Source organism: Triticum aestivum, chromosome 4B (genome assembly GCF_018294505.1).
Source record: "Triticum aestivum cultivar Chinese Spring chromosome 4B, IWGSC CS RefSeq v2.1, whole genome shotgun sequence".
Taxonomy (NCBI): Eukaryota; Viridiplantae; Streptophyta; class Magnoliopsida; order Poales; family Poaceae; genus Triticum; species Triticum aestivum.
Window position 1 is genome coordinate 97,216,365 of NC_057804.1, and position 72,089 is coordinate 97,288,453.

Below are 72,089 nucleotides of genomic sequence, written 5' to 3' on the forward strand. Positions count from 1 at the left end.
ATATGGCGAAATAATAGTTGATAAGCAGTCTACTAGGTAGTCATAGTAACACACACGTATATAGTTTAAGATGATATCGATGACGATCATCATCCTCAAGCCTTGACGGTGGGTATTCCTCATAGTAATTAGGATGGCCTGTCCAACATGAAGATTCTTGCCAACGAGGAAGCTCTTCCACCCAACCGAGCTTAAGTGTGTGCGACTGTTCATGTCCATGCTGTACGCACAGGTGATGACGGAGCCTCTTGCGGTAAGACGTATTCCAGCAGAGCCTTCTTCATCATGCTTGATACCACAACTCACAGATAGGCTCTTTGGCAATTTCTGAATAAGAAAACATATCAATTAAGTAGTCTCGCACATACTCTTGCAAATATATTTCTACTAAGTATAGATTTCTACACTATCAAAAGACAATACTATATTTCTACTAAGCATGAATTCTACTAATAATTATGGATTCTACACTATTAACAATTTCTTGGATACTACACTAAGCATATCATTGGACTCTAGCTACACTAAGCATATCATCGGTGATATCGGATTCTACAGTAAGCATATATATCATTGGACTCTAACTACACTAAGCATATCATCAGATTCTACAGTAAGCATGTCATTGGACTCTACACTAAGCATGTCATCGGACTCTACACTAAAGCATATCATCGGCTTCTACACTAAGCATATCATTGGACTCTACACTAAGCATATCATTGGATTCACTAAGCATATCGTTGGACTCTACACTAATTAAGCATATCATCTGATTCTACACTAAGCATATCATTGGATTCTATACTATGCATATCATCGGATTCTACATTAAGCATATCATCAAATTAGAACAATAAAGCATATCATAAAATTACTACAGTAAGTATAACATACCATGACATACCGATCAACCATGATACTTGTCAGGCGGGTAATTATGTCCCATAGGTTGCCCGCCTCCTCCTCGCTCAGCCCCATTCTTTGAGCATAGATGACTTCATTAAGTGGGTCCTCATCATCTTCCTCCGTGTTGACATAAATGACGGCCAGGTTGGGTCTTTCTGCTCTGAAGGAAAAGCTGATCAACTCACCACCACTGATACCCATGTGGGCGATGAAACGGACCCATCCACCTCCTCCCATAGGCAACATATTTCATCCTTTCTCGACCTCCATAGTGTAGGCCCCCCTGTCGTGGTACTAAGACTGGCAGTAAGAGTAGGGGGTACGTATGAGGAGGCAATGTCCTAGCTACGGTGAGGTTGTACGCAAGCATTTACGAGTTCAGGCCCCTCTCGGAGGAGGTAAAAGCCCTATGTCTTGGTGCCCGGAGGCGGTCGACTGGATTATAGTATGTGTGTGTTACAGGGGGTGCGAACCCTTGTGCCAGAGGAGGGGGTGGCTTATATAGAGTGCGCCAGGACCCCAGCCATCCCCCGTTACAGAGAGTTCAATGTACATAAAGAGAGGGCGTTACTGATAACGCCAACTATAAAGTGCTATTAATGCCTTTGAAGACTACAGAGTGAATGCTTGACCGTTGCTGTCCTGTGCGACTCCTGGCCTTCAGTAGGTCGAGTGGTTTCTTGTATGGTCGAGTGATATCGGAAGGAGGGGTACCCGAGTGATATGACTAGTCGAGAGGATTGCACTCGACGTCTTCAATTGGTATTCCCTGTTGTCTTTGTGGTGCCTTTGCTTCTAGGGTAGTGACCTTAGGTAGGGCGTATAGGTCAGGCCTATGACCCTACCCTAGGTCTATATCCTCATCATTAGCCCCCGAATGGATTGAGGTTCGAGTGAAAAGAAGGTGGAAGTTAATCTTGCCTTGACTGATGTGCTCTATAAATACTTGAGTTGGCCTGGAGGCCCATGTTGAAACTGCAGCTTCGTTTCAGTCGCCTTGATCAATTCAATAAGTCGTCGAGTGGGTTTGCAACGTCACTCCGTCGAGTATTCCCTTCATCGCGAGATCCTTGGCGCGATTGGTTACAGCGTGTTCTGGATCTCGTGGGATTCAAAACTTTGGGGAAGCGCGCGAGGCGGGGCGCGCCGCAGTGAGCGGGATGGAAAGGCAAGGGTGCCTTTGTAGGATCCGAGAAGTAAGTCTAGAGGGGGGTGATTAGGCTACTTGACCAATTAAAAACTTAAGCTTTTCCCAATTTTAGTCTTTGGTAGATTTTAGCTATCTTAGCACAAGTCAAGCAATCTTCACACAATTCAAGCAAGCATGCAAAGAATATATGAGCAGTGGAAAGTAAAGCATGCAACTTGCAAGAATGTAAAGGGAAGGGTTTGGAGATTTCAAATGCAATTTGGAGACACGATGATTTTTGAGCCATGGTTCCGATAGGTGGTGCTATCGTACATCCACGTTGATGGAGACTTCAACCCACGAAGGGTAACGGTTGCGCGAGTCCACAGAGGGCTCCTCCCATGAAGGGTCCACGAAGAAGCAACCTTGTCTATCCCACCATGGTCGTCGCCCACGAAGGACTTGCCTCACTAGTGGTTTATCTTCACGAAGTAGGCGATCTCCTTGCCCTTACAAACTCCTTGGTTCAACTCCACAATCTTGTCGGGGGCTCCCAAGTGACACCTAGCCAATCTAGGAGACACCACTCTCCAAGAAGTAACAAATGGTGTGTTGATGATGAACTCCTTGCTCTTGTGCTTCAAATGATAGTCTCCCCAACACTCAACTCTCTCTCATAGGATTTGGATTTGGTGGAAAGAAGATTTTAGTGGAAAGAAACTTGGGGAAGGCTAGAGATCAAGATTCATATGGTAGGAAGGGAATATCTTGGCCTCAACACATGAGTAGGTGGTTCTCTCTCAGAAATGGTAAGTTGGAAGTGTAGGTTTGTTCTGATGGCTCTCTCCACGAATGAAGAAGAGGTGGAGGGGTATATATAGCCTCCACACAAAACCTAACCGTTACACACAATTTACCAATCTTGATGGGACCGAATCAACAAACTCGGTCAGACCGATTTAGTAAACCTAGTGATCGTTAGGATTTTCGGTGGGACCGACATGCAACTCGGTAGGACCTATATGGTTAGGGTTAGGGCATAACGTAATCTCGGTGAGACCGATTACACAAACTCGGTGAGACCAATTTTGGTAATAAGCTAACCAGAGAGTTGGTCAGGCAAACTCGGTGGGACCGATTACTCAAACTCGGTGGGACCGATTTTTGTAATAAGTTAACCAGAGAGTTTGCATTGTAATCTCGGTAGTACCGATTGCTCAAACTCGGTGAGACCGGTTTTGGAAATGGTCATACACAGAGAGATTACAATCCCATCTCGGTGAGACCGAGATCCCTATCGGTGAGACCAATTTGCCTAGGGTTTGTGGCAGTGGCTATGACATCTGAACTCAGTGGCGCCGGATAGAAAGAATAGGTGGGGCCGAGTTTGACTTTTGGTTTAGGACAAATGTGGATGTGAGGAAGTAGTTGAGGGCTTTGGAGCATATCACTAAGCACTTTGAGCAAGCAAGCCATTAAGCAACACCTCATCCCCTCTTGATAGTATTGGCTTTTCCTATAGACTCAATGTGATCCTGGATCACTAAAATGTAAAATGCAGAGTCTTGACCTAGGGGCTTGAGCCAATCCTTTGTCCTTAGCATCTTGAAGGGGTTCCACATCCTTTAGTCCATGCCACTCCATTGTTGAACCTGTCCGAAACATACTAGATAAAAGTGTTAGTCCAACAAGAGAACTTGTGCTTTCAGCCTCGATCTCTGCACCACCTTTTTTGCCATGTACCGAGCGCGTGACTATTGCGAGATTTGACAGGATCACTCGGGCCCATGCGTCAGCCACTCGGAAGTGGTTCTTATAAGGCGTCGGGTCCGAGGCGTTTGCACTGTGCGCTCCCATCCTCCCCCAATCTCCTCTGCTTCTCCGCTCCTCTCTTCTCCTCCATTCTCGACACCGCCACGCCGCCACCATGGTGAAGGACAAGACGACGGTGCTGGAATGCACGAAGAAGGCGACGAGGGCCGCGAAGGGAAAGAAGACGGCTCGGGGGTCGTCGTCGCGGTCCGGGCTGCCGATAGGTTGGATCCAGGGCGATTGGATCCGATCTTCACTCTGGCCAGAGGACTTGGAGGAGCTGGACGATTCCAGCTTGATTGTCGAGGGATCAGCGAGGCTGCCGAAGGGGGAGACAGAGCCATAGCCGCGGCCGAGTGAGTGCGTCTTGCTCACTACCCATGTCGACCGGGGTTTCTCCCTTCCTCTGCATCCTTTCTTTAGGGGTTTCTTGGACTCCCTCGGAGCTCAGCTCCACCACTTCTCCCCCAATACCATGTACCTCGCCGCATTTGTGGTCATGTGCGAAAACTTCCTGGGTTGTCGACCGCACTAGGGTCTTTTTAAGCATATCTTTACAATCCGCTCCCAGTCGGTGAAGAAAGCCAATTCGAGTGATGAGAGGACACATGTGATCCAAATGTGCGGGGTCTTGGGGATCCAGAAGAGAAAACGGAGTGCTTTCCCTTCCATGACACTACCTGAGTCGGTCAGGGGCTGGCAGTCGACCTAGTTCTACTGCCAGGACATTGCAACTCCCGGTCACTCGACCGGTCTTCCTCCCTTCTCTTTAGATCGTGCCCAGACACCTTCCTTGTTGAAAGTGACAGCCGCCGAGAGGGTGGAAATGGACATGTTGGTGGAGAGAGTGGTCCAGTTGATCAATCAGGGCGTAATAGGCATGGACTTGCTAGAGGTGTTTCTCAGTCGACGGATCCAGCCGCTTTAGGCTCGTGACCATCCGATGTGGATGTACTCTGGAGCCAACGACACTGCTCAGGTCCATCCAGAGGAAGTCTCAGCCGCGACGGTGGCTCAATGGTTGAAAGGTATTACAAGTAACAAGGATAACCCCAGAGGAGCCCGGAGAGTCGACCCATTCAGTGCTAACAACCAGCCAGACAAGGTTTGACCTTTGGTGCCGACTGATTTCTTGTATGTCTTGCATCTGTTTCTGTATCCGACTAAAATTGGTTTGGCCCTTTGTCTTGTAGATTTATACCGAGATGTACTCTATGCCCAATGGTGAACAAACTTCGGAGCAAGACCAAGAGGGTGAGGACAACGCAGAAGAGAGCGGCGATTGGCAGTCTCCAGAGGATGGCGACGAGGAGGAGAGTGACGAGTCGGATGACAACGAGGGGGTCGACTCACCACCATGCTCAAAGCTCCGATCCAAACTTCTTCATGATCCAGCGGGCGGGCGCGGCAAGACCGCGGCTTCAAGCACCCTAGCGCAGAAACGCACTCGGACGTCGACTCCGGAGCCGATGGAGAAGGTCGCCAAGCAGCCCAAGGTCGTGCCCTCAAAGGCTCGGAATACCTTACCCAAGATCAAGATGGACATTCCTATCGCCTCTAGGTGAGTGCTCTATCTTTCTGTGTTTCCTTCTTCCAACTAATATTTCTGTTTTTATCGAGTGGATTATGAACTTTTTCAGCCCTGCAACTTCTGCGACTGACATGGATGTTGACAAGGCCCCAGGGGATGAGGAAACCGACGACGTGGCCACTTCCAGAGCTGGTAGGCCCTTTCTAGCTTGAATTTATTATGTCGATTCGTTTGTTGGTCGATTGAACTCTTGGGATTGTTTTTGTTGCAGCTCCGTAGGACATCATTAACCTTCCGGACAATGATGATGAAGGAGTGTCTCTGAGGGAGAGAATAAGGAGGGGCAGGGCCTCAAGCGGGAAGGCGGCCGAGGGGCAGGTGCTTTAGCCAGTGGTCAAGTGATCCGGAGATCTGGCTCGGACCAGTGTCACTTCCGCTAATCCGCTATCGACTGTCTGTCCATCAGGGTCGACTGCTCAGGCCCTTGCCGCTCCAGTACAACTCCACGTGACTGATCCCATGGTTGCTCTGACTGCGTTTCCATCATCACTCTTTGCTGCATACCAGACTCCGGACGATCCTCCGAGTGCTGCCAGGGAGTCTCTTCTCCAGGTGAACCTTGTGATGGAGCAGCTGAAAGTGGTGCATGAGGCCAGTCAGGTCGCTTACAACACCACTACTGCTCTGCAAGCGAACGTCAAGGTTAGTTGATTTCCGACTGATCTTTTGAGTAGCGATAGTTGCAATTGTCGCTTCACTTCCCATACGGTGTCCTTGGATGAGCGTTTTGGAACCTTTTATGTGCATCTATGAGTCTGCATTTCTCGTCCGACCACCCATTGTGGTGTTTCTGTAGTCAGACTGAATAGCTTTTCCACTTGAGTCAACTAGGTTGAGTCGAGTATTTCTCTGAACCAGTGGGAGCACGCATAGCGCACCCACTAGGTGTAGTCCCCGAGACCACGGTCGACTGCTGGTAGTCGGTTGGGGTCTGAGAATCGCTTTTTTTACTCATGCTGGGCAGACCATGCCAAGTGTAAAACCAAACCAGTGGGGGCACGCTAAGTGCACCCACTAGGTGCAGTCCCCGAGACTATTGTTGAATGTTTGATTTAGCGGTAGTCTTAGAGCAACTTTCACTGAGACTGACTTTTGTTCTTGTCGACTAACATATCTCTTTTGCTGACTGTAGAAGTCTTGTGATCTTGGGGCTCAACTTTCTGAGCTGAATAAGAAGCAAATAAGTGTTACCCTTTATCTGGAAATGGCTAAGAAGAACCTCAAGAAGGCCCAGGACGAAACAGCTATCATGGGAGGTAACCACTCGGAACCTATCACCTTATGATTCTCCCTTTCTTCTTTTCCAGTCTCTTTGAACCGAGTGATTCCACTCGAACAGATGTGCGTAGTGAAAACCGTCAACTTCAAGCTCGTCCGAAGAATGTTATTTCTTTAGAGAAAATGAAGCAGGCTCTAGAGAAGAAGGATCAAGACCTTGTCGCGGCCCAGAAGGAGGCACGAGAGAAAACATCACTTGTGGACAAGAAGCTGGCTTCAGTCAGCAAGTTAGAAGAGGAGACTGCACAACTGAAGAAAGACAAGGAGAGCCTGACTAATGAAGTGGGAAGCCTCAAAGCCAAGAAGGGCAAGCTGGAGTCTTATCTCGGGCAGCTTGCTGCGAAGTTGGTCTTAAAACTTGAAGGTATTTCCTCTTGTTCGACTGATTTGTGACGTCGACTGACATGCCTCGTTAACTGTCGACTCACTGTTTTTCCAGCTATGCAGAACTTTGCCAAGACTTTGAAGCTGAGATTGCGCGGGTCAAGACAGGTCTCGATCCCATAAATTGTCCTGTCAAAGATGATGTTGGGATGAATGTGTTGCAGTTGGAGTCTCGCTTGGACGGTGCCGTGGACTATCTCGCTCGACTGAAGGCCATGCTGATGCGGGTTGATACTGAACTCTGGCCTCAGGGGGAACTCTCGCAGGATCTCGAGTCTCTGATGGCTCAACTGAATCAAATACTCAGCCGAGTTAAGGAATGGAAGAAGTCATTTACGCGCTGTGGTGCTGGCGTTGCTCTGTCGCTGGTCCGAGTGCACTACAAGGACGTCAAAGAAGACAAGCTGGCGGCCCTCAAGGTTGCGAACACGAAAAAGCTCACTTTCCATTCTTTCATGGACATCTTCCTTGACGCTGCCACCCGCATCGCAGACAGCATCGACCTCGACAGCTTCGTTGAGCCAGCAAGTCCTCCTCTTGCCGAGTGAACAAACATTTTGCCCTACCTTTTATTTGCCTTGGGATTGAGGGAGTCCTGGATAAGGGGGTGTCCGGACAGCCGGACTATATACTTTGGCCGAACTGTAGGGCTATGAAGATACAAGATTGAAGACTTCGTCCCGTGTCCGGATGGGACTCTCCTTGGCGTGGAAGGCAAGCTTGGAGATTCGGATGTAGATCTCCTCCTCTGTAAACCGACTCTGTGTAACCCTAGCCCCCTCCGGTGTCTATATAAACCGGAGGGTTTAGTCCGTAGGACTCATCATCATTATCAACAACAATCATACCATAGGCTAGCTTCTAGGGTTTAGCCTCTCTGATCTCGTGGTAGATCAACTCTTGTAATACTCATATCATCAAGATCAATCAAGAAGGAAGTAGGGTATTACCTCCATCGAGAGGGCCCGAACCTGGGTAAAACATCATGTCCCCAGCCTCCTGTTACCATTAGCCTTAGACGCACAGTTCGGGACCCCCTACCTGAGATCCGCCAGTTTTGACACCGACATTGGTGCTTTCATTGAGAGTTCCTCTGCGTCGTTGCTATAAGGCTTGATGGCTCATCTCGTTGTCAAAGACAACATCACCTCCGGGGGAGCCCTGGCTTTAGGTCAAACTCTCCGGCTGGGCGGCTTTATTATGACCGCCCAATCGGCTGTCGCGCCGACGATGACTTCTCAGGTCATTAAAAATAGCCTCCATGTTGATTTGGAATTTGCCAAACATATGGACCCAATGGAGCTCTTCTCCCTCAATGAGTTCTTGGATCACATCGCCGCCTTGGGCGTCGCTACGAACTATGAATGGATTGGGCTTAAACCTGATCAAAGGGAGATTCACTCTCCGCCGGACACCCATGAGATAGCGGTAGTGGAAGAGCATCATCCTAATTCTCCCTCCGCTTTGAGGACGAACTATGTCCAGATTTCCAAGCTCTCCGAGCCGGACACCCGCTCGCGGGAGGACATGACCCCGGTCCCGGACTCAGGATCGGGGGGGCGGGCCGAAGAAATCGGGCAACACCCCAGAACCCGAGCCGTTAAGCTCGAAAGCTTCTTTGCCCCTGGGTCCCAGATCGGGTCAGGATTCGGATTCAAATCCGCCCACCCACCCAGATTTATCCAATCTTTCCCATATCAGACAAGAGCCCCAAGAAACAGTACATCACTACTGGGCCAGATTCCTCCTTGTGATAAATAGGGTCAAGGACTGTCGCGAGGTAGACGCAATCTCCCTCTTTTGCAAACATTGGACGGACAAAGGGATTCTCAACACTACAAGTCGTCGTGACATAGTACACTTTGCTGACTTTGCGGCCATGGTGCAAAAGTACTGCGCGATGGAAAGCACCTGGAAAACCCAAACAAGTTTCTGGGACAATCCGGCTCTAGCCAAATCCCCTGTCCGAACTAAAAGGGTACACTCTCGTAAGTCACCCGATTCAAGTACCAAAAAAATAAAGCCCACCACAAGGCATGGAACCGTATTGGAAGAATGGCTAAATGGGCTGTCGGTGTCAAAACCGGCGGATCTTGGGTAGGGGTCCCGAACTATGCGTCTAGGCGGATGGTAACAGCAGACAAGGGACACGATGTTTTTACCCAGGTTCGGGCCCTCTCGATGGAGGTAAAACCCTACTCCTACTTGATTAATATTGATGATATGGGTAGTACAAGAGTAGATCTACCACGAGATCAGAGAGGCTAAACCCTAGAAGCTAGCCTATGGTATGATTGTTGTTCGTCCTATGGACTAAACCCCTCCGGTTTATATAGACACCGGAGAGGGCTAGGGTTACACAGAGTCGGTTACAATGGGAGGAGATCTTCATATCGTATCGCCAAGCTTGCCTTCCACGCCAAGGAAAGTCCCATCCGGACACGGGACGGAGTCTTCAATCTTGTATCTTCATAGTCCGGGAGTCCGGCCAAAGGACTTATTCCGGCCATATGGACACCCCCTAATCCAGGACTCCCTCAGTAGCCCCCGAACCAGGCGTCAATGATGACGAGTCCGGCGCACAAGTTGTCTTCAGCATTGCAAGGCGGGTTCTCCTTCAAATTCCCTGTACCCGTCGAATAGTTCTGGCTTCTAGCGCGTGCTGTCCTCCTCGGCTTCTGTGCCCCATAATGACCATCTTCCACGCGTCAAACGAATGCGAAAAGCCAGGTTTTTTTTTCACTTACCCCCCTGGTTGCGTTAATGAGCCACCCATAAAAGAGACGGGGATTTAGATCCAATTCGCACCATCTTCCCTCCGCGAGTCTTCATCAGAGCGCCTCTGACAGGGATCCATTCCATCATGGCCGGTCGGTGCCGCTCCTCCTCTCGCCTCTCCAGCCCTCGGCCTGGAGATTGGGGGCGGTGTTCCGTCCCGCATAGCGAGTTAGTAGTGCTTCAGTCCAAGGGGCTTCTCCCCCCAGCATATATGGTCCCAGTTCGAGCCGGGATTGCTGCCTATAGCGGCGGAGAGCGTCCCCAATCCCTCTCAAGGAGAGCGGGTATGCTTAGTCCCTTATTTGATGAGAGGGCTAGGATTTCCAATTCATCCGTTTCTCCGAGGGTTGCTGGAGTTCTACGGCCTCCAGCTACACAACCTCACGCCCGCCTCCATTCTGTACATCGCGGGCTTCGTGGCCCTCTGCGAGCTGTTCTTGGGCGTTGAGGCCCATTTCACGCTGTGGAAGAGGTTGTTTTGCCTTGTGCCCCGTTCTCAGGAGGGGTCTATTTATCAGGTGGGCGGAGCCGAACTATGGCGCATCGCCGGGACCGGATATCTATCCGGTACCCCAAAGAGGGCGTCCGAAGACTGGCCCTCGGAGTGGTTTTATATATATGACGTCCCCCTGCCGGACCCCGTATAGATCGGCCTCCCCGAGTTCAATGATGCCCCATTGAAGAAGCGCCTGAGTTAGCGCCCGCGGAACCCTCAGAGGGAAGCTGACAGGGACGTCCTGTACCTGATGAGCCGGATAAGGTTTTTGGCTCATTCCGGACTGACCATGATCAAGGTCATGGCCATATGCATTACGCAAGGGGTGCAACCGCTTCAATACAGAGGCCACCCCATGTGGGATTTCAACGGGGAGGATGACGCCACCCGGTGCGGTCGCAAGGGGCCAGATTCGGCCGCCACTTTAACGAGAATCTTATCCGCTTTGTACAAGGGAGAAGAAGAAGAATTCCTCCATGTCAACCCGGAGGGCGGATTCTCCATGTACAATCCACCTAGTTGGGTGAGCGGACACTTTCACTTGCCTATCCGCTTTTGAAATTCCCGTAGTTGAGTACTTAGTCTAGTAATGTTTAAACGCAGGAGCTGCGCCAGGCTGTGAAGGAAATAAATAGCCCTGCTCCACAACCCGAGGACCCGGAACGGTCCCTCGATCCGGACTCCCAAGAAGATCCGGACTTATGTGTCGAGTTAATTGATGGAGTATTTCATCAATTGAGCAAGGAAAACTCCTTAGTGGCCATCACGGCCGACTATCCCGGACTACTTCCAGCCTCAAAGGTAACTAAGACCGAAGTCCCAGTATTCTCATGCTTTATCTTGCATGCCGTAAACTAATAGCGTTTCGCAGGGTAAATCCTTGAGGTGGAAGGCCAATCCCACGGTGGGCAGCCAACAAGGGCCGCTGAAGCCAGGCGGGCCAAAAAGAAGTGCGGACCAGATCGAGATTCCGGCACAACAGTACGGCGTGCGAATTTAACGCCTAGGGTTTATGCCCTTGAGTCTTACTAATGCTCATGATTTTCTTAGAAAGAAGAGAGCCCGCCGGACTATGTCCGCTGGCAAAGGTTCAAGGCCAGGTCCGGAAGCAGAGATGGACACGGGGCGCGCCTCGGGCGCTCCTCCGACAGAGGACGCCGACGGGCTATCTGCCACAAATTCAGAGGTGGAGAGCGCCCTGAACCATAGGCGTCGCTGGACTATTCTTCGTGATGCGTGTTTTCCCCCAGAGGCGTTGGACGCCTTTAATACAGGAGATGCGTATCTCCGTGCTACTCAAAATGGTCTAGCCAGAGCCACGGAGCAGTATGTAAAAGACATACAGGTGAGTAGAATTGAAGGTTATATATGTCAGTAGCCCCCGAGACTTGAAACAGTGAAGATAACTGTTTGAAGGATCATGTGCTATGCAGTGTCTTACAAAGAAGAATACGCAACTGTCCCAGGAGCTTGAAGAGTGCAAGGCCCAGCTCGAGGCCGCACTGGCCACTTCAGAAAATGCCAAGGGGACGCCCGCAGGTAATATATGCTTCGAAAGATAATTCCGTTTTGAAATGCGGCAGGTGTGCAACCCTGACAATAATAGTGCAGATGGAGCCGGAATAAATCCGGACAAGCAACAACTCCTACACCAACTAAAGGCTGGCGAGAGCGTGCTGACGAGGGTGAGGCAAGAGAAGAACAAGCTTCAAGACGCCAATACCCAGTTGGGCGAGGAACTGAAAGATGTTCGTATTCAGATGTCTTCTGTCGTGAAGGAGAATCGGCGACTTCGACGCGGCATTTTTAGTAAGTGCTTGAACGAATCTTCAAATAAAGAATTCAGCGAGGAAGTCGATTGACAGAGCTATGTCTGTAGGTCTGCTGATAGGTCGTCCTTCGGAGGAAATGCCCGGTTCAACGGGAGACCTTCTTCCCGAGCTGTTGCAACTACACGAACGAGTTCGGCAGGCAATGCAAAGCGTCATCCAGGCTATGTGGCCGTCCCTCTCCGTGCCCGAAGGCCTTGAGGAGCTTACAAAGAAGCTGGAGGGAGTGCGGCAGCGCTTCTAGTTGTGGAAGATATCGGCTTGCCGTCAATTGGTGCCAGGGAGGCCTGGGCCATGGTGAAGACTCGGTACACGAAGGCTGACCCAAACCACATGGCCGAGGTCGGCCCTATAGGTCCGGACGGAAAAGAGATCCCAGTCAGCTTAGCATATGGCCAGGTGGAGCTGGCTGCAAAGTATTCCCAACAGGACTGTAAATTAGACCGCCTGTTGGATGGTATTGAAGAAGAATATGCTGAGTCGGATTGACTCTGTAATTTAAAATGAGATAAAAAATGCCTTCTAGCCGGATTGTAGATCATTTGTTATTGCGGACCTTTTCGCTTCGACCTCTAGACCCTATAGTCCGGAGTGTGTCCGAAAACCATCTCGATTATGTAAGAACCCGGGGCATGCATGGAGACAAGGCGTAGGGGTCAGAAGTGCTTTAGCAGACAAGTGCCCAACTAGTTATGTTATATTACATGGTTAGTAAGAAACATCTTCCAGGGAGAATAGTTCCGTTAGGGGTTCCTTTCCCTGGGAGGCATGCCCTAAAGTGCATGTCCGAACTGCCAGAAAGAGCAGAAAAGCATCTGGGGGCAGATGAATAAATACGAAAGATCATCTTTTAGTTCACCGACCGAATATTCCCTTAAGAACGCTAGCTTTCAGCTTCACCCAGTCTGAGGTACACATCCGACTGACCCGGTAGTAACAATCGCAGAGGTGCTCCCTTTACCACCTAGCCGAACGAACATGAACGTAGGGGTAAGCACAGGAGCCAGGCAACCCAGCTTGGCCAAAACTTAAGTCATATCGATGCATATAATGGTGTATAAAAGGTTCATGCGGAAGTGTCACACATGTTTTGGGCATGAGGCCCGTTTTATATAAACTTCTTGGTAAAGAAGCCCCCAGGTATTGTGAGCGCGGGTAGCGCGTCGGGTATGTGCAAACAATGCACAGGCAAGCCCCTAAGGGCTTGGGAGAAGAAAAAGGGTAGGGAGAAGGAACAAAATCTCGGACAGCCAATAAAAAATAAAAATAAAAATAAAACAAAGGGACAGAGGAAGGAAACGAACACGGAGTCCGGCGCTAGGCGTAGAATCTTCGTAGGCGTGCTACGTTCCATGGGTTCGGCTCGAGTCGGTTATCCGATGCGTTTCACAGACGGTATGCTCCGCCGGTCAGTACTTGGTCAATTATGAAGGGGCCCTCCCATTTGGGCTTTAATTTATCCTTTTCTTGTCCGGCAGGCGTAGAACTAGTTCGCCAACGTTATAGGTTTTGGCCCGTACTTCTCTGCTTTGGTATCTTCGAGCCTGCTGTTGATAGAATACGGAACGAGCTTTTTCCACGTCGCGCTCCTCTTCCAATGCGTCCAAGCTGTCCTGCCGATCGAGCTCGGCTTCTCTTCCTTCGTACATGTGCACTCGAGGTGAGTCATGGATTATGTCGCATGGCAGTACTGCCTCTGCGCCGTATACCATAAAAAATGGTGTGAATCCGGTAGTGCGATTCGGCGTGGTCCGCAGCCCCCAGAGTATGGAGTCAAGCTCCTCTACCCAGTGCGTGTTAGATTCCTTGAGGGATCGCACTAGTCTGGGTTTGATGCCGCTCATAATGAGACCGCTGGCCCGTTCGACTTGACCGTTAGTTTGAGGGTGATAGACTGAAGCGTAGTCGAGCTTGATGCCCATGTTTTTGCACCAAAGTTTGACTTCATCAGCCGTGAAGTTTGTGCCATTGTCAGTTATGATGCTGTGGGGGACGCCGTAACGGTGTACGACCCCGGATATGAAGTCTATCACTGGTCCGGATTCGGCCGTCTTTACAGGCTTGGCTCCTATCCATTTGGTGAATTTGTCCACCATGACCAGTAGATATTTTTGCTTGTGGGTTCCTCCTTTAAGGGGTCCGACCATGTCAAGCCCCCAGACCGCAAAAGGCTAGGTAATGGGTATAGTTTGTAGGGCGGTAGGCGGCATGTGGCTTTGGTTCGCGAATAACTGGCAACCAACACATCGTTGCAATAAGTCCTGAGCGTCTGCCCGGGCCGTTGGCCAATAAAATCCGGTACGGAAGGCCTTGCTTACAAGGGCCCGGGCTGCGGCGTGGTGCCCGCCGAGTCCGGCATGAATTTCAGCCAAAAGGTCTCGCCCTTCCTCTTCGGAGATACACCTTTGAAGGACTCCGGTTGTGCTTTTCTTGTAAAGCTCTCCCTCGTGGACTTTGTAGGCTTTAGATCGCTGCACTATGCAGCGGGCCTCGTTTTGGTCCTCGAGAAGTTCCTGCCTAGTTAGGTAGGCTAGGAATGGTTTTGTCCAAGGGGCAATGACTGCCATTATTGCGTGGGCTGACGGCGTTGTTTCATTGGCGGAGCCCCCAACTGTGTCAGAATGTTCGGTGAGGGGCAGTGTGGTTGTGTCCGGGCTATTGTTTCCGGATTCTCCTTCCCATGATACGGATGGCTTGAACAACCTCTCTAGGAAGATGTTGGGAGGGACGGCCTCGCGCTTGGCGCCAATGCGTGCCAACACGTCTGCTGCTTGGTTATTTTCCCGGGCTATGTGATGAAATTCGAGCCCCTCAAACCGAGCTGACATCCTTAAGATGGCGTTGCGGTAAGCTTCCATTTTCGGATCCTTGGCGTGGAAGTCTCCATTTATTTGGGATATTGCGAGGTTTGAATCCCCGCGGACCTCTAGGCGCTGAATGCCCATGGAGACTGCCATCCGGAGACCATGTAAAAGGGCCTCGTATTCGGCTGCGTTGTTGGAATCCGTGTACATTATCTGAAGTACATATTGGACTGTATCTCTGGTTGGGGACATCAGAACGACACCAGCCCCCAGGCCAGCCAACATTTTGGAGCCATCGAAGTGCATGATCCAGTTGGAGTATGCACCATACTCTTTAGGGAGTTCGGCTTCAGTCCATTCGGCGATAGTCGGCCAAAACCTGTGACTTAATAGCTCGCCTTGGCTTGTAAGTTATGTCGAACGGGAGGAGCTCGATGGCCCATTTGGCAATCCGGCCCGTTGCGTCGCGGTTGTTTATAATATCATTAAGGGGTACTTCGGATGCCACTGTTATTGAGCACTCTTGAAAGTAGTGTCGCAGCTTCCGGGATGCCATGAACACCACGTACGCTATATTTTGATAATGCGGGTACCATGATTTGCGTGGAGTTAGTACAATGGACACGTAGTACACTGGTTTTTGGAAGGGGAACTTGTGTCCGTCCGCTTCTCGTTCGACGACAAGCACCGCACTTACAACTTGATGGGTTGCCGCGATGTATAATAGCATTGGTTCGCCCGTGTTGGGAGCGGCCAGGACCGGATTTGTTGCCAGTATGGCTTTTATTTCTTCGAGTCCGGCCGTGGCGGCATCCGTCCACTCGAAGTGTTCGGTGTGCCGCAGGAGGCGATAGAGGGGTAATGCCTTTTCTCCTAAGCGGAAGATACAGCGGCTTAGAGCCACCACACATCCTGTCAATTTTTGTATTTGTTTGAGGTCCTTTGGGGTATCCAATTGTGACAGAGCTTGGATCTTGGCTGGGTTTGCTTCAATTCCTCTACCGGATACGATGAAGCCCAAGAGCTTTCCGGCTGGTATACCGAGAACGCATTTTTCCGGGTTGAGCTTAATGTCATATGTTTGGAGATTGTCGAACGTGAGCCTCAAGTCGTCTACTAGAGTATCGACGTGTTTTGTTTTGACGACCACGTCATCTACGTATGCTTCAACTATTTTGCCGATTTGGTTGGCCAGACATGTCTGAATCATGCGCTGATATGTTGTGCCGGCGTTTTTGAGCCTGAAGGGCAGCATGTTGAAGCAGAATGGGCCGTATGGGGTGATGAATGCCGTTCCAGCTTGGTCTGACTCTACCATCTTGATTTGGTGGTAGCCAGAGTATGCATCGAGGAAACACAATGAGTCGTGTCCTGTGGTGGCGTCGATGATTTGATCAATTCGGGGGAGTGGGAAAGGGTCCTTTGGACAGGCCTTATTTAGGTCTTTGAAATCGACACATAGGCGCCAAGATTTGTCCTTCTTTGGTACCATCACCAGGTTTGCTAGCCAGTCCGGATGTTTTATGTCTCTGATGAATCCGGCTTCCAGCAGTTTTGCTAGCTCCTCTCCCATGGCTTGTCTCTTGGGTTCGGAAAAACGCCGTAGAGTCTACTTGACGGGTTTAAACCCTTTTAGTTCAGGCTGTGCTCAGCCAGCCTGCGTGGGATTCCTGGCATATCTGAGGGGTGCCAGGAGAAAATGTCCCAATTTTCTCGCAGGAAGTCTCTGAGTGCGGCGTCTACATCGGGTTTTAGTTGTGCCCCGATGGAGGCCGTTTTTGTAGGGTCCGTTGGATGGACTTGGAATTTGACTATTTCGTCCGCTGGTTTGAAAGAGGTGGACTTGGATCTCTTGTCTAGTATCACATCATCCCTGTCCACCGTGGAACGCAGCGCAGTTAGCTCCTCGGCCGCTAGGGCCTCGGATAATGCCTCCAGGGCCAGTGCAGCTGTCTTGTTTTCGGCGCGGAGCGCTATGTCCGGATCACTTGCGAGAGTGATGATTCTGTTGGGTCCAGGCATTTTGAGCTTCATGTACCCGTAATGGGGTATGGCTTGGAAAATTGTAAATGCTTCTCGCCCTAGCAGAGCATGGTATCCGCTGCTGAATGGGGCCACTTGAAACATGACCTCCTCGGATCTGTAATTATCCGGCGTGCCGAACACCACATCCAGTGTGATTTTTCCTGAACAGCACGCTTCCCGGCTTGGAATTATTCCTCTAAAGGTTGTGTTGCTTCGCTCAATGCGGCTCCAGTCAATTTCCATTTTTCGCAGGGTTTCCTCGTAGATGAGGTTGAGTCCGCTGCCACCGTCCATGAGTACCTTTATAAGTCAGAAGCCGTCCACTATCGGACTGAGGACCAATGCGGCTGGTGCTCGGGCTGTCCGGAATTTAGGTTCGTCACTGGCATTAAAGGTAATAGCCGTGTCACTCCAAGGGTTTATTGTTTCTACTTGGTAGACCTCGGCAAGGTTGCGGAGCATTCGTTTCCTCGCATTGTTTGATGTGAAGGTCTCAAAGACTGTCGACACCGTACTGGGGAGGTATTCTTCGGGTGCTGGAGTTAGAAGCTCCTCGCCACTTCGGGCCACCTGCCGGAGTATCCAACATGCTCTAAGGCTGTGAGTTGGTGTGGCTTCCCCTGAATTATGAATTTTACAGGGTCCATTGAGCCATCCCTCCAGTACGGTCCCGTACCCTGTAGAGGGTTTTTGTTTTTTGATGTTTGGCTCAGATACCTGGCGATAATGCGCCCTTTTGTTTCGGACTCGTGTTGTATTCGGGGCCGGATTGTCCTAGAATTTATCTTCGGTTTTCCGAATGTTTTCAGTCGCACAGTACTTTCGTACTATGGATGTCAAGTCGGCGAATCGTGTAATTTCACGGAGACTTATGGCGTTGAGGATGCCAATCTCTGTGCAGTTGTTACAGAAGAGTGAAATTGCTTCTTTCTCACGGCAGTCCTTTATCCTGTTCATAACCTGGAGGAATCTGGCCCGGTAGTGGTGTACTGTTTCCCCGGGCTCTTGCCGTATTTGGGATAAATCCCGCATAGTTGGGTGGGCGGGTGGATTTAAATCCGGAACCTTGCCCGATGTAAGATTCAGGGGCCAAGAGGTTTCCGAATTCGGAAGCTTACTTTCTTGGACATTATTCAATGAATCAGGCCTGCTGCCTGACTTTAGGTTCAGGGTTTGGGCGACATCCTCCCCTCCGCGGGTGTCCGGCTTGGAGGGATCGGGAATCCGGACACATCTGGTCCTTAGGGCGGGCGAAGAATCGCCGCATTTTTCTTCCACCACTTCGACATGATGGGTGACCTGGGGAGAGTCGATCTCTCTCTGATCGGGTTTAAGCCCAATCTGGCCGTAATCTGTAGCGACTCCCAGGGCCACAATGTGATCCAAGAGCTCGTTCAGGGAGAGGAGATCCATCGGATCTAACTGCTCGGCAAGCTCTGAGCTGATGTGAAAATTGCTTTCGATGGCCCGAGAGGTCATCATCGGCGCGGCGGCTGAATAGGCGGTCATGAAAAACCTGCCTACCCGGAGAGTTTGGCCGACAGCCAAAGCTCCTTTAGCAACGGCGCCGTCTTTAAAGACGGGATGCGGCATCCTTCCTGACGGTGACGACACAAAGGAACTCTCAATGAAAGCACCAATGTCGGTGTCAAAACCGGCGGATCTCGGGTAGGGGGTCCCGAGCTGTGCGTCTAGGCGGATGGTAACAGGAGACAAGGGACACGATGTTTTTACCCAGGTTCGGGCCCTCTCGATGGAGGTAAAACCCTACTCCTGCTTGATTAATATTGATGATATGGGTAGTACAAGAGTAGATCTACCACGAGATTAGAGAGGCTAAACCCTAGAAGCTAGCCTATGGTATTATTGTTGTTTGTCCTATGGACTAAACCCCTCCGGTTTATATAGACACCGGAGAGGGCTAGGGTTACACAGAGTCGGTTACAATGGGAGGAGATCTTCATATCGTATCGCCAAGCTTGCCTTCCATGCCAAGGAAAGTCCCATCCAGACACGGGATGGAGTCTTCAATCTTGTATCTTCATAGTCCGGGAGTCCGGCCAAAGGTCTTAGTCCGGCCATCCGGACACCCCCTAATCCAGGACTCCCTCACGGGCCGTGCAAGATTCATAGCACACCGGACACTACGCCAACACATATCCTTAGAGCTTCTTGGATAATCCGGTAGGTAGCAAAAAGCAGCGAGGATCTCCTCATAAAACATCCCGCCGGAGACAACAATACGGTATTTACAGTCTTCGAGACTTTGGCCTCAAATAATAGGCGCAAGCGAGCTCAGCGCAGCCTCACAGAAGTTTGCCACGTGGCAACAATAAACCCATGGAACGACACGGCTATAACCTACAATGCCAGTGACGAACCCCAATTCTGGGCAGTCCGAGCACCAGCCGCTTTGGTCCTTAGCCCAATCGTGGATGGCTTCAGGCTTACTAAAGTGCTCATGGACGGCGGAAGCGGACTAAACCTCATTATGAGTAAACCCTTAACAAGATGGAAATCGACAAGAGCCGCATTGAACGAAGCAGCATGACCTTCAGGGGAATTATCCCTAGTCGAGAGGCACAATGCGCGGGAAAAATCACACTGGATGTGGTATTCGGCACGCCGGAGAATTACAGGTCCGAAGAAATTACATTCCAAGTAGCCCCATTCAGCAGCGGATACCACGCCCTCTTGGAGCGGGACGCATTCACAAGTTTTCAGGCTATACCCTATTACGGGTACATGAAGCTCAAAGTGCCCGGGCCCAGCGGAATCATCACTCTAGCTAGTGATCCGGACGTTGCACTCCGCTCCGAAAATAAAACTGCCGCCCTCGCCCTGGAGGCATTATCAGAAGCCCTCGCGGCCGAAGAACTGACAACACTGCGAGCAACAGTGGACAGAGACAACGTGATACTCGACAAGCGACCTAAATCGACCTTCTTCAAGCCAGCGGATGAGATAGTCAAATTCCAGGTCCACCCAACGGACCCTTCGAATTAAGCTTCCATAGGGACACAGCTGAAGCCCACAATAGACACCGCACTGCGAGACTTCCTGCGCGAAAATTGGGATATTTTTGCCTAGCACCCTTTAGACATGCCGGGCATCCCACGCAGACTGGCCGAACACAACCTCAATATACTGAAAGGATACAAGCCAGTCAACCAGACTCTTAGACGCTTCTCAGAGCCTAAGCGGCAAGCCATGGGAGAAGAACTAGCCAAGCTACTTGAGGCTAGATTCATCAGAGACATCAAACATCCGGATTGGCTAGCAAACTTGGTAATGGTACCCAAAAAGGACAAATCCTGGCGCTTGTGTGTCGATTTCAAAGACCTCAATAAAGCTTGACCTAAGGATCCCTTCGCCCTCCCCCGCATTGATCAGATAATCGATGCCACCGCAGGACATGATTCGTTGTGTTTCCTCGATGCATACTCCGGATACCATCAAATAAAGATGGCGGAGTCCGACCAGGCTGCAACAGCCTTCATCACTCCGTGCGGCCCCTTCTGTTTCAACACCATGCCCTTCAGGCTCAAAAACGCCGGCGCAACCTATCAACGCATGATTCAAACATGCCTGGAAAAACAAATTGGCAAGACAGTAGAGGCCTACGTAGAAGACGTGGTCATCAAAACAAGACACATCGAAACTTTAATAGATGACTTGAGGCTTACGTTCGATAGTCTCCGAACATACGACATCAAACTCAACCCGGAGAAGTGTGTCTTCGGAGTACCCTCCGGAAAATTGCTCGGCTTCATTGTTTCCAATAGAGGAATTGAAGCCAAACTGCGAAAATCCGAGCTCTATTGCAGTTGGCTATACCAACAGACCTCAAGCAGATCCAGAAATTAACTGGATGTGTGGCTGCCTTAAGCCTCTTTATCTCCCGCTTAGGAGAAAAGGCACTACCCCTGTATCGCCTTCTTTGACGCACCGAACACTTCGAGTGGATGGATGCGGCCATGGCCGGACTGGAAGAAATAAAGGCACTCTTGGCCACCAACCCAGTCCTGACCGCGCCAAACATTGGCGAACCTATGCTATTATACATAGCCGCAACACATCAAGTTTAAAGCGCAGTGCTCGTCGTCGAACGAGAAGCAGATGGACACAAGTTCCCGCTCCAAAAGCTAGTATATTACGTGTCCACTATCCTCACTCCATGCAAATCTCGGTACCCGCACTATCAGAAGATAGCGTATGCGGTCTTCATGGCATCCCGAAAACTACGACACTACTTTGAAGAGTGTTTGATCATGGCAGCCTTCGAAGTTCCACTCAATGACATAATAAATAACCGCGACGCAACATGCCGAATTGCTAAATGGGCTATTGAGCTCCTCTCGTTCGACATAACATATAAACCAAGGCGGGCCATTAAGTCACAAGTATTGGCTGACTTCATTGCCGAATGGACAGAGGCCGAACTCCCTAAAGAGTACGGTGCATACTCAAATTGGATCATGCATCTCGATGGCTCCAAAATGCTGGCCGGATCGAGAGCGGGTGTCGTCCTGACATCCCCCACCGGAGATACGGTGCAGTACGTCCTCCAAATATTATACACAGACTCTAACAATGCAGCGGAATACGAGGCTCTGTTGCATGGTCTTTGGATGGTGGTCTCCATGGGCATTCAACGCCTCGAAGTGCGCGGGGACTCGAACCTCACAATATCTCAGGTAAATGGAGACTTTGACGCCAAGGATCCGAAAATGGCGGCCTATCGCAATGCCGTCCTCAAAATATCAGCTCAGTTCGAGGGGCTCGAATTCCACCATGTGGTCAGAGAAAACAACCAAGCGGCCGATATCCTCGCCTGCATCGGTGCTAAACGCGACCCCATCCCACCTAAATCTTCTTAGAAGGGTTGTTCAAGCCGTCCGTGGCATGGGAAGGGGAGTCCGGCACCATTAGTCCGGCTCCAAACACAACCCTAAATTCTGAACCTTCTAACGTAATCGGAGGCTCTGCCACCGAAATAACATCTTCGACCCACGAAATAATGGCTGTCATCGCCCCGTGGACCGAGCCCTTCTTGGCCTACCTTAATAGGCAGGAGCTCCCCGAGGACCAAAATGAGGCACGCTGCATCGTGTGACGCTCTAAAGCCTACAAAGTCCATGAAGGAGAACTCTACAAGAAGAGCGCCACCGGAGTGCTCCAATGATGCATCTCCGAAGAGGAAGGGCGGAAGCTCTTAGCCGAAATCCATTCCGGACTAGGCGGGCTCCATGCAGCAGCCCAAGCTCTTGCAAGCAAGGCCTTTCGGACAGGATTCTACTGGCCGACAGCCCGGGCGGATGCATAGGACCTTGTCCAACATTGTGTTGGTTGTCAACTATTTGCCAATCAGAGCCATATGCCCCCTACCGCTCTCCAAACGATCCCCATAACTTGTCCCTTCGCGGTCTGGGGGCTGGATATGGTGGGACCCCTTAAAGGGGGAAGCCATAAGAAAAAAAATACTTATTGGTCATGGTGGACAAGTTCACCAAATGGATAGAAGCCAAACCAGTTAAAATGGCCGAATCTGGACCAGTGATAGACTTCATATCGGAGGTTGTACACCGTTACAGTGGCCCCCACAGTATCATCACCGACAACGGCTCGAATTTTACAGCCGAGGAGGTGAAAGCCAGGTGTAGCAAAATGGGCATTAAGCTCGACTACGCCTCTGTCTATCACCCCAAACAAACGGTCAGGTCGAACGTGCAAATGGTCTTATTATGAGCGGCATCAAACCCAGACTAGTGTGATCCTTGAAGGAATCAGAGACGCATTGGGTCGAGGAACTCGACTCCATACTCTGGGGGCTGCGGACCACGCCGAATCGCACCACCGGATACACACCATTTTTTATGGTGTACAGCGCAGAAGTAGTACTGCCCTGCGATATAATTCATGACTCATCTCGCGTGCGCATGTATGAAGAGAAGGGAGCCGAGCTAGACCGGCAGGATAACTTAGATGCTTTGGAGGAGGAGCATGATGTCGCTAAAGCCCGTTCCACATTCTATCAGCAGTAGGCTCGAAGGTATCAAAGCAGAGAAGTACGGGCCAAAACTTATAACATTGGCGAACTTGTTCTACGCCTACCTGAGAAAAAGAAGGACAAGCTCAAACCCAAGTGGGAGGGTCCCTTCATCATTGATAAAGTTCTCACTAGAGGAGTGTACCGACTGCGCAGCGCCTTTGATAACAGACTCGAGCCGAACCCATGGAACGCGGTCAGACTCCAGAGATTCTACGCCTAGCGCCGAACCCAGTGTTCGTATCCTAATCTCCGCCTCTTCGATTATGTTCTTTTTCCTCCTTTCTCGCCCCTTTTCCTTTTTTCACAGCCTTATAACTGTCCGGATGCACTAGGCACTCCGGCTGCACTATGCGTACACACTATACCTGGGGGCTTCCTATTCGGAAGCTAAATATAACCACTTTAATGGCTTCTTGCCAGCCACATATGCATTTTTCTTTCAATATGTGCCTTTTCTTCACCATTATATGCATCGATATGACTTAAGTTTTGGCCATGCTGGTTGCCTGGCTCTTGTATTTATGCCCTACGTTCCTGTTAATTCGGCTAGGGCATAAGGGGAGCACCTCTGTGATTGTTACTGCCAGTTGAGCCAGATGTGTACCTCAGACTGGGTGAAGCCGAAAGCTAGCGTTCTTAAGGTGAATATTAGGTCAGTGAACAAAAGATGTTCTCGTTCCTAACAACGAGAATACCCAGATGTTTTGTTTCCTGCGCTTTTTCTCGCAGTTCGGACATGCACATCGATGCATGCGTACCCAGAGAAAGGAACCCCTAACGGAACTATTCTCTCTGGAAGATGTTTCTTACTATCCATGTAATATAACATAACTAGTTGGGTACTTGTCTGTTCAAGCACTTATGACCCCTACGTCTGGTTTCCACGCATACCCCGGTTTTTCATTACTGTGTGGGTATTCGGATACACCCGGACTGTCGGATCCGGGGGCTGAAGCGAAAAGGTCCGCCATGACAAATGATTTTCAATCCGGCTAGGGAGTACATGAGTCCGTTCTAAATTACATAATCATATAGACTGGCTGTACTCTTCCTCTATACCATCCAATAGGCTATCTAGCTTACAATCCTGCTGGGAATACTTTGCAGCTAATGCTACTTGATCATATACTAAACTAACGGGTATCTCTTGTCCATTTGGCCCAGCCGGTCTGACTTCGGCCATATGGTTCGGGTCAGCCTTGGCGTATCACGTCTTCACCATGGCCCAAGCGTCTCTCGCACCTTGCCGGCAAGCTGATATCTTCCATAGTCGGAAGCGCCGCCGTGCTCCTTTGAGCATCTCTACAAGCTTGCCCATGCCTCCTGGCAGGGAAGCAGATGGCCACAAAGCCTGGGAAATACCCTGCATCACCTGCCGAGCTCGTTCGTGCAGTTGTGAAAGCTCTTGCAGCATATCGCCTATAGACCCGGGCATCTCCTCTTCAGGGCGTCCCGTCAACATACCTGCAGACATAACTCTATCAATACGCCTCCTCGCCGAACTATACTACAGTTCGTTCAAGCACTTACTATAAATGCCGCGTCGAAGCCTCCGATTCTCCTTCACGGAATCCGCGAGCTGAGCCCAAACATCTTTTAATTCGACGCTCAGTTGGAGATTAGCATCTTGCAGCTTATTCTTCTCCTGGATAGACTGCGTCAGCACGCGTTCGCCCGCCTTTAGCTGACTTCGCAGATGCAGCTCATTATCTCCCATAATCTCCGGATTTTATCCGGGATTGTCTGCCGAATATTTCATCAGATTTATAAAACATGCCGAACACACAAACTGGCAGAAGGAAATTCTTACCAGAAGAAGCCTTTTCGGATCCCCCTTGTTTGGCTACATTAGCCTTCATTTGGGCCGTACACTCCTCCAGCTCTTGAGACAACTGGGCATTATTCTCTACAAGAACCTATGCATTTACATGATCCTTAAATCAGTTGTGCCAACTGTTTCAAGTCTCAGGGGCTACTACTACACATACTTATTTATTCTCTTACCCGTATATCCTTCACATACTGGTCGGTTGCTCTCGCAAGGCCATCTTGAGCAGCGCAGATATAGGCGTGTCCGGAATTGAAGGCATTGAACGCCTCTTCGGAAAAAATACCACCACGGAGTACGGCTCGTCGGCGCCGATGATTCATGGCGCTCTCTACTTCTGAATTTGTGGTGGAAAGCATATCTGTATCCTCCGCAGGAGGACAGTTCGGCACTATCCCCACGTTAGCCTCCGCCCGTGAACCCGGTCCGGGAATCAGGCTGCTAGAGGCATGGTCGGTAGGGTCCCCGGACACAGTCCAGTGTTTCCTGTCGGGACATAAATCAAATCGTCACACCTCAACAAAAAAACCAAATAAACCACGGGGCAAGTTTAATGCATACCTCTACATCTGCGTATCGCTCCTAACCGCGTTCCTTTTAAGCCTGCCTTGTCTAGGCGCCTCTTGCTGAGAGGCCCCCGCGGGATCCGCATGATGTCCCGACCGCCGTTTCTATAAAAAGTCCGGCATGTGGTCATAAGGTACGGCAAAACGAAGAAATCCTTTCGAAAGGTTGGAACCTCGACATTACTTACATGCGACACGGGAAGCAGTCCGGGATAATCCGCGATGATGGCCACTAAAGAGGCGCCACTGCTTGCCTGATAGAAGGTCCCGTCGACGAATTCCATGGATATGTCTGGATCTTCTTCGAGTCCGGGGTCGAGATCCCGGCCAGGATCCTCTGGCTGCGGAGAAGGGTTGTTGAACTCTTTTATGGCCTTCCTTAGTTCCTGTTTTTGAAACAGCAAGGTAAATAATTGTGGTCAAGAAGGTAAGAGTGAATAGAGTCGAGTAACAAATAACAACTTACCCAACTTCGGGGGTTGTACATGGAAAATCCATCCCGCGGTTTAATGCGGAGGAACTCCTCTTCTTCTCCCTTGCACAACTCGGATAGTATCCTCGCCAAAGATGCGGCGGAGTCCGGACCTTTGCGACCGCAGCGGGTGGCATCGTCTTCTCCATTGAAGTGCCACATGAGTTTTCCCCTATATTACAGTGGCTGCACTCCCCTTATAATGCATATTGACATAACTTCAATTATTGTCAATCCTTATTTTTCCAGGGTTTGTATCCGGCTCATCAGATAGAAGACTTCCCTATTTTCTTCCTCCTGGGGGCTCCGAGGGCGCCAGCTTTGGCATTTCTTCAGCGGAGTATTGGTGAACTCAGGAAGGCCCATCCGGACTGGGTCCGAAAGAGGAACGTCATCGACATAAAACCGCTTTGAGGGCCAGTCTTCGGACGCCTTCTTTGGAGTACCGGACAGGTATCCGGTCTGGGTGATGCGCCATATTTCGGCTCTGCCAACTTGATATATAGATCCCTCCTGTTTGCAGGGGACGAGGCAAAATAACCTCTTCCATAGCTCGAAATGAGCTTCGCAGCCCAGGAACAACTCACAGAGGGCGACGTAGCCCGCGATCTGCAGTATGGTGGCGGGGGTAAGATTATGCAACTGGAGACCGTAGAACTCCGGGAGCCCGCGGAGGAATGGGTGGATTGGAAACCTGACGCCTCTTAGCAGATATGGGACAAGGCATACCCGCTCCTCCCGAGATGGGTTAGGGAATCTCTCTGCTTGCTCCCCGCCAGTATAGGTGGCTAGTCCGGATCGGACGGGGACCATGTATGCGGGCGGAAGGAACGCTTTGGTCTGCAGCTCTATTAGGCAGCTGTGAGGGATGGAACACTTTTCCCAATCCCCTGGCTTCGAGCTGGGAGAGCGGCGAGCTGGGCTGCGGCGACTGGTCATGATGGGATGGCCTCTTTTGGGCGCGCTCTGTGAAATTCTTGCTTGGGGGAAGCTGGTGTGATTTGGATCTGAAGATCCCCGTCTCCTCAAATAGACGACTCGCCTACGGGATTAGGGTGTCAAATGCAAAAATGCCCCTTCCCCTCTTCTTCGATCGACACGTGGAGGTGGCCATTATTGAAGCATAGAAGCCGAGGAGTACAACCTTACTGGGAGGCCAGACACTATTCGCTACAGCGGGTGCACCGGATTTGGAGAAGAACCCGACTTGCAATGCCGAAGACAATCTGCGTGCCAGACTCATCTTCATTGAAGCCTGGTTCGGGGGCTACTGAGGGAGTCCTGGATAAGGGGGTGTCCGAACAGCTGGACTATATACTTTGGCCGGACAGTTGGGCTATGAAGACACAAGATTGAAGACTTTGTCCCGTGTCCGGATGGGACTCTCCTTGGTGTGGAAGGCAAGCTTGGCGATTCGGATGTAGATCTCCTCCTCTGTAAACCGACTCTGTGTAACCCTAGCACCCTCCGGTGTCTATATAAACCGGAGGGTTTAGTCCGTAGGACTCATCATCATTATCAACAACAATCATACCATAGGCTAGCTTCTAGGGATTAGCCTCTCTGATCTCGTGGTAGATCAACTCTTGTAATACTCATATCATCAAGATCAATCAAGCAGGAAGTAGGGTATTACCTTCATCAAGAGGGCCCAAACCTGGGTAAAACATCGTGTCCCCAGCCTCCTGTTACCATTAGCCTTAGACACACAGTTCGGACCCCCTACCCGAGATCCGCCGGTTTTGACACCGACAGGGATGCCGAGTGATTATGTAACTATCAAACTCTTTCGGGCTTGATGCTCGAGCACTTCTGCTCGTCTCGTGGTTCTGAACTTTTGCAGGATTTATCTTAACCTTGTTTTCTTTGAATATCATGGCTCTTGCTTTCGTTGTTTCTGAACGTCTTTCGATTCTGAACGAATCTGTCCTTTACACTCGGCAACGAGTGGCTCTGACGATATGTTCAGTAGGCATTTCATTATCCTCGCAGATCAAGATGGAGCGCACATTGTACTTGTGCCACAGCTCAGACGTGGTGTTCAGTCGACACCTCATCATCCTTGCGGATCGGGATGGAGCGTATGTTGTATTTGTGGAGTAGCTCTAACGCGGTGTTCAGTCGACACCTCGCCATCCTTGCAGATCGGGATGGAGCGTACGTTGTATTTGTGGTGTAGCTCCGACGCGGTGTTCATTCGACACCTCGCCGTCCTTCAGATCGGGAAGGAGCATACGTTGTATTTGTGGCGTAGCTCAAGGGATCTTTTGTGACTTAGGCGATTACGGGGTTGCAGCTAAGCCTCCGAGTGGGAGGATTGCTCTCCACTCGGAAATGTTTTTAACTTAGGCGATTACAGGGTCGCAACTAAGCTCCCGAGTGGGCGGGTTGCTCTCCACTCGGAATGTTTTTTAACTTAGGCGATTACAGGGTCGCAGCTAAGCCCCCGAGTGGGAGGATTGCTCTCCACTCGGAAATGTTTTTAACTTAGGCGATTACGGGGTCATAGCTAAGCCCCCGAGTGGGAGGGTTTCTCTCCACTCGGAAATGTTTTTAACTTAGGCGATTACGGGGTCGTAGCTAAGCCTCCGAGTGGGAGGATTGCTCTCCACTCGGAAATGTTTTTAACTTAGGCGATTACAGGGTCGCAGCTAAGCCCCCGAGTGGGAGGATTGCTCTCCACTCAGAAATGTTTTTAACTTAGGCGATTACAGGGTCGCAGCTAAGCCCCCGAGTGGGAGGATTGCTCTCCACTCGGAAATGTTTTTAACTTAGGTGATTACGGGGTCGCAGCTAAGCCCCTGAGTGGGAGGATTGCTCTCCACTCGGAAATGTTTTTAACTTAGGCGATTACAGGGTCACAGCTAAGCCCCCAAGTGGGAGGATTGCTCTCCACTCGGAAACGTTTTTAACTTAGGCGATTACGGGGTCGCAGCTAAGCCCTCGAGTGGGAGGATTGTTCTCCACTCGGAAATGTTTTTAACTTAGGCGATTACGGGGTCACAGCTAAGCCCCCGAGTGGGAGGATTGCTCTCCACTCGGAAACTGTTTTTTAACTTAGGCGATTATGGGGTCACAGCTAAGCCGCCGAGTGGGAGGATTGCTCTCCACTCAGAGTGTTTTTAACTTAGGCGAATCGTATTCGCAGCTAAGCCACCCACTGGGGGATTTGGACACAGATGATTATTGGAAACCGATCATTATGATACTGAAAAAAAATCTTGTCTTTGGAAAGCAAGCTGAAATTCTTTTATTACAACTCGTCAGGTCGAGTGATCTATGTGTAGAAGTGGCGGAGCAGCTCTGCGTTCCATGAACGTGGCTCTTCCATCTTCTTGGCTATGTTGTAGATGTGGTAAGCTCCATTGTGAAGCACCTTGGTGATGATGAAGGGGCCTTTGAGGGAGTCCTGGATAAGGGGGTATCCAGACAGCCGGACTATATACTTTGGCCGGACTGTTGGATTATGAAGATACAAGATTGAAGACTTCGTCCGTGTCCGGATGGGACTCTCCTTTGCATGGAAGGCAAGCTTGGTGATTCGGAGGATAGATCTCCTTCTCTGTAACCGACTCTATGTAACCCTAGCCCCCTTCGGTGTCTATATAAATCGGAGGGTTTAGTCCATAGGACACAACAACAATCGTACCATAGGCTAGCTTCTAGGGTTTAGCCTCTACGATCTCGTGGTAGATCAACTCTTGTAATACTCATATAATCAAGATCAATCAAGTAGGAAGTAAGGTATTACCTCCATCGAGAGGGCCCGAACCTGGGTAAACGTCGTGTCCCCAGTCTCCTGTTACCATTAGCCTTAGATGCACAGTTCGGGACCCCCTACCCGAGATCCGCCGGTTTTGACACCGACATTGGTGCTTCCATTGAGAGTTCCTCTGTTTCGTTGCTGTAAGGCTCGATGGCTTCTCCAACCTTCAACAACACCGTCCAGGGTGAGACTTTTCTCCCCGGACAGATCTTCGTGTTCGGCGGCTTCGCATTGCGGGCCAACTCGCTTGGCCATCTGGAGCAGATCAACAACTATGCCCCTTGCCATCAGGTCAGTTTCGGGAACCTAAACTATATTGTCGACATCCGCAGAGACTTGATCTTCGACGGGTTTGAGCCCACGTTAGGAGCACCGAACGATCGCCACGTTGACAAGCTTGATCTTCTTATCCCTCATACTTTTAATACAGGACTCGAGCCCGGTCAGCTCCACAGGTTCGCCCCAGGCCAGGCCCTTCTTTTCCCAAGAAGTGAGCCGCATGGGGATTCCGGATCGGAACTTGGGGGCCGCCACCCAGTTGGCGTCGCATGGCTCGGTGATGTAGAACCACCCTAATTGCCACCCTTTCACGGTCTCCACAAAGGAGTCATCGAGCCATGTATCGTTGGGCATTCTACCCACCATGGCACTTCCGCACTCTACTTGTTGGCCACTCACAATCTTTGGCTTCACGCAGAAGGTTTGCAGCCACAGACCAAAGTGGGGCTTGATGCAGAGGAAGGCCTCACACACGATGATGAATGCCGAGATGTTGAGTACGAAATTTGGGGCTAGATCGTGAAAATATAGCCCGTAGTAATACATGAGCCCGCGGACAAACGGGTGAAGTGGGAATCCTAGTCCGCGGACAAAATGAGAGAGAAATACTACTCTCTCCCGAGACTTTGGGGTGGGGGTGATCTGTCCCTCCGTTGGAAGCCTGTGCGTGGTGTTTTCGGCCAGGTATCCGGCCGCCCGAAGCTTGGTAATGTCCTCCTCTGTGATAGAGGAGGCCATCCGCTTGCCTCCCACTCCGGACATGCTGCGGTCCTACGGAGAAGGTGAGAACTTGGGCGCTGGGGCTCGAGAATGCGAGAACGGATGAGCAAAGGAAGAAGAAGGCGTGGGTGAAAACGGGATATCCTTATCCCTTTATAAAGGCGGTACAGAATGTGCGCCTCCCCACTTGCCTCTCAAAATCTCTTATTTTCCAAGCGCCTCGGTCAATGGCGCTGGTTGGGTTACCCATACCCGTATTGATGAAGATCCCGCGATAAGGGGACACGTTCTCTGCTTTGACAAGACGTGCCAAAGAAACCGCCTCGCAATATGTGCGGTAGCTGGTTAAAAACAAACGGTTCGAATAATGACTGGGCCATGGCGTGATGTCACGCCGCGAAGAGCTATCAGCAGATTGGATTTGTGGTATATTATTCTCTCTACGGTGGTATTCGAAATTTATCTTGCAGAGACCGGACACGATTTAAGTGTTCGAAGATTACTTTGGAGTATTCGGAGATGGAACCCGCCTTGCAATGCCGAAGACAATCTATGTGCAGGACTCATCGTCATTGAAGCCTGGTTCAGAGGCTACTGAGGGAGTCCTGGATAAGGGGGTATCCGGACAGCCGGACTATATACTTTGGCCGGACTGTTGGATTATGAAGATACAAGATTGAAGATTTCGTCCCGTGTCCGGATGGGACTCTCCTTTGCATGAAAGGCAAGCTTGGCGATTCGGAGGATAGATCTCCTTCTCTGTAACCGACTCTGTGTAACCCTAGCCCCCTCAGGTGTCTATATAAACCGGAGGGTTTAGTCCGTAGGACACAACAACAATCATACCATAGGCTAGCTTCTAGGGTTTAGCCTCTACAATCTCGTGGTAGATCAACTCTTGTAATACTCATATCATCAAGATCAATCAAGCAGGAAGTAGGGTATTACCTCCATCGAGAGGGCCCGAACCTGCGTAAACATCGTGTCCCCAGTCTCCTGTCACCATTAGCCTTAGACGCACAGTTCGGGACCCCCTACCCAAGATCCGCCGGTTTTGACACCGACAACCTTCCCAGGCCGGAGCAAGCTTGTGAGGCCGTTTCTGATCCACCCGGAGTACCAGGTCTTCTTATTGGAACGCTCGTCCTTTGATATTTCGGGCATGGAATCGACGCAGATCTTGCTGGTAGATGGTCGAACGAATCAAATCCATCTCATGTTCTTCTTCCAAGAGATCAACATCGTCTTCTCGTGCTTGCTCTGCTTCAGCTTTTGTAAATAGTTCCACTCGGGGGGCATTGTGCAGCAAATCACTCGGAAGCACAAGTTCGGCGCTGTACACTAAGAAGAATGAGGTTTAGTTAGTCGACCGATTCAGTGTTGTTCTCAACCCCCATAATACGGACGTCAACTCAGTCACCCAGGCTCCGGCATCGTGCTTGAGGTCACGCATTAGTCGGGGCTTTAACCCTTGGAGGATCAAACCATTCGCCCTTTCCGCTTCTCCATTCGACTGCGGGTGTGCGACAGACGCATAGTTCACCCGAGTGCCTTGGGACACACAGAACGCCCTAAATTCGTCAGAATCAAAGTTGGAGCCGTTATCTGTGATAATGTTGTGGGGAACTCCATATCTGAATATCAACTCTTTGATGCAATTGAAGGCAGTGCTTGCGTCGAGGTTCTTGATGGGCTTAGCCTCAATCCACTTGGTGAACTTGTCGACTGCTACAAGCAAATGTGTGAAACCACTCGCACCGGTCTTGAAGGGGCCAACCATATCCAACCCCTAGACTGCAAACGGCCAGACAAGTGGAATAGTCTTCAAGGCAGACGCGGGTTTGTGGGACATGTTGGAGTAGAACTGGCAGCCTGCACACCTGTCGACTATATCCTTTGCCATCTCGTTTGCTCGAAGCCAATAGAATCCTGCTCGGTATGCTTTGGCCACAATGGTCCGAGAGGATGCATAGTGACCACAGGTCCCCGAGTGGATATCATTTAGGATCATTCGACCTTCCTCTAGGGTGATGCAGCGCTGAGCCACTCCTGTGACACTTTTTGTGTAAAGCTGCCCTTTTATCACTTTGAAGGCTTTGGATCGACAGACTATCTGACGGGCTTCATCCACATCCTCTGTGAGTTCCTTCCTGAGAATGTACGCAATGTATGGTACCGTCCAGTCGGGTGTGATCACCAAGACCTCCATGATCAAGTCGACCACAACTGGAATCTCGATATCAGTTGGGTTGGTAGAACTTATTGGTTGCGGGGGCTCTTCCTTCAAGGGATCCTCTTGTACTGACGGGGTGTGAAGATGCTCCAAGAACACATTGCCGGGGACAGGTTTCCGAGTGGAACCTATCTTCGCTAGATCATCAGCAGCCTGATTCTTGATTTGTGGTATGTGGTGGAGCTCTAACCCCTCAAACTTCTTCTCTAGCTTTCTCATTGCGTTGCAATAACCAGTCATTGCGGGACTCCTGACATCCCATTCCTTCATTACCTGATTAATCACTAAATCTGAGTCATCGTAGACCATCAAGCGTCGGACGCCGAGTGAAATGGCCATACACAACCCATACAATAGTGCCTCATATTCAGCTTCATTGTTAGAAGAATCAAAGTGAATCTTCAGGACATAACTGAGCTTGTTTCCTCGTGGGGACATTAAGACCACTCCTGCGCCAGAGCCATTTAACATCTTGGACCCATCAAAGAACATGGTCCAATGTTCCGACTGGATTTGAGTCGGCTGCTGTTGTTCTTCCACTCTGCGAGGAAATCTGCAATTGCTTGAGACTTGATGGCCTTCTTTGCCTCAAACTTGATATCCAATTGAAGAAGTTCAATCGCCCACTTTGCCACTCGACCAGTTGCATCTCTGTTGTTCAGAATCTCTGACAATGGAGCGTTGCTGACGACTGAAACTGAGTGATCAGAGAAATAATGTGCAACCTTCTTCATGGTTAGGTAAATCCCATAAACAAGCTTCTGATAATGAGGGTATCTCTGCTTGGACGGGGTCGAGACCTCTGAAACGTAATAGAATAGGCGCTGAAATTTGAAGGCTTTTCCTTCCTCTTCCCACTCGCCCGTGAGCATTGTGCTGACAACTTGTCTTGTGGCTGCGATGTAAAGCAACAGAGGCTCTTTACTAACTGGAGCAGCAAGCACCGGCTGGATGTGAAATGGCTTGGTCTCCCTAGCCGTCTGGAATGCGGACTCCAAGGCAGGTCTCTTGGCACGCAGCAAATCACTCGGATCTGCTATCTTCTGATACTCTTGGAATTCCACAGCTGCCATATGCTTGTCTGCTATCTTTGCACCATTCTGAAGACAATCCTCTGCTTTTTTCCGGTTACCGGAGACTGATATCACGCCTTTGGGGCTAGGCATCTTCATCTTGAGGTACACATAACATGGTCGAGCCATGAACCTAGCATAGGCAGGTCTGCCCAGAATGGCATGACAAGCACTTTGGAAATCCACAACCTCAAACGTCAACTTCTCTTTGTGATAATTCTTCTCATCGCCGAAAACCACATCAAGAGCAATCTGGCTGAGTGAGTCAGCTTTCTTTCCTGGGATGACTCTGTGGAACCTCATGTTGTTCTCGCTGAGTTTGGACATCGGAATGCCCATTCCCTTAAGAGCCTTGGCGTACAGAATATTGAGGCCACTGCCACCATCCATCAGAACTTTGGTCAGTCGAGTGCCCCCAACAACTGGGTCGACCACCAACGCCTGCCATCCAGGGGTTGCAACTCATGGCGGGTGATATGACTAGTCAAATGTAATAGGGTTTTTTGACCACTTCAAATATTTCGGTGTTGCCGGGGCAACCATGTTCACCTCTTTGTTAATGACTTTCAATCTACTTTTGCTCTCAACATCAGGAAAAATCACCAAGGTGGCATTAACATGAGGATATCCATCTTCCTCTTCTTCCTTGTCCTCCTCCTTCTCAGAATCTTTATCCTTCTCGTTGGGCGGATTTTTCTTTTGGAAGCTCTGGATCAGGAGTTGACACTGTCGAGTGGTATGTTTGGGGAGGACCAGATTCCCCTCTTCATCTTTCTTGGTGTGAATATGACATAGCAAATCCATCACGTCATTCCCATCTTAATCTTTTACTTTCTTGGGATTCCAGGGCCCTTTGGGCTTCCCTTTGAACTTTCCTTGATTCAACACTGTTGCCTCGGCAGGTCCTGCTGCCTCAGCCTTTCGCTTCTGCTTCCAACTGTAATTTCCACCTCCGGTGTCCTGGGCGATTGTTTTGTGCTTACCACTCTGGAGTCAGTCTTCCTCTTTGCTGTTAGCATACTTGGTGGCAATCTCCATCATCTGAGTCAGAGTCATATCTCCTGTCCGACTGAACTTCAGATTGAGCTCTCTGTAGCGAACGCCTTCCTTGAAGGCACATACTACTTGGTGATTTGGCACATTCTCCACTGTGTGGCACAAAGTGATCCATCTCAGGATATAGTCTCTCAAGGTTTCATTCGGTTTCTGCACACAATGCTACAACTCTGGTAGACTGGCAGATCTCTTGCAGGTACCCTCGAACGTTCTGGTAAACACTCGGGATAACTCATCCCAACTCAAAATGCTCCCAGGGGCCAACTGATTCAGCCAAGCTCTGGCAGAACCTTCAAGCATCAGAGGGAGGTGCATCATGGCCACCTCATCGCCGCCGCCGCCGATGTGCACAGCCACTCGATAATCTTCAAGCCAAGTGTCGGGCTTCGATGCTCCCGTGAACTTGGTGACACCAGTTGCCAATGTGAAGTTGTGGGGGACCTCAACGGCCCTAATGGCTCTTCCGAAACACTTGGGTCCAGACACGTGGACCCTGCTTCCACTGGGCCTATCTCTGTCTAGCCCTTCTCTGTATGCTCTGTTCCGGTCGACCAAGCCCTGAACAAGGACTGACCTTGCATCGAACCTGGGCTCTCTTGGGTCGACTGGAACTCTGCGGTCATTACCGTATGGACGCCTATCGTCATACCACCGGGGCGCGTATGACCAGCCCCTCGGAAGGGGCGAAGGCACTCGACGGTAGTTGTCACGGGCGAACTCACGATCATCATCTCCATGAACTCTTCCTAAGTGCCGATCTTGGCGATGCTTATGATCCCTTTGCCTCAACGGTGACCTAGGATTGTGTGCCGACTGAATAGTATCTGCCATTACCGATCGACTGTGAGTTCTGTTCCGTGACTAGGACACGGCAGAGTTCTGATCTCCTGCTGCCCGGAGCAGCGCTCCGATATGTTCCAAGCTCCTTCCTGCTTCCGAGCGAGACGGCTGAATGGACTCTGCAATACGTGCATCAGCTGTGAGATTTTGAATCGGCGTACGAAATACCTGAGTTTTCGGTGGAAACAGTTGTCGTGAATGCCGACTGGATCCAGGGATCAGTCGACGGGCATGCTCGTCGAGAGAATGTTGAAGATTCTCCGAACGAGTGCGCTCAGCCAGCGTGGCCAGGGGCACGTCCTCCAAAGCCCGAGCCTCGGCGGTTTCCCCTATGATGGGGGTATGGAGAGCCTCCTCGTTGCAGCGACGCAGCTCCTCCCTCTGCTGCAAACTGAGAGGTTGGGGCTGGTACTCCTCATGGCCGAACGACATACCGTTGCCATCCCTGTTCGCGCTGCTGCGACGGAAACCAGTTGGGCCATGATAAGAGTCGACCATGAGGACCTCTGCCTCGGGGTCACAACTCCCGCTCTCGGAAAGTGTGTCTGCCAAGTCAGTTGATAGGTCAACTGGACCGCAGTGATATACGTCGGGCTCGATCGTCGCGACTTGGGGGTGAATGCCTGTCAAGCCACCACGTGCTTCACCCACCGCTGGAGCCGTGATCGACCCAACCGCTTGTGGCGGCGTCCAACGGAGCGAGAGAACGACACGGGCGTCGACTGGTACGGGGTCGATGGCTGCCGGAGGAGGACGCTGCAGGCACTCACGCGGAAGTGGGACAAACCCCGGATTGGCAGTGCCTTGACATCGAGGGGGGCCTCCTGGAGCCAGGCCGAGTCATCGGCGACGAAAGTGAGCGCGCCGAGTCAGAACTCGCAGCCCATGATCAAACTGCCGCCGGAAACCATGTTGATGAAGACTGAAGAAAATACAACCTCACCGGAAGTCGCTAAGATGCTTAGCCCCACGTTGGCGCCAACTGTCGTGGTACTAAGACTGACAGTAAGAATAGGGGGTATGTATGAGGAGGCAAGGTCCTAGCTACGGTGAGCTTGTACGCAAGCGTTTACGAGTTTGAGCCCCTCTCGGAGGAGGTAAAAGCCCTACGTCTCGGTGCCCGGAGGCGGTCGACTGGATTATAGTATGTGTGTGTGTGTGTATGTTACAAGGGGTGCGAACCCTTGTGCCAGAGGAGGGGGTGGCTTATATAGAGTGCGCCAGGACCCCAGCCATCCCCCATTACAGAGAGTTCAATGTACATAAAGAGAGGGCGTTACTGATAACGCCAGCTATAAAGTGCTATTAATGCCTTTGAAGACTATGGAGTGAATGCTTGATCATTGTTGTCCTGTGCGACTCCTGGTCTTCAGTAGGTCAAGTGGTTTCTTGTATGGTCGAGTGATATCGGGAAGGAGGGGTACCCGAGTGCTATGACTGGTCGAGTGGATTGCACTCGACGTCTTCAATTGGTATTCCCTGTTGTCTTTGGGGTGCCTTTGCTTCTAGGGTAGTGACCTTGGGTAGGGTGTATAGGTCAGGCCTATGACCCTACCCTAGGTCTATATCCTCATCACCCCCATGAGCCTCAAAGGTCACAGTGTCCCCGGTCAGCTTATTGAATTCCAACCTCACATTGCATGGGACGATCTGTGTAAAAAAGGAAAATGATATACACAATGCATTGATGGCAATAACCCTAAAAACAAAATAGTTGCTACAAGTTTCATATAATTTGTTACCGCTGCATTAAGAAAACTCGGCTGGAAGTAGATGCCGAACAACGTGCCAGTTGCAAGGCTGCTGTCGCACCTTGACTTGCACAGTCGACAATCGACATGGTGGTGGTTGTGGCGCCATTTTCCTATGATAAGCATTAAATAGAGTTAAAAAGGGCAACCTGGTGCATGTAGCTCCCGCTTGTGCAGGGTCCAGGAAAGGGTCCGATCACTTTGGGTCTATTGTACGCAGCTGAGGGAGTCCTGGTTAAGGGGGTATCCGGACAGCCGGACTATATACTTTGGCCGGACTGTTGGGCTATGAAGATACAAGACAGAAGACTCCGTCCCGTGTCCGGATGGGACTCTCCTTGGCGTGGAAGGCAACCTTGGCGATTCAGATGTAGATCCCCTTCTCTGTAAACCGACTCTGTGTAACCCTAGCCCCCTCCGGTGTCTATATAAACCAGAGGGTTTAGTCCGTAGGACTCAAGATCATCATCAATCATACCATAGGCTAGCTTCTAGGGTTTAGCCCCTCTGATCTCGTGGTAGATCAACTCTTGTAATACTCATATCATCAAGATCAATCAAGCAGGAAGTAGGGTATTACCTCCATCGAGAGGGCCCAAACCTGGGTAAACATCGTGTCCCCAGTCTCCTGTTACCATTAGCCTAAGACGCACTGTTCGGGACCCCCTACCCGAGATCCGCCGGTTTTGACACCGACATTGGTGCTTTCATTGAGAGTTCCTCTATGTCATCGCTACAAGGCTAGATGGCTCCTCCGTCCTTCAACCACGCTATCCTGGGTGAGATTTTTCTCCCCGAACAGATTTTTGTGTTCGACGGCTTCGCACTACGGGCCAATTTGCTTGGCCATCTGGAGCAGATTGATAGCTACTCCCCCGACCATCAGGTGAGGTTTGGAAACCTAAACTACACCACCGACATCCGCAGAGACTTGATCTTCGATGGATTCGGGCCTGTGTCTGGAGCGCTGAACAATCACGACGCGCCCGACCTAGATCGGCAGTCGGACAGTATTCGGAACATCGCACCTGCCACCGCTCCGAACTTCGCTCCAGAGCGGGTCGTGCCTCCATAGGACGGGTGGATGGACCCCGCCCCCGAGGCCGCATACTCCTCGGCGTTGGAGCCGAACACAGACTCCCCTCCTAAAGGGATTTGTGTCTCCAGACCCCCGGAATCATCTCCGGCAGTGTGTTCTGGACCGCGCGCACCCGTGCCCATCGAATCTAACTGGGATCCAGTCACTGAGTTCACCGCCGCGGATATCTTTCAGCACTCGCCCTTCGAAGACATGCTGGATTCTTTAAGGTCTCTCTCTCTGTCAGGAGACTCCTGGCCGAACTATGTCCGGCTCGAGTGGGAAGCTGGTGACGAAGAAATTCGTCCCCCACCCACCACCCACTTCATAGCCACGGTCGATGACTTGACCGACGTGCTTAACTTCGACTCCGAAGGCATCGACGGTATAGACGACGATGCGGGAGCAGAAAGGAACCACCGCCCACAGGGCGATGGACTGCCACCTCCTCATATGATATATATATGGTGGATACTCCCAAAGAAAACAATGGCGATGAGGCAACAAAATAAAACCCCTCGGGGAGGAAAGGAAAACATGGGCGTCATTGGCGCCGCTCCAAGCCCCGCCACAACAATACCGGCACTGGAGAAGAAAATCCAGATGGTGCCGAAGAGGAATACAATCCTGATCAACCCACCTTCGAGCAAGCTGAACAGGAACACAGGCTAGCTAGCCCAGATTAATAGGCGACAGACGGATACTTGGAGGACAATAACTATATGCCCCCCTCCGAAGACAAGGTGAGCCTCGGTGACGCCGAATTTGGCGTACCAGAGGATCCCATAGAGCAGGAGCGCTTCAAGCGCAGGCTCATAGCCACTGCAAAAAGCCTGAAGAAGAAACAGCAACAGCTCCAAGCTGACAAAGATCTGCTCACAGATAAATGGACTAAGGCCCGAGCAACCAAAGAATACGGACTCACGTGCCGAACAAAATACTACCCAAAGCGCAGGTTACTACCTCAATTCGAGGAGGCGGCACTGAAAATCAAATGCAGGCCTACACCCGGCCGACAGAACACTGCGGCAAGGGGCTGCGCACAAGACTAGTGTTGCACACACAGCAACAACATAAAAATACCGCAGATGCATCAGCGGACATCAACAGAGTCTACAAACCTTGGTGCAACAAATATAAGCGTCCCAAGACAAAGAATAGCGTCCGGGGAACGACGATCAACACAGGAGCCCGTAATCCCCAAACCGTTGAGAGGGAGAAGAGACTTCAACATCTTAATCCGGGCCCCTCCAGCTTGCACCGCATACTTGACCGACCATGTTAAATCCATTGTACCCCAGGAGCAGCAGCCAATCATACAAATAGAGAATGCTGGGTCTTTAAACAAATCGGTAGGGCGGCACCGGAAGGAACGTGAAGAAGCCCGGACCATCAAGTTCAGGGACCAGTAACTCGAGGGTCGGACTCACCAAATAACTCATTATAGAGTATCATAAATAGGCGTGATGGTCATCCAGGCCCCGCCACCCTAGAGCTAGTCTTCGAATAGCCAAAAGTGTAATACCCACTTTCGGTCTAAAACCCCTAGGCAGGAGCCACTCAGCACCGCCAGGATACACCGTGACTCGATGCATTACCAACAAAGGCCGGGCTTCGCCTCGGCACCGAAGAATATTCGGCTACTTTCATCACTAAAGAAGTGAGTCACGGTTTTTATCAACCGAACTTAGATTCGACAGCCGAACTCCCGGACACCGACAAGGGAGTCCGAACTACTTCAGGATACCCCAACCTAATCATAGCTCATATAGACCCTTCAGCATAAGCTGGACGGATCACATCCACCGCTCATCCAATGCTCACACATGCCTCTTAAGCACTATTTGCAGGTTTACCCTGGCGCACAACCGGACCGGCGGCTTGGAACCAGCTCAGACGCATACAGGGGAAATGCCCACCTAAACACAATCCAGATATTCCTCCGGACCCGCGCACATCCAACCACCTCCCGGCCCCAACAGGTTCTGCCATCATGCCTCTCTTTTATAACATGCACCGTACCCATACGCATAGACGTATTACTTAAATACAGCATGTTGAGTCATTTGATGCTTATCTGCTATTTTTAACGATATTTTGTCACAACGGCATCCGAACATCTTGTTATGCCTTCAAAACGTCAGGGGCTTCCCCGCACCCGTACTACGACGTCCAAAGTCCGAACACCTTCCCGGTCGTTCGGCACCCCGAACTTATAGCATTATATGCATCAGCTCCGAATCATGTCTTGGGTCATTGGTTGGGTTTGCCCAGCTCCCATGTTTCGGTACCTTACGTTCCGCAATATCGGCTAAGGTAGCGCTGGGAGAACTACTGCGATTGTGTCCCGGTTCTGCCGGATGAACACCTCAGTAGAGAAAGCCGAAAACCGACTGTCATGGTAAGGCGAGAGCTGGTCAGCTGTTCGAGAGGTTGTCAAATCTTTAAGGATTCATTCCTCATAATGCCATCATAAAATGCCGTGTGCGAAGGATCAGTCCACCGATCAGGCGCTATTGGAGCCCCCCGTGCGGTCTTCTGAACACCAGGGGCTGCGCCGCCCATACTCGAAATCCTATGGCTAAGTGAGAGTGATAAAGCATTATAGTCTGATTGCCTGGTTTGCTGTGCTGAACACCTCCTTCATGGACCCAAGAATGGGACAAAGAGTGTTTAGGTGTATCCCGAACACCCCCGTAGTTCGTACGTGGGGGCAGAAGCCAACGACTAGCCAACTCTCAAGACTAACATGTTAAACAGCCGCACAGGAATAAAATTTACACATAACAGGTACCTATATATAAGTGACTCTGTTTTGCCTTACAAAGCTTTGCACAATTGCTTTCAGGAAAAAATAATGTCTTTCGTACATTCCTCGGCCACGAGGCGAGCGCCTTTCAAGACGCCATCCTAATATAGTTCGGGCTTGCGGTGCTCCTTCCCCTCCGGCGGCCCCTCGGTCATCAGCTTCTCAACATCAAGCTTCCCCCAGTGCACTTCTGCACGGGCAAATGCCATTCGTGCCCCTTCTATGCAAACTAACCGCTTAATGACGTCCAGCCGAGGGCAGGCCCACCCAATCCGCTTTACGAGCGCAAGGAAAATGCTTGGTATGGGCTCGGCAGGCCACAACCGGATAACTAAATCCTTCATGGCTAGTTCGGCCGCCTGATGCAGCTCGATCAGCTGTTTTAGCTGGTCGGCAAACGGCACCGGATAGTTCGGCGCCAAATACTGCGATCAGAAGAACTTCTCCATAGTTTCCTTCTTCTCAGCTCGGCAAGATTGGGCGGCATTAGATTGTTGCGCGGCAAATCCGCGAATGCTCCTGAAAAAATTAGGATTCAATGGGTCACCATGAATCTTCCATGTGAAAGCGCAAGGCACCTAAAACAAAAACCCCCTTACTAGCCGCAATCTTCTGTGCCTCCTGAATATCCTTCAGCGCGGCCTGGGCTTCCTCTCGAGCCTCACTCGCGGTTCGGAGAGCTTGGGGAAGTTCGGATTCTTTCAACGATAGACTGTGCTCCAAGCTCTCGTTTCTCCCTACGGCCTCCTGAAGCTCTCATTCAGCTTCCACGACCCTCGCCTCGTGTCTCTCACGGAGTGTCCGCTCTGCGGCCGCATTCTTCTCAGCCAGGGCAACAACCTTCTTGAGCGCCTCAATTTCAGCATCCGCCCCTGGAGCGCGCAATATACATACTTTAAGATAGTCACAACTATTTACTTGTGGCAAAATTTGTTAAAAGTTTTTCAAACATACCCTGTTTCTCCTCCAGCCGCTTCCTCACTCGGCCGAGTTCTTCTTCCGCCTGCACTAGACTCTGCTTGAGTCCGGACACTTCCGCAGCATGGGAGGAAGCAGTCACTGCAGACATCTGATTCACAAAAATATATACATGTCATTAGCTAACTCTCCTGTGGACGGGAAGTTGATCCCCTGTCCGGTTCCTGTCCTCTCCGAACAGTGTATCAAGGGCTACTATCTATACTATGACAGTCTTTTACACATACCTCCAAGCCTTTTATAAGGCTGATGCAGGATTCATTCAGTCCGCTTTCGGCGGCTTGAATCTTCTCTACCACCACGCCCATAAGGGCGCGGTGTTCATCAATAATGGACGCACTCTCCAGTGTTGTCGATAGGCCGCCGGACGACTTTGGTTGGACGGAGGTCGCAGGCAGAGTAGGACCGCCCCCTCCAGCCAATGGGGGCTGCTTGCCTGATCCCGGAGCCGTCTGGGTCTCCGGGACCGTGTCCGGCTGTGGGCCGGATCCACGATCGCCCCCACCGTCGACATTCATGGGAACCGCTGCTCCCGCGCCTCCGGCCTCCAAGGTGCACCCCCTTGGCTCAGGTCCTCTTTCGATGACACCTCGGTGTCGCAGCCAGGCTTTGGGGAAGGGGCCCTAGGAGGGGTATCACTTTGCAAAGCATCAGAACTCAATGAGTCCTCCGATGAGTCCTGTTGGGACGGAGACCTGGCCGGACTGTAAAAAGTACGGTGCGAATTAAAATACTACATTCTAGAAAATTCTGGATATATGGATGTGTCTGGATTTCGGGCACTTACGATTTTACCAGGGGCTGGGCCTTGGGATCCCACTCCGGGCTGCTATCGGTAGCCGTGGTGGATGCCTCGGGGACAGATGTTCTTCCCCTCTTGGGCGAATCTGCCTCTAAGGATGAGGAGGCGCCCTTTTCTTCCTCCCCCTCGCAGGGAACTCAGCCTCTTATTTCTCCTCCTCCTCCTCCTCATCTTCCTCCTCCTCATTCTCTTTGGAGGAGGGAGGGTCGCTGGAGTCTTCGGACTTCATATCCGAAGCGCCCTGACAACGGAGACCGCTCCTGGTCTCCTTGGCCTTCTTGTTGGCCTCTTTCTTCGGCGCCTTGTAAGGCGCTGGGACCAGCATCTTCGTCAGAAGAGGTCCCGTCGGTTCTTCCGGCAGCGGGGCCGGACAATGAATTTGCTCCGCCACCTTCATCCATTCCTAAAGGCGATCATGGAAAGACACGTTAAAAACAACTCCTTCGGGACGTATTAATGAAACATGCGAATAACCAAGATGTGAGGGCAACTTACCGGACTGGCGGGGTGGGGAAACTGATGCCCGCGGTCGGCGGCCGAGTCCGGCCATGGTTTGCCGGACTTAAAGAGTACCTTCCAAATGTGCTTGTGTGAGGAGCCGAAAAGCTCCCGCAGGGTCCGGTGCTCGGCTGGGTCAAACTCCCACAAGTTACAACCTCTGTGCTGACAAGGAAGAATCAGGCGGACCAGCATCACCTGGACCATGTCAACAAGCCTGATGCCCTTGTCCTCCATACCTTTGACGCGCGCCTGGATCACTGACAGTTCATCGGATGATGACTAGTTTATGCCCTTCTTGGGCCAGGATGTTGTGCCGCAAAGGGGCTCCAGGTCGAAACGCAGGAGCAGCGACCCACTTTTTGCTGCGCGGCTCAGTAATATAGAACCATTGTTGCTGCCACTTCTTGACGGAGTCGTTAAAGGTACCCATCGGCCATGTGACCTTGGGCATCCTGCTCACCATGCCGCCTCCGCACTCGGCGTGTTCGCTGCTCACCACTTTGGGCTTCACATTGAAGATCTTGAGCCATAGCCCGAAGTGCGGCGAGATACGGAGAAAGGCCTCACACACGACGAAAAATGTCGAGATATTGAGGAAAGAATTGGGAGATAGATCATGGAAATCAATCCCGTAGTAATACATTATGCCGCGAACGAAAGGGTGGAGGGGAAATCCGAGCCCGCGGACGAAATGGGGGAGGAAAACAACTCTCTCGTGGGTATCCGGAGTAGGGACAATCTGTCCCGCCATTGGAAGACGGTGGCCGATTTTCTTGGCCAGATATACGGCCGCTCGCAACTTTTTGATATCCTCCTCCTAGACGGAGGAGGCCATCCACTTGCCCCCTGCTCCGGATTCGGACATTTTCCGAGGACCTTTTTTTGGTGAGGAGGATGAATGCTTGGGTGCTAGGGCTCAGATGAAAGGAAAGGGGTGAGTTGAAGCAGAAGAGGGCGTGGGTAGAAAGGAGGAGGCTTCTCCCTATTATAGAGGCGATAAACTTTACTCCTCCCCGCTTACCTAATGGAGCCTGCTCGTTCCCCGCTTACCTTAATTGATGGTATGGTTAGGCTACCCACGCCCGTATTGAAGAGGATCCCGCGATAAGGGGACACGATCTCTGCTTTGACAACACGTGCCAAAGAAACCGCCTCGCGATGTGTGCGGGAGCAGGTTGTGGGAAACGGTTTGAATAAAAACAGGACCGTGGCGTGATGTCACTTTTCAAAGAATTGTCAGTAGATTAGATTCGTGGATTATTATTCTCTCTACGGTGGCATGTGGAGTGTTATCTTACAGAGACGGACACGGACCTTGTGTTCGGAATTTATCTTGGAGTATTCGGAGATGGAACCCGCCTCGCAATGCCGAAGACAATCTATGCATCGGACTCATCGTCATTAAAGCCTGGTTCAGGGGCTACTGAGGGAGTCCTGGTTAAGGGGGTATCCGGACAGCCGGACTATATACTTTGGCCGGACTGTTGGGCTATGAAGATACAAGACAGAAGACTTCGTCCCGTGTCCGGATGGGACTCTCCTTGGCATGGAAGGCAAGCTTGGCGATTCGGATGTAGATCCCCTTCGCTGTAAACCGACTCTGTGTAACCCTAGCCCCCTCCGGTGTCTATATAAACCGGAGGGTTTAGTCCATAGGACTCAAGATCATCATCAATCATACCATAGGCTAGCTTCTAGGGTTTAGCCTATCTGATCTCGTGGTATATCAACTCTTGTAATACTCATATCATCAAGATCAATCAAGTAGGAAGTAGGGTATTACCTCCATCGTGAGGGCCGAACCTGGGTAAACATCATGTCCCCAGTCTCCTGTTACCATTAGCCTAAGACGCACAGTTCGGGACCCCCTACCCGAGATAGACCGGTTTTGACACCGACAGCAGCCTTTCCCTACATTTCTGCAAGAGGCTGTTTCCAGGACTTGAACCCGTGACCTCATGGTCACAAGGCAGCAACTTTACCACTGCGCCAAGGCTGCCCTTCATTTATTGGATAGAGTTAAACATCAATATTTGTTCCAATGCAAGCATTCATCAGATAGAGACAAAACATCAGATAGATAGAAGCAATGCATTGATTCATCGGATAGACAAATGTAGGGTTTATGTCAATGTTGGGGAAACTACTAGGGAAAGATCATAGGGTTTATTTCAATGTTAGGGAAAGTAATAGGGAAACATCATAGGGTTTATTTCAATGTTACAGAAACTACACTAGGGAAACATCTCATATATATCAATGACACTAGGGAAACTACACTATAATTAGTAACAAATTAACAATGTCAATCCTAATACACTACAAACATCACAAGCCTACCTATACCAACAAACATTCACCTAAGCCTACCTCTACAATGTCAATCCTAATACACACTACAACACACACACACAATTAATTAAGCATCTGAAATAATGAAGGAGAGTGGGCGGCAGCTAGAGTGGGGGTGGCGGCGGAGTGGGGCGACCGAAGTGTGGGGGCGGCGGTCGGAGTGGGGGCGGCGGCGCAGTGGGGAGGTGACCAGAGTGGGGGCGATGATGGAGTGGGGACGGTGGTAGCGGCCTGAGTGGGGCGGCGACGGGACCAAAGGGCGACAGGGGAGTAGGGTGGCGACCGGAGTGGGGCACCAGGGGAGTGGGGAGGCGGCGAGCGACGACCAAGAGGCAGCGGGCGGTAACCGAGAGGCGGCGGCGAGAGGGGGAGGAGCAACAGAGGGCGATGAGCATATTTACCGGTGCCAGCGACGAGGGCACCTGCGATGGCAGTGGCGGATGGGAAGAGGATGTTGGAAATGTGCCCTAGAGGCAATAATAAAAGTGTTATTATTATATTTCTTTGTTCATGATAATAGTCTTTTATTCATGCTATAACTGTATTATCCGGAAATCGTAATACACGTGTGAATACATAGACCACAATATGTCCCTAGTGAGCCTCTAGTTGACTAGCTCGTTGTGATCAACAGATAGTCATGATTTCCTGGCTATGGACATTGGATGTAGTTGATAACGGGATCACATCATTAGGAGAATGATGTGATGGACAAGACCCAATCTTAAGCATAGCACAAAGATCGTGTAGTTCGTTTGCTAGAGCTTTGCCAATGTCAAGTATCTCTTCCTTTGACCATGAGAGCGTGTAACTCCTGGATACCGTAGGAGTGCTTTGGGTGTATCAAACGTCACAACGTAACTGGGTGACTATAAAGGTGCACTACAGGTATCTCCGAAAGTATCTATTGTTTTATGCGGATCGAGACTGGGATTTGTCACTCCGTGTAAACGGAGAGGTATCTCTGGGCCCACTCGGTAGGACATCATCATAATGTGCACAATGTGACCAAGGGGTTGATCACGGGATGATGTGTTACGGAACGAGTAAAGAGACTTGCCGGTAACGAGATTGAACAAGGTATCGGTATACCGACGATCGAATCTCAGGCAAGTATAATACCGCTAGACAAAGGGAATTGTATACGGGATCAATTGAGTCCTTGACATCGTGGTTCATCCGATGAGATCATCGTGGAACATGTGGGAGCCAACATGGGTATCCAGATCCCGCTGTTGGTTATTGACTGGAGAACGTCTCGGTCATGTCTGCATGGTTCCCGAACCCGTAGGGTCTACACACTTAAGGTTCGATGATGCTAGGGTTATAAAGGAAGTTTGTATGTGGTTACCGAATGTTGTTCGGAGTCCCGGATGAGATCCCGGACGTCACGAGGAGTTCCGGAATGGTCCGGAGGTAAAGATTTACATATGGAAACTTGTTGTTCGGGTTCCGGAAAAAGTTCGGGTTTTTTCGGTATTGTACCGGGAAGCTTCCAGAAGGTTCCGGAGGATTCCGGAGGGGTCCGGAAGTCCGGAAATTGTTCCACCACGTCCAATACAGTAGCATGGGCTGTAGGGGGGCGCCCTAGCCTTAATGGGCCAGGGGCACCAGCCCCCCCAAGGCCCATGCGCATGGGAAGGGGAAACCCTAATGGGGGAGGCCTCCACTTGACTTGGGAGGCACTCCTCCCCCCTTGGCCGCACCCCTTGGGGTGGGAAACCCTAAAGGGGGCGCAGCCCTCCCCTTCCCCTATATATATTTAAGGTTTTGGAGCAGCCCAACACATGAGAACTTCTCCTCTTGGTGCAGCCCTACCTCTCTCCCTTCTCCTCATATCTCGTGGTGCTTGGCGAAGCCCTGCTGGACTACCACGCTCCTCCATCACCACCACGCCGTTGTGCTGCTGTTGGATGGAGTCTTCCTCAACCTCTCCCTCTCTCCTTGTTGGATCAAGGCGTGGGAGGCGTCACCGGGCTGTACGTGTGTTGAACGCGGAGGTGCCGTCCGTTCGGCACTTGGTCATCGGTGATTTGAATCACGACAAGTATGACTCCATCAACCCCGTTCTCTTGAACGCTTCCGCTTAGCGATCTACAAGGGTATGTAGATGCACTCTCCTTCCCCTCGTTGCTGGTTTCTCCGTAGATAGATCTTGGTGACACGTAGGAAAATTTTGAATTTCTGCTACGTTCCCCAACAGTGGCATCATGAGCTAGGTCTATTGCGTAGATTCTTTGCACGAGTAGAACACAAAGTAGTTGTGGGCGTTGATTTTGTTCAATATGCTTACCGTTACTAGTCTAATCTTGTTTCGACGGTATTGTGGGATGAAGCGGCCCGGACCGACCTTACACGTACTCTTACGTGAGACAGGTTCCACCGATTGACATGCACTTGGTGCATAAGGTGGCTAGCGGGTGCCAGTCTCTCCCACTTTAGTCGGAACAGATTTGATGAAAAGGGTCCTTATGAAGGGTAAATAGCAATTGACATATCATGTTGTGGTTTTGCGTAGGTAAGAAACGTTCTTGCTAGAAACCCATAGCAGCCACGTAAAACATGCAACAACAATTAGAGGACGTCTAACTTGTTTTTGCAGGGTATGCTTTGTGATGTGATATGGCCAAGGAGAATGTGATGAATGATATGTGATGTATGAGATTGATCATGTTCTTGTAATAGGATCCACGACTTGCATGTCGATGAGTATGACAACCGGCAGGAGCCATAGGAGTTGTCTTTATTTATTATATGACCTGCGTGTCATTAAAGAACGCCATGTAAATTACTTTACTTTATTGCTAAACGCGTTAGCCATAGAAGTAGAAGTAGTCGTTGGCGTGACAACTTCATGAAGACACGATGATGGAGATCATGATGATGGAGATCATGGTGTCATGCCGGTGACAATGATGATCATGGAACCCCGAAGATGGAGATCAAAAGGAGCAAAATGATATTGGCCATATCATGTCACTATTTGATTGCATGTGATGTTTATCATGTTTATGCATCTTGTTTACTTAGGATGACGGTAGTAAATAAGATGATCCCTTACAAAATTTCAAGAAGTGTTCTCCCCTAACAGTGCACCATTGCTACAGTTCGTCGCTTCTAAGCACCACGTGATGATCGGGTGTGATGGATTCTTACGTTCACATACAACGGGTGTAAGACAGTTTTACACAGCGAAAACACTTAGGGTTAACTTGACGAGCCTAGCATTTATAGACATGGCCTCGGAACACGGAGACCGAAAGGTCGAGCATGAGTCGTATAGTAGATACGATCAACATGAAGATGTTCACCGATGATGACTAGTCCGTCTCACGTGATGATCGGACATGGCCTAGTTGACTCGGATCATGTAATCACTTAGATGACCAGAGGGATGTCTATCTGAGTGGGAGTTCATAAGATGAACTTAATTATCTTGAACATAGTCAAAAGACCTTTTGCAAATTATGTCGTAGCTCGCGCTTTAGTTCTACTGTTTTAGATATGTTCCTAGAGAAAATATAGTTGAAAGTTGATAGTAGCAATTATGCGGACAGTAGAAAGCTTATGTCCTTAATGCACTGCTCAGTGTGCTGAACCCCAAACGTCGTCTGTGGATGTTGCGAACATCAGACATACATGTTTTGATAACTACGTGATAGTTCAGTTAAACGGTTTAGAGTTGAGGCACCAAAGACGTTTTTTGAAACGTCGCGGAACATATGAGATGTTTTGAGGGCTGAAATTAGGATTTCAGGCTCGTGCCCACGACAAGAGGTATAAGACCTCCGACGATTTTCTTAGCCTGCAAACTAAGGGAGAAAAGCTCAATCGTTGAGCTTGTGCTCAGATTGTCTGAGTGCAACAATCACTTGATAGTGATGTTTCTCCAAAGTCATTGCCACCAAGCTGCTAGAGCTTCGTGATGAACTATAACATATCAGGGATAGATATGATGATCCTTGAGGTATTCGCGATGTTTGACACCGTGAAAGTAGAAATCAAGAAGGAGCATCAATTGTTGATGGTTGGTGAAACCACTAGTTTCAAGAAGGGCAAGGGCAAGAAGGGATACTTCATGAAACGGCAAATCAGCTGCTGCTCTAGTGAAGAAACCCAAGGTTGAACCCAAACCCGAGACTAAGTGCTTCTGTAATAAGGGGAACAGTCACTAGAGCGGAATTACCCTAGATACTTGGTAGATGAGAAGGCTGGCAAGGTCGATAGAAGTATATTAGATATACATTATGTTAATGTGTACTTTACTAGTACTCCTAGTAGCACCAGGGTATTAGATACCGGTTCGGTTGCTAAGTGTTAGTAACTCGAAATAAAAGCTACGGAGTGAACGGAGACTAGCTAAAGGTGAGCTGACGATATGTGTTGGAAGTATTTCCAAGGTTGATGTGATCAAGCATCGCACGCTCCCCCTACCATCGAGATTTGGTGTTTGCGTTGAGCATAGACATGATTGGATTATGTCCATCGCAACACGGTTATTCATTTAAGGAGAGTAATGGTCACTCTGTTTATTTGAATAATACCTTCAATGGTCTTGCACCTGAAACGAATGGTTTATTGAATCTCGATCGTAGTGATACACATTTTCATGCCAAAAGATATAGGATAGTAATGATAGTACCACATACTTGTGGCACTGCCATGTAAGTCATATTGGTGTAAAACGCATGAAGAAGCTCCATGTTGATGGATCTTTGGACTCACTCGTTTTTGAAAAGTTTGAGACATGCGAACCATGTCTATTGGTGTATACGCATGAAGAAACTCCATGCAGATGGATCGTTTGGACTCACTTGATTTTGAATCACTTGAGATATGCAAATCATACCACATGGGCAAGATGACTAAAAAGCCTCGTTTTCAGTAAGATGGAACAAGATAGCAACTTGTTGGAAGTAACACATTTTGATGTGTCCAGTCCAATGAGTGCTGAGGCATGCAGTGAATATCATTATGTTCTTACTTCACAGATGATTCGAGTAGATGTTGAGAATATTTACTTGATGAAACACAAGTCTGAATTATTGAATTGTTCAAGTAATTTCAGAGTGAAGTAGAAGATCATTGTGACAAGACGATAAAATGTCTGTGATATGATCATAGAGATGAATATCTGAGTTACGAGTTTTGGCACACAATTAAGACATTGAGGAAATTGTTTCGCAATTAATACCGCCTGGAACACCATAGTGTGATGGTGTGTCCGAACATCATAGTTGCACCCTATTGGATATGGTGCGTACCATGATGTCTCTTATCGAATTACCACTATCGTTCATGGGTTAGGCATTAGAGACAACCACATTCACTTTAAATAGGGCACCACGTAATTCCGTTGAGATGACACCGTATGAATTATGGTTTAGAGAAACCTAAGCTGTCGTTTCTTAAAGGTTTGGGGCTGCGACGCTTATGTGAAAGTTTCAGGATTGATAAGCTCGAACCCAAAGCGGATAAAATGCATCTTCATAGGACACCCAAAACAGTTGGGTATACCTCCTAATTCAGATCCGAAAGCAATATGAATTGTTTCTTGAATCGGGTCCTTTCTCGAGGAAAGGTTTCTCTCAAAAGAGTTGAGTGGGAGGATGGTGGAGACTTGATATGGTTATTGAACCATCACTTCAACCAGTGTGTGGCAGGGCACAGGAAGTTGTTCCTGTGTCACCTGCACCAATTGAAGTGAAAGCTTATGATATTGATCATGAGACTTCGGATCAAGTCACTCCCAAACCTCGTAGGATGACAAGGATGCGTACTACTTCAGAGTGGTACGTAATCCTGTCTTGGAAGTCATGTTGCTAGACAACAATGAACCTACGAGCTATGGAGAAGCGATGGTGGGCCTGGATTCCGATAAATGGCTCAAGGCCATAAAATCCGAGAGAGGATCCATGTATGAAAACGAAGTGTAGACTTTGGAAGAACAACTTGATGGTCGTAAGGCTATTAGGTACAGATGGATTTTAAAAGGAAGACAGACAATGATGGTAAATGTCACCATTAAGAAAGCTCGACTTGTCGTTAAGATGTTTTCCGACAAGTTCAAGGAGTTGACTACGATGAGACTTTCTCACTCGTAGCGATGCTAAGAGTCTGTTGGAATTATATTAGCGATTACTGCATTGTTTATGAAATCTTGCAGATAGGATGTCAAAACATTGTTTCCTCGACAATTTTCTTGAGGAAAGGTTGTATGTGATACAACCGGAAGGTTTTGTCAATCCCGAAAGATGCTAATAAGTATGCTGGCTCCAGCGATCCTTCTAAGGACTGGAGTAAGCATCTCGGAGTTGGAATGTGCGCTTTGATGAAATGATCAAAGATTTTGGGTTTATACAAAGTTCATGAGAAACTTGTATTTCCAAAGAAGTGAGTGGGAGCACTATAGAATTTCTGATGAGTATATGTTGTTGACATATATTGTTGATCAGAAATGACGTAGATTTTCTGGAAAGCATATAGGGTTATTTTGAAAGGTGTTTTTCAATAGAAAACCTGGATTAAGCTACTTGAACATTGAGCATCAAGGATAGATTAAAATGCTTAATAATTACTTTCAAATGAGCACATACCTTGACATGATCTTGAAGGTGTTCAAGATGGATCAGTCAAAGAAGGAGTTCTTGCCTGAGTTGTAAGGTATGAAGTTAAGACTTAAAGCTCGACCATGGCAGAATAGAGAGAAAGGACGAAGGTCGTCTCCTGTGCTTAAGACATAGGCTCTACAGTATGCTATGCTGTGTACCACACCTGAAGTGTGCCTTGCCATGAGTCATTCAAGGGGTACAAGAGTGATCCAAGAATGGATCACAGGACAGCGGTCAAAGTTATCCTTAGTAACTAGTGGACTAAGGAATTTTCTCGATTATGGAGGTGGTAAAAGAGTTCGTCGTAAAGGGTTACGTCGATGCAAGCTTGACACCTATCCGGATAGCTCTGAGTGGAGATACCGGATACGTATAATGGAGCAACAATTTAGAATAGCTCCAAGTAGAACAGTAACTTGGAATAGCTCCAAATAGAGCGTGGTAGCTGCATCTAGGAGATGACATAAAGATTTGTAAAGCACACACGGATCTGAATGGTTCAGACCCGTTGACTAAAACCTCTCTCACAAGCAACATGATCAAACTCAAGACTCTTTGGATGTTGGTCACATGGTGATGTGACCTGTCAGTGTTAATCACATGGTGATGTGAACTAGATCATTGACTCTAGTGCAAGTGGGAGACTGTTGGAAATATGCCCTAGAGGCAATAATAAAAGTGTTATTATTATATTTCTTTGTTCATGATAACAGTCTTTTATTCATGCTATAACTGTATTATCCGGAAATCGTAATACACGTGTGAATACATAGACCACAATATGTCCCTAGTGAGCCTCTAGTTTTCTAGCTCGTTGTGATCAACAGATAGTCATGATTTCCTGGCTATGGACATTGGATGTCGTTGATAACGGGATCACATCATTAGGAGAATGATGTGATGGACAAGACCCAATCCTAAGCATAGCACAAAGATCGTGTAGTTCGTTTGCTAGAGCTTTGCCAATGTCAAGTATCTCTTCCTTTGACCATGAGAGCGTGTAACTCCTGGATACCGTAGGAGTGCTTTGGGTGTATCAAACGTCACAACGTAACTGGGTGACTATAAAGGTGCACTACAGGTATCTCCGAAAGTATCTATTGTTTTATGCGGATCGAGACTGGGATTTGTCACTCCGTGTAAACGGAGAGGTATCTCTGGGCCCACTCGGTAGGACATCATCATAATGTGCACAATGTGACCAAGGGGTTGATCACGGGATGATGTGTTACGGAACGAGTAAAGAGACTTGCCGGTAACGAGATTGAACAAGGTATCGGTATACCGACGATCGAATCTCGGGCAAGTATAATACCGCTAGACAAAGGGAATTGTATACGGGATCGATTGAGTCCTTGACATCGTGGTTCATCCGATGAGATCATCGTGGAACATGTGGGAGGCAATATGGGTATCCAGATCCCGCTATTGGTTATTGACTGGAGAACGTCTCGGTCATGTCTGCATGGTTCCCGAACCCGTAGGGTCTACACACTTAAGGTTCGATGACGCTAGGGTTATAAAGGAAGTTTGTATGTGGTTACCGAATGTTGTTCGGAGTCCCGGATGAGATCCCGGACGTCACGAGGAGTTCCAGAATGGTCCGGAGGTAAAGATTTATATATGGAAAGTTGTTGTTTGGGTTCCGGAAAAAGTTCGGGTTTTTTCGGTATTGTACCGGGAAGCTTCCAGAAGGTTCCGGAGGATTCCGGAGGGGTCCGGAAGTCCGGAAATTGTTCCACCACGTCCAATACAGTAGCATGGGCTGTAGGGGGGCACCCTAGCCTTAATGGGCCAGGGGCACCAGCCCCCCCAAGGCCCATGCGCATGGGAAGGGGAAACCCTAAAGGGGGAGGCCTCCACTTCACTTGGGAGGCACTCCCCCCCCTTGGCCGCACCCCTTGGGGTGGGAAACCCTAAAGGGGGCGCAGCCCTCCCCTTCCCCTATATATATTGAAGGTTTTGGAGCAGCCCAACACATGAGAACTTATCCTCTTGGTGCAGCCCTACCTCTCTCCCTTCTCCTCATATCTCGTGGTGCTTGGCGAAGCCCTGCTGGACTACCACGCTCCTCCATCACCACCACGCCGTTGTGCTGCTGTTGGATGGAGTCTTTCTCAACCTCTCCCTCTCTCCTTGCTGGATCAAGGCGTGGGAGACGTCACCGGGCTGTACGTGTGTTGAACGCGGAGGTGTCGTCCGTTCGGCACTTGGTCATCGGTGATTTGAATCACGACAAGTACGACTCCATCAACCCCGTTCTCTTGAACGCTTCCGCTTAGCGATCTACAAGGGTATGTAGATGCACTCTCCTTCCCCTGGTTGCTGGTTTCTCCATAGATAGATCTTGGTGACACGTAGGAAAATTTTGAATTTCTGCTACGTTCCCCAACAGAGGAACCCTAACCACGGCGGCAGCGGTGGAGGCTGGGAGGAATTGGACGAAGTGAGGGGGTGGGGTGGAGAAGGGCCGACCGGGTGGTTTTCACTCGGTGTAGTAGTAGCGTCGGGTATGGGTCGGCGCTACTGCTAAGTCCACTAGCTATAGCACCTGTGCATAGCCCACGCTACAACTAAGTGGGCTAGCATGGTGTGCCGTGTGGCCCACATACCAGTAGCACCGCCTAGGGTAACCAACGCTACTGCTAGGTAGTAGCAGTAGTGTGTTTTGCCACATGCGCTACTAGTACTTAGCAGTAGCAGTTGCCCCAAATAGGCGCTACTGGTAAAGTTCTAGGTATAAGTATTTTCCTAGTAGTGGTATAACCAGTTGGCTTATGTGTGTTGAAAGGTTTATGGTTAAGTTTCTTCCAGGCTCAAAGATCACTAAATTGAGACAGAACCTCACCCTATTCGTCTAGGAAGACGGCGGAATATTATGTAAAGCTTTGGAGAGATATTCTAGATTTTTGAACTTATGTCCTAACCATGGTTATGCTAAGTATGTTATATTTCATATGTTTTATCATGGGATTAATGAGGAATCAAAATCCATTCCTGATTTGAGTGCAGGAGGACAATTTATATCATTAATCCTAAAAGAAGGGAAGGAACATATAGAGAAAATTGTAACTGCACATGAACAATGGAATATCGAGGAGCCAACCAGGCTAACGGGAAAAATATACCATATAGAAGACATGGAAGAATTTTAAAAAGGTTACTCATGAGAAAGGCAAGCCTGTTAAAATAGTTATTAATAAAAAAAGTGGATATATTCAATATTTATCGCGAGAAGGATGAACTTCAAGAGATGATGAAAAAGTTTAAATTCCAACAAGACAACTTCAACAGGGACTTTCGAATATGTATCTATCGTAATGAAAATGTAATAACCTACCTTTCACAAGAGGTAGACGGGCTGAGTCAAGCAGTAAAGAACCTCGATAAACACTCTCGCATGATAGAAACTCAATGCTCTCAAATATCTAAAACACAATCTTTGATTCTTTCTTAGTTAGATAAAGAGAACACTTTTGTTACTAATAAAATTTCAAGTCCTATTGGTAAAAGAACGACCCCAAAGGCCGAGTGACGGTGTCCTAGATTAGGGGTACTAACCTAGTCGACCCGTGGTGTTCGGGCTGGACCGATGGGCCTTTATTCTTATTCAGTTGGACTCTGGAAGCTACATAACCAGACGTGATCAAGATTGCCACTACCAAAGACTTGACGTATACTCCAAGATATCTCCTGCCACCTCCTTGGCATATAACAAATCAGATCTTATTACAAGTAGAATGGGTACCCCGGCTCAGAGGAACCGGAACTCCTCGTATTCCAGCCCACAAATCAAGTCTCTTGGAATACGACACTACTTGGCATATAACAAATCAGATCTTATTACAAGTAGAATGGGTACAACGGTTCTGATATTAGAAAGCTTACAGGGGCACGGCGACACTACGCCTGCTAAGATAGTTATATGCTAGAAGTGGAATGACTCGTAGCGGTGGAATAACTCCTAGCAGTAGAACAACGACGACGGTGATGGACTCTACTCTGCAGGGACTCTGGCTCGAACACATCCTAGCTCACAAACTCAGGATCCTCGACAAGCAAGCAATCATGGCATGACCTGCAATCAGGCATGACATGCCATGTGAGTACTTTGAATCTACTCACAAGCTCACAGCAACCAAGGCAATCAAGACAAACAACAACATGCCACTTATAGGTTAATTAATGATGAGCATGATACAACTAGAACCATATAAGAGCATGGCAAGTACATGTTACTCATGAGATGAATAGGATGATGCTAACACTAGCATGAGAGGGGGTCGTCGTTTAAGGTCTCATGGACCATGTCGGTGTCAAAACCGGTGGATCTCGGGTAGGGGGTCCCGAACTGTGCGTCTAAGGCTAATGGTAAAGGAGGCGGGGGACACGATGTTTACCCAGGTTGAAGCCCTCTCTATGGAGGTAATACCCTACTTCCTGCTTGATTGATCTTGATGATATGAGTATTACAAGAGTTGATCTACCAGGAGATCAATGAGGCTAACCCTAGAAGCTAGCCTATGATTATGATTGTTGTCCTCGTCCTACGGACTAAACCCTCCGGTTTATATAGACACCGGAGGGGGCTAGGGTTACACAGAGTCGGTTTACAGAGAAGAAAATCTACATATCCAAATCGCCAAGCTTGCCTTCCATGCAAAGGAGAGTCCCATCCGGACACGGGATGAAGTCTTCTATCTTGTATCTTCATAGTCCAACAGTCCGGCCAAAGTATATAGTCAGGCTGTCCAAGGACCCCTTAATCCAGGACTCCCTCAGTAGCCCCTGAACCAGGCTTCAATGACGATTGAGTCCGGCACGCAGATTGTCTTCGGCATTGCAAGGCAGGTTCCTTCTCCGAATACTCCAAAGTAGATCTTGAACACAAGAATCGTGTCCGGCTATGCAAAAACAAATTCCACATACCACCGTAGAGAGTATAATATTTCACAGATCTATTCTGTTGACATTTTATTCACACCGTGACATCACACCATGACCTGGTTATTATTCGAACCGTTTTATCAACCTGCCACAACACGATTTACGAGGCGGTTTCATTGGCACGTCTTGTCGAAGCAGAGATTGTGTCCCCTTATCACGGGATTCTCATCAATACGGGCGTGGGTAACCCAACCGTTCCACGGATAGGATTCCTTGGGAATAGGTAAGTTCCAAAAAGGCCACGCGGGGGACGTTTGGTATTCATCCTCTTTAATAAAGAGATCAAGGCCTATCTTTTCCCTCTACGCTTAATCCACTCGTTCTCCTACCTTGAGTTCCAACACCCAAGGCTTCAGCCAAAACGCTCCAAACTTCCGACCATGTACGGATCCAGCCTTCAAGGCCGGTGGATGGCCTCCTCCGTCACAGAGGAGGATATCAAGAAGCTTAGGGAGGCAAGGTACTTGATAGCGGAAATTCCCCACAGGCTTCCTGCTCAAGGGCAGGTCATCCCTACTCCCAAGTCCAACGAGAGTGTTGTGTTCATCTCTCACTTCCTCCGAGGGCTAGGCCTCAGTCTTCATCCCTTCGTTAGAGGGCTCATGTTCTATTACGGGCTAGATTTTCATGATCTAGCCCCGGATTCCTTCCTTCACATCTCGTCCTTCATCATCGTGTGCGAGGCCTTCCTCCGCATTGTTCCACACTTGGACTTATGGCTTAAAACCGTTAATGTAACATCAAGGAAGATCAACGGGGAACATGCGGAGTGCGGAGGGGCAAAAATAAGCAAATGTGCCAACACTTTATGGCCAAAGGGTTCCTTCCCGGAGGCTTCCGATCTGTGGCAATGGGAGTGGTATTACATCACAGCTCCCCGAGGAAAAAAGTGGACGACTGCTCTTGCCTTCTGCTCCGGTCCTCCACCACAGCTTGCGTCATGGGTCCACAAGGGGCTGGACTAGGGGTCGGCTGACGATGTACGGACACTGCAAAGCCTCATCCAAGATCTCATCAAGAAGGATATTGGTCTTGTAAAGGTGATTCAGGTAATGCTAGTTCGACGGGTCCTGCCATGCCAACGACGACCTCTCCGTATGTGGGTGTTCAATCTAGAAGGACCGCGAACCGTTCAGCACTTCTTCGGCATGACGATCGAAGGGATGTATAAATCATTCTTCGGATCACGAATAAAGTGTTCGGACACCACGGAAGATGCAGGCCTTGACTGCAACCATCCAGATACCCATGTGAGCACCCCGTAACCGAACACATTGTCATTACATTTATCATAACGATATTTTGAAAAATCGTTCTTGGCCAGGGTTGGATAAAGAAGGCAGAGAGGATCAGGTGTTAGACGCCTCTTCCCGAAGATTCAGCGGACCCGGTGTTAACCAGGATGCTGGCTCGTGCACCATATCAAGTCCATCGGGGGAAGATAAGGAGGAGAGCGGGGAGGTCAAAAGTGGCCTCCATACAGGTGGTACATTACATACTACATCTGGAGGAATAGGAACTCCCGTGTCGGAGAGTAAACGGAGAGGGGAATCAAATATTCCCTACCTCCGTGGGAGAAAAGGGCCGCCTGAAAGAGCAATCATGCTCTTACATCATGTTTTTGATGTTGATGACAATATACATGTAGGGGACTAACAATGGTTGTTAAGTAAATCTTAGGTGTTAGTCCCCGGTTTCATCGACGTGTGTGGATAAGGAGCATATGAAGTAATTTTGCTCAAGGATGAAGTATCAAAAGTGATTTCATATTTATTTCCATGAGTATAGGATCCCGCACTATTAAGAGGGGATCAATAGGGTTAGCTTAAGACTTGCTCATTTCAATAACAACCGTTCAAAACTAGGCTAGTGTTCCAAATTAATGTTCTCTGATAAGGTTCTGTCTCTGGCATACTGGATGTCCGGGCTTGACCCCGGATGTCCAGGCTCACGGCGGATATCCGGCCTGCAGGCCGGATATCCGGGCCTGGCTATCCAGAATGCACTTTTGCTGGTATCATTTGCCGGATGTCCGGCCCTCTATGCCGGATGTCCGGGCCCTCATGCTGCGCCGGATGTCCGGGCCTTATCCCGGATGTCCGGCCTCTGCTACCACAGAACAACTGGGTTTCTATAACCACCTTGTGATCATGCTGGATGTTCGGTCACTTGCCGGATGTCCGGGCCTTCCTGATAATCCGGATGTCCGCGCTTGGGCCCCGGATGTCCAGTCTCTCTGTTTTTTGCTCTACCTCTACTGTGTTCCTTGTGTGCCCTTGCCAATCCGGATGTCCGGCCTCTAGCCCGGATGTCCGGCCTGCCCGTTCATTTACACTATAACGGCCGCACTCACACTATATATAGCCCTTCTCCCCCATGGGAGAGGACTGACCACTCACTTTGAACAAACCCTAGAACACATTTCTTACTCTCTCTCACTCCTCCACAACAAATCTTAGATCCCCAAGGGATTTGAGAGCATTTGTGAGAAGTTGTCCAATCAAGTGATAGATCCATTCCTTCTCCTTCTTTGCACCGAAGGAATTCATGATTTGAGCAAGTTTTGAGCTTTCCCCCATCGTTCTTGTTACTCTTGGAGGTTGGAGACTCCTAGGTGGTAGGAGTCTTTCAGAGAGGAATCGAACTTTGTGATTACCCTCGGAAAAGTTTGTGAGGGTTTGGAGACCACCTCAAGGTCTACCACTAGTGGTTGAGAAACGCCTCCGTGGTGTTGTCTCAGAGGGAGAATAGGGTGAGCCTTCGTGCCGTTGGTGTGCCTTCGTGGTAACACCCACCTCTCTAACGGTGACTAGCTTCCCTCCAAGGAAGTGAACATCGGCATACATCCTCGTCTCCCGGAGTTGCGGTTATTCCTAACCCTAACTCTCTACTTGTGGTTTCTTGTCTCTTTGCACTTATGTACATCATATTGAGCTTGCTTCCTTACGTGCGTGCGTTACTTGCTTTGTACTTAGTACTCACTTGCAATTGTTAGGCTCATCTTCATATTCCGCATTATTGCCTAAAATTGCTAAGTAATAATTAAAGTTTGTAATTGTACCTATTCACCCCCCTCTAGGTCCATCTCGATCCTTTCAATTGGTATCAGAGCCTCGTGCTCTCTTCTTGTGGCTTAACTGCCCTAGAGCAAGATGAACCAGGATGGGACTCCCCTGGTTGTAGATCCGAAGTATAAAGGCGAGGCTTCCTCTGAAGTCAAGTCCTTTACGTCTGAGGATCTAGAACGGAACCTTGCTAAGCAAAAAGAGGAGCATGATGCTTCCCTTGAGGCCTTGGTCCAAATGAGATTAGCCACGTTGTCCACGGTGCTGGCACCACTCTCAGGTGGTGCGGCTTCGAGGCCAACTGTGCCTACTCTGTCACTTGGTCAACAACCTCCTAGCAATGAACATGCTAGTGTTCCTTGGCTTTATGAAAGACCTCAGGTTGAAAAACCAAGATATAATCCTCAAGGAAAACCTCCTTTACTTAGTGCCACTTCCGATTTTGCTTTGTGGAGAGTTGCTATGCAGGATCATCTTCGACATGGAAATGATGAGATGCTGGAGATCATGGAGTATGGCTATCATGTGGTTGATCCAAAGAACCCCACACCAAGAGAAATATATGACAAGAACCTCAATGACACTGCAATCATGTGTATAAGGAGAGGTATGGATGAAAAGCAAAGGAGACCGTTCATACACATCACAAGTGCCAAGGAACTATGGGAAAGTATTATAAGATCCAAGACTGGCACCTCTACCCTCCGGAGTGCTCAATATGAAATTGCCAAGGGGCAATTGCAAAACTTTTGTATGGAGAAAGGTGAAACCCCCAATCAACTCCATGAGCGTCTCATGACTCTCACTGCCGATATTGAGTCATGTGAGTGTTACAAGACACAAGATGGATTCAACATGACTAAGAGATTCCTTGTGGATAAGTTGCTTCATTCTCTTACCCCATATTACCATCAAATGGTGTGGGACATAAGACAACACCATACCTTTAAGGAAATGACTACAGATGACATCATATCCACCTTCCAACTATTTGAAGAGTCAAAGGCTAATGCCACAAAACATCTTGCCATGCATGGTTCCCCATCATCAAAGATCAATCTTGCATTGAAGGCCAAGCATGTATGTGAAGATGAGAAAAGTGAAGAAGAAGAAGAAGAAGAAGATGAAGATGGTGATGAGATTGAATCCGATGAGGGCCCTTCATATGAAGAATGGCTCTCTTTGTCAAGAAATTTAGCGCGGGAAAATTCAAGGGAAGATTTCAAAAGAAGAAAGTAAGAAAATGCTACAACTATGAAGAAACCAACCACTTCTCCAACGAGTGCCCTTATGAGAAGAGAGAAGATAAACCAAGGTTTCCGAAGACCTTTCCCAAGAAGAAGTTGCCAAATCCTTTGAACTCCAAGCTCAAGAAGAGAGTTGAAAAGAAATGGTTGCTCAAGAAGAATCCGATCCGGATGATGTTAGTGGTGTTGCCGGAGTTGCTCAAGACTCTCAAAACACCTTGAGGTTAGTAAACAAGAGTGGTGACGTGGTCACCTACAACTACATGAAAGATTACAAGGGCAACGCTCACAAGTGCCTAATGGCAAAGGCCATGGTTGAAGATGGAGAGGACCAAAGCTCTTCTGACAAGGTCAAGGTAACTCCACGATCAAATCCTCCTCTCTTCACTCCTTCTACTCCTAGTGATGAGTATATTGATGCGGAGGATAGTTATGAGGATGATGATCTAGATGATCCTATGATTGCTAAACTTAATAAGTTCATGTGCTCCCTCAAAGGAAAGAAGCTCACTATGTTTCGTATGCTTATGGAGATGGTGAGTAAGCACACCATCAGCATTAAGGAACTCGAAACCCTCGTCACCGAGGAAAAGGAAAGATGTGAAATCCTTGAGCGGAAAGTCCAATATGAGGAAGCACGAAATGATGAACTATGCTTAAAAATTGGTGCAAATATTGATGTTCACACTAATGATCTTGCCTCCTTGAAAAAGGCTATTGACTCTTGCGAAGAGTTAATGAATGATAAAAGTAAGCTTGTGAAGTCTCATGCTTCTCTATCTAAGGATTGTGAGCTTCTATCCGTGTCTCTCAAGACTAAGGAAGGAGAGCTCACCGTTCTTACAAAGAGTTTTGAAACGGTCAAATGTACTTATCTTGAAACTCTAGCCAAGGCTTACTCTTCTCCTATTATCAATGTTGATGCTTGTACTACTAACTCTAGTAGTGATCTAGCATCTATTCTTGAGGAAAATCGCTTTCTCAAGGCTCAAATCGAGAAAGGTCTCATGACATGTGCTCAAGGGCAAAAGAATCTTGATGAGATATTGAGCCAACACAATGAAGTGTTTGCCAAAGAGGGACTTGGGTTTGACCCAAGCACAAGCAAGAAGAAGACGTCCTCTCAAAAGTGCACAACACCTCTAAAAGAAACATTTTTAAGAGAAGGGCATAAAGAGAAAGGTAAGGTTGTGAGTGGGAAGGCCACAAGGGGCATGCCCACTCTCAACAAGCCTAAAGAGTTCATGCCTCCATCCTATGTACTTCGTAAGACTAAGGATGGAGAAGTCTTTGCAAAATTTGTTGGTCCTCGAAATGCATTCCGGTTCTATGCTATTTGGGTCCCTAAGACCCTTGTGACTAACTTGAGAGGTCCCATTGCAAAATGGGTGCCTCTAACCAAGTCTTAATTGTGTGTAGGTTGACTTCTCCGGTGGAGTGAAATGGGTGATTGATAGTGGATGTACAAATCATATGACCGGAGATAGCAAATTGCTCTACAATTTCATGGAAGCTATTCAACCATTCATGAGCATTATGTTTGGTGGAGGTTCAAAAGGACAGGTACTCGGGTTGGGCAAGGTGGCTATCACAAATGACATGTCTCTTGCAAATGTCATGCTTGTCCAATCCCTTAAATACCACTTGCTTTCTGTTCGCCAATTGGCTTCTGTTGGTTATGATACACTCTTTGGACTAACGGATGTGAAAGTCTTTAAGAGAGATACTCTCGAAGTGGCCTTTGTTGGAGAGTTGGATGGCAACCTTTACACGGTTGATTTCTCGAAAGAGAGCACATTCCATGCAACTTGTCTAATGGCCAAGGCTGACAAGGGGTGGCTATGGCATCGCCGGCTAGCCCATGTCGGCATGAGAAATCTTCAAGATCTCTTAAAGGGGAATCACATCCTTGGACTAACCAATGTCTCTTTTGAGAAAGATCGTGTGTGTAGTGCATGCATAGCCGGGAAGCAACATCAATCAAAGCACCCACCCAAGAACATAGTATCTACTTCAAGGCCCCTGGAGCTCCTTCATGTGGATCTTTTTGGGCCTCCTTCATGGGATAGTCTTGGTGGGAAAAAGTATGGGCTTGTCATTGTTGATGATTACTCAAGATATACATGGGTGTTCTTCCTCAAGTCCAAGGACGAAACGAAGATCACCTTCATTGATTTTGCCAAGCAAGCCCAACGCAAGTTTGACAAAGAAATCTGGGCAATAAGAAGTGACAATGGCTCTGAGTTCAAGAACTATACCTTGGAAGAATTCCTTAGTGATGAAGGGATTGAGCATCAATATTCAGCTCCATACACTCCTCAGCAAAATGGTGTAGCCGAAAGGAAGAACCGTACACTTGTAGAGATGGCAAGGTCCATGTTGGATGAATACAAGTCACCACATAGTTTTTGGGCCGAAGCTGTCAACACCGCATGCCATGCATCAAACCGGCTCTTCCTCCGCACTATATTGGAAAAGACTCCATATGAGCTTCTAACTGGAAACAAGCCAAATGTCAAGTACTTTCGTGTATTTGGGTGCAAATGTTTCATCCTCAACAAAAGAGAACGGTTAGGAAAATTTCAATCCAAAACAATTGAGGGTATATTTGTTGGCTATGGATCAAACTCTCACGCCTATAGAGTCTACAACAAATCCAATGGATGTGTTGTAGAAACTTGTGACGTGGTGTTTGATGAATTTAATGGCTCCCATGGGGAGCAAGTTGATCTAAGTGATGTAGGTGAAGAAGATTCTTCTCAAGACATTTTGACCATGGGTGTTGGTGCACTTCTTCCTATGGAACAAGAACCTCATGATGATGAAGAAGAAGATGGAGGTCTCACACATCATCAAACTACTTCAACATCCATACCACCACAAGCTCCTATTGTTCAACCGATACCCTTAGCCCAAGTTGAAGAGATGATCAAGTTCCTCTTCATGATAATCTTCAAGAACAAGATCATCATCAAGTGCAAGAACAAGAAAGTCCAATCATTGATGATGAACCTCAACAAATGCAATATGAACAAGAAGATCTTCCTCCACACATTAATGATCCATATGTTGAGGATGTGGATGATGGACATGAAGTTGAACCTCGTGAAACCCTTACCTCCATCATGCCTCGAGTGGCCGGTCGTGTTGATGTTGACAAAATTCTCACCGGCATATCGGAAGGTAGAGTCACTCGTAAACATTTGACAAACTTTTGTGCTCACTTCTCGTTTGTGTCTAGTATTGAGCCCCTCAAGGTACAAGATGCATTGATGGACAACGATTGGCTAGTTGCTATGCAAGAAGAGTTGAACAGTTTTGAACGCAACCAAGTGTGGTCATTAGTCAAGAGGCCATCTACCGAGCACAACGTCATTGGAACAAAATGGATTTTCAAGAACAAGCAAGATGAAAATGGTGTAATCATCCGCAACAAGGCAAGGTTAGTGGCACAAGGGTACTCACAAGTTGAAGGTTTGGACTTTGGTGAGACCTTTGCCCCCGTTGCCCGTCTTGAATCCATTCGCATCTTACTTGCTTATGCCGCTTTCAATGGTTTTACATTACATCAAATGGATGTGAAGAGTGCTTTCCTTAACGGTCCTCTACAAGAAGAAGTATATGTGTCACAACCACCCGGGTTCGTTGATCCCTTTCACAAAGACTATGTGTATAAACTTCATAAGGCTTTGTATGGCCTCAAACAAGCACCTCGTGCTTGGTATGATCATTTGAAGAAGTTTTTACTCGATGATGGTTTTGTGAGAGGGGTGATCGATCCCACTCTTTTTACTAAGAGGGACAAGGGTGATTTGATCCTATGCCAAATCTATGTAGATGACATCATTTTTGGTTCTCCTAACATTCATTTGTGCAAGAAGTTTGCGGCTTCAATGACCAAGAATTTTGAAATGTCACTCAATACGGATTTGAAGTTCTTTCTCGGATTTCAAATTCAACAATTTCAAGAAGGAATTTTCTTATCTCAAGCAAAGTACCTCAAGGATATCCTAGAGAAGTTTGGCATGTCTGATGCTAGTCCATGCAAGACACCCATGCCAACCAAAATTGCTCTCACTGAAGACACAAATGGTACTCCTTTCGACCCATCTACTTACCGCTCTATGATTGGTTCATTGCTTTATCTTTGTGCATCTAGACCAGACATCATGTTCAATGTATGCATGTGTGCTAGATTTCAAGCTTTCCCTATGGAAAGTCATCATAAGGCGGTTAAGCATATTCTTAGATACCTTGTTCACACCCCAAAGTTGGGCCTCTGGTACCCCAAGGATGCTAAGTTTGATCTCATTGGGTACACGGATGCGGATTGGGCTGGAGACAAAGTGGATCGTAAGTCCACATCCAGTGCATGTCAGTTTCTTGGACGATCCTTGGTAAGTTGGTCCTCGAAGAAACAAAATTGTATTGCTCTCTCTACCGCAAAAGCTGAATACATTGTTGCCGCCAGTTGTCCAACTCAGTTGTTATGGATGAGGCAAACTTTGAAGGATTACGGTATCACCTATAGACATGTGCCTCTTCTATGTGATAATGAAAGTGCCATCAATATTGCTGAGAACCCCAAGGATCATCTCCGCACCAAGCACATTGATATTAGGTATCACTTCTTGAGAGATCATGTTGAAAAGGGTGATATTCACATTGATCACATTGGTACAGATTTGCAACTTTGGATGAAGCAAGGTTTGGTCGGCTTAGGCGTGAACTTGGTATCTTGGAGCTTGATAATATTATGTGAAATTTAGTACACATTCATGCATGAATCTAATGTCTTGTCATGATGTAGGAATATATTTAGGGGGAGGCATTCAATTCATGAATGTTCTCACCCTACATAATGCATAAAAAGAACCAACACTCTCAAAGTTACCATGGTTCTCGAACTATGGTGCTTTAATATGATGGAGTCGTGACTATATGCCCAAAGTCTACATCTTTGCGGCACTATGTTACATATGCTCAAACATGGTGACCTCGGTCATCACGTGTACCTTACGTATGTGAACCTTTTGTTTTTATGTTGTTAGGGATGCTATTTCATCTTAGTATGGCCTTAGTATTACTCAGGGAGTCACCTTTATAAATTCTCTCCAAAACTCCCTGGCAGAGTCTATATCAAATCACATTAATTGTTTTCCTTCCAATCTCTCTCTTGCCTCGATCTGTTGTCCAGTGGCCGGACATCCGGCCCCACCGTCGGACATCCGGGCCCTGGAGCACTGCTGGACATCCAGCTTTAGGCGGACATCCGGGCCCTGATCCTATAGCCGTCGATCCCTCACACACCGGATATCCGGGCTCCTCCCCGGATGTCCATCCCGTTGTCCCTTGTTTCCTTGCTCTTTGACCTCCGCTCACTGGATATCCGGGCTAGGTCCTGGATATCCGGTCCATAACCTGCAGGCACACATATCTGGGGAGGGGCTCGGGCGTTTAGGGCATGTTTCCCCCATTCACTCCCGTTCCTCTTCCCCATCGCACACCACAGCCGCCGCCACCGGGCCATCACTCCGGTGCTGCCCCGGCCCTCTTCTCCGAGCTCCGACCCCAATCTCCTGCTCGCGGCTTCTCCTCCTCCCGATCTACAATTCTATCCAATCCATCTCTTAGGTTGGGTTGTGAATCCCTCCGGAGGGACCGGTGTATTGTGGGAGTGACTGTCGGAGTTCCTCATTGCAAGGACCAAGAACTGCGGCCCCGATCGTCCCGAGCCCTATTCCAGGGGTATGAATGCTACCTCTCCTACATTCCGCTTCTATGGTGACCAAAAGGTCTTAGGGCATCACTCTTGGTCTCTTGAGTATTGGTGTCTCTTGCCTATGCCTAAACATCTGTCAATAAACTTGGCTACTCAAATTTAAATCATGGACATGTCTCTTTTTGATCTACCACTGAACTTATTCTATGGTCATGCTCAAAATGGTCATCCCATTGTTTAAAATTGTTTTATCCATGTTCATCCTTATTAGTACCATCTCATCGGGATCTCTCATCCATTCCAGTTGTCCGGCGGCAAGGCTCAACCGACTCCGATGAGCATGCTCGGCCTAAGAAGAAGAAGGCCACCACCGTTAAGAAGAAGAAGCGGGCACCATCCACTAGTCCGTCGGCCTCGGATCCAGATGATGTGGACTATGTTGGGGAGGATGAGGAGGTCTGTGCACCAAGACACTCCGTTGGACAGTCCAAGCCCGGTACTAGGAGGGCCCCGATGCCTCATGTCAGCGTGTCTACAATGCCCGTTGTCCATGGCCATCGCATCTCCACGGAGCTTCCTGACAGCGGGGATCGCGCTCCTCACAACTTCAAAACTATAGGGGCAGCTCAATATCTTGCATTTCGTCGGGATGTCAATCAATATGAGATGGTGGCTGATGCGAAGGATCCTCGGTTCCAGACTCGTATGTAGCAGGATCTCTATTCCAGTTTCGTCCATGGGCGTGGACTTGCTCCTCACTCATACTTGGATCTCAACTTCCTACGCGAGAATCCTGACATGTTTCCAAACGATCCGGTCCAGATCATTGATGATATGACTCTCGGTCCCATAATGACCTTCAGGTGTGATTGGAATGACGCTGCCATTCTACATCTCTATGCCACCTGGTTCTTTGGTCCGGACAACACTCTCACTTGGAGGACTGATAACACCACTCTGAGCATCACCTATGACAGGTTTGTTCAGATTTTGGGTCTCTCCGGTGTTGGCCATCGCATCCATAGTATGGATCCTGAGAGCAAGCCCAAAGCGATTGATGCTTCCTTACCACTTATCAAACCTACCTCTCAGCTCACTAAACAAGAACTTGCATATCCACTCAATGAGGTATCTATCTTCCGTTCTCCTTACTACATCCTCTATCAGTGTGTGCTTCACACTCTCTATCCTAAGAAGGGAGATCACTCGCGGGCCTACAACTATTCCATTGACTTGATGGTTCGTATGCATGACAAACCCACTGAGCCTCTGGACACAGCCCATTTCATTTGGCATGAGATCCGCCTTTGCAGTTTCATTCAGTCACTCCAGTTTCCTCATGCTCCATTCATTCAGGCTCTGATTGATCATACTGCTCCATTTGAGGTGGTCAAGACAGTTGTTCACTCTTGTTGGAATCCTGCTCCTCATATGCGCGTGGTGGCTGCTGCTCCGCCTACTGCCCCTTCACAGTCTAGGAGGTCTGCTGGAGGGACTCAGCCCACTGGTTCCTCTGTTCCATCTTCCTCGACGGCTCCCCGTGGTCGCTTAGCAATGTTCATCAGCAAGGCTCAATCTACTATCATGAGGTCCATCACTTTTAGCTGTCAGAAGAATCATGATGTTCAGAAGCGCCTCATCCTCTCCAAGAATCAGCTCAAGCAACGCCTCCATAACCGTGGGAGTCCTGTGAGTGATGATGATCCTATTCCCGCAGCTCCGTCCACATCTACATTCGGTTTCCCCTCTCGTGACGAGTATCCGGAGTTCTTTGATGATCTTTATGACATCCGCCAGGACTGACCGAAGTGTGCCCCTTTTTTTAATTGTTGCTGTCAAAGGGGGAGAAGTAGTATTACTTGATGTACTAGCTCGTTGTGTTAGCCCTACTATTACTCGACCTTGTTATGTTGCTACCTATTCGAACTTGGTACGTTGCTACCTATGTTATCGTATTATCTTGATCATGTGAGTCTATATTGATTACCTTGTGGCTATGGATTTTTTTTCTTATCCATGTGTTATTGTGGTTTCCTATGTGCATGACAAATACATATATATCTTCTGGAGATACACCTGAATCATAATATATTCATTGCATGCTCACAATGAGGGGGAGCCAAATACAAATAGAAACATCAACATACTTAGTATTCTTGCTCTCATATCTGTCAATGCTGACTATTTATTACAACTGTGATACTACATGTGTGATTGTCATCAACAAACAAAAAGGGGGAGATTGAAAGAGCAATCATGCTCTTACATCATGTTTTTGTTGTTCATGACAATATACATGTAGGGGACTAACAATGGTTGTTAAGTAAATCTCAGGTGTTAGTCCCCGGTTTCATCGACGTGTGTGGATCAAGAGCATATGAAGTAATTTTTCTCAAGGATGAAGTATCAAAAGTGATTTCATATTTATTTCCTTGAGTATAGGATCCCGCACTATTAAGAGGGGATCTATAGGGTTAGCTTAAGACTTGCTCATTTCAATAACAACTATTCAAAACTAGGCTAGTGTTCCAACTTTATGTTCTCTGATAAGGTTCTGTCTCTGGCATACCGGATGTCTGGGCTTGACCCCGGATGTCCGGGCTCACGGCGGATATCTGGCCTGCAGGCCGGATATCCGGGCCTGGCTACCCAGAATGCACTTTTGCTGGTATCATTTGCCGGATGTCCGGCCCTCTATGCCGGATGTCCGGGCCCTCATGCTGCGCCGGATGTCCGAGCCTTATCCCGGATGTCCGGCCTCTGCTACCACAGAACAACAGGGTTTCTGTAACCTCCTTGCGATCACGCTGGGTGTCCGGTCACCTGCCGGATGTCCGGAACTTCCTAATATGCCGGATGTCCGGGCTTGGGCCCCTGATGTCCGGCCTCTCTGTTTTCTGCTTTGCCTCTACTGTGTTCCTTGTGTGCCCTTGCCAATCCGGATGTCCGGCCTACCCATTCATTTACACTATAACGGCCGCACTCACACTATATATAGCCCTTCTCCCCCACGGGAGAGGACTGACCACTTACTTTGAACAAACCCTAGAACACATTTCTTACTTTCTCTCACTCCTCCACACCAAATCTTAGATCCCCAAGGGATTTGAGAGCATTTGTGAGAAGTTGTCCAATCAAGTGATAGATCGACTCCTTCTCCTTCTTTGCACCGAAGGAATTCGTGATTTGAGCAAGTTTTGAGCTTTCCCCCATCGTTCTTGTTACTCTTGGAGGTTGGAGACTCCTAGGCGGTAGGAGTGTTTCGGAGAGGAATCAAACTTTGTGATTACCCTCGGAAAAGTTTGTGAGGGTTTGGAGACCACCCCAAGGTCTACCACTAGTAGTTGAGAAATGCCTCTGTGGTGTTGTCTCAAAGGGAGAATAGGGTGAGCCTTCATGGCGTTGGTGTGCTTTCGTGGTAACACCCACCTCTCTAACGGTGACTAGCTTCCCTCCAAGGAAGTGAACATCGGCATACATCCTCGTCTTCCGGAGTTGTGGTTAGTCCTAACCCTAACTCTCTACTTGTGGTTACTTGTCTCTTTGCACTTACGTACATCATATTGAGCTTGCTTCCTTACGTGCGTGTGTTACTTGCTTTGTACTTAGTACTCACTTGCAATTGTTAGGCTCATCTTCATATTCCGCATTATTGCCTAAAATTGCTAAGTAATAATTAAAATTTTTAATTGTACCTATTCACCCTCCCCCCTCTAGGTCCATCTCGATCCTTTCACCGCCCCCGAAGACTTGAAGGTGGAGGCCTCCAAGCAAGGGAAGAAATCCCTATCAGGGGGGCCTATCTCGGGGAGCAACATTGCCGAACAGCGCCCTCAAGGGGACCACCCGCTATCCCAGACGTAAGTGAACAAGGGTGCTCTGTAAGCCTACCACATTCTTCTCCTGTTTATGATAGCAATATCTGAAAGGTATGTTTGGCAGTCCGGCCTATAGCCTTCCGCAGCAATCTTCGTCCTCGGGGGATCTTCTTTCGGAGTTGATGGAGAGCGAGACGCCTCCTCATACTTCCCCGCCCCATAAGGAGGACGACCTGAAGTGTCGTCTCGGAGGATCTCTCTCGATCCCTAATGGAGGATGAGGCCAGAAGGTGAATCTTCAGCCGCCCCAGGTCCGGGGTGTTCGGCTCCTAAAGAGACTGTAGAAAAAGCCCCGGACTGTCCGACGCACAACCGGATATGTTGATGAGTCTTCTGCGGTAAGCGCCTATTTCAGAGGAACATCGTATCTTAATGGGTACGGTGATTAAATGAATTTCATCCGCAAAGAGCGGACTGGATGAAGCCTT